Source organism: Leiobunum rupestre, chromosome 6 (assembly GCF_980474605.1).
Source record: "Leiobunum rupestre chromosome 6, qqLeiRupe1.1.hap1, whole genome shotgun sequence".
In the NCBI taxonomy this organism is placed as follows: domain Eukaryota; kingdom Metazoa; phylum Arthropoda; class Arachnida; order Opiliones; family Sclerosomatidae; genus Leiobunum; species Leiobunum rupestre.
The window spans coordinates 43,117,722-43,180,085 of record NC_143389.1 but is presented as its reverse complement, the minus strand read 5'-3'; the positions used below and the strand labels follow the sequence as shown (position 1 = coordinate 43,180,085).

General features: G+C 37.8%; 5 protein-coding genes across 8 annotated transcripts; 3 read left to right on the top strand and 2 right to left on the bottom strand.

Annotated features, from left to right (window-relative positions):
* The first annotated feature begins 2,117 nt into the window (after window positions 1-2,117).
* Window positions 2,118-4,491, top strand: Taf7 (TATA-box binding protein associated factor 7). The gene is made up of 2 exons (XM_090177364.1): window positions 2,118-2,202; window positions 2,762-4,491. Exon 2 carries the CDS (start codon window positions 3,049-3,051, stop codon window positions 4,243-4,245), a length of 1,197 nt encoding a protein of 398 aa, XP_090033490.1. The 5' UTR covers window positions 2,118-2,202; window positions 2,762-3,048; the 3' UTR covers window positions 4,246-4,491.
* Cont (Contactin) lies at window positions 4,475-33,275 on the bottom strand. 3 transcript variants are annotated; one of them, XM_090177362.1, is made up of 22 exons: window positions 33,145-33,275; window positions 11,129-11,190; window positions 10,866-11,067; window positions 10,676-10,807; window positions 10,325-10,613; window positions 10,072-10,261; window positions 9,694-9,990; window positions 9,517-9,619; window positions 9,264-9,451; window positions 8,907-9,194; window positions 8,567-8,845; window positions 8,334-8,503; window positions 8,158-8,278; window positions 7,935-8,093; window positions 7,640-7,875; window positions 7,341-7,581; window positions 7,150-7,271; window positions 6,879-7,017; window positions 5,907-5,957; window positions 5,722-5,837; window positions 5,468-5,654; window positions 4,475-5,399 (listed from the first exon to the last, which is right to left on the bottom strand). In XM_090177362.1, the coding sequence occupies exons 2-22, from the start codon at window positions 11,187-11,189 to the stop codon at window positions 5,296-5,298; spliced, it is 3,675 nt and encodes a 1,224-aa protein (XP_090033488.1). In that variant the 5' UTR covers window position 11,190; window positions 33,145-33,275; the 3' UTR covers window positions 4,475-5,295. The 3 variants fall into 3 exon arrangements, with proteins under 3 accessions (XP_090033488.1, XP_090033487.1, XP_090033489.1); XM_090177361.1 differs by lacking the exon at window positions 33,145-33,275 and adding an exon at window positions 11,310-11,460; XM_090177363.1 differs by lacking the exon at window positions 33,145-33,275 and adding an exon at window positions 11,438-11,457.
* Window positions 11,620-12,342, top strand: LOC149941072 (HIG1 domain family member 2A, mitochondrial). Its single transcript, XM_090178294.1, has 2 exons — window positions 11,620-11,763; window positions 11,867-12,342. The coding sequence occupies exon 2, from the start codon at window positions 11,875-11,877 to the stop codon at window positions 12,229-12,231; it is 357 nt and encodes a 118-aa protein (XP_090034420.1). The 5' UTR covers window positions 11,620-11,763; window positions 11,867-11,874; the 3' UTR covers window positions 12,232-12,342.
* On the top strand, window positions 12,805-30,409 carry LOC149941071 (U-scoloptoxin(05)-Sm1a-like). The gene is made up of 4 exons (XM_090177741.1): window positions 12,805-13,413; window positions 26,300-26,363; window positions 27,985-28,155; window positions 29,566-30,409. The coding sequence occupies exons 2-4, from the start codon at window positions 26,300-26,302 to the stop codon at window positions 29,787-29,789; spliced, it is 459 nt and encodes a 152-aa protein (XP_090033867.1). The 5' UTR covers window positions 12,805-13,413; the 3' UTR covers window positions 29,790-30,409.
* Window positions 33,276-33,909: 634 nt separating the features above from the next.
* LOC149941069 (uncharacterized) lies at window positions 33,910-37,915 on the bottom strand. Of its 2 annotated transcripts, none has more exons than XM_090178591.1 (10): window positions 37,763-37,915; window positions 37,434-37,515; window positions 37,148-37,318; window positions 36,987-37,080; window positions 36,895-36,926; window positions 36,534-36,822; window positions 36,069-36,462; window positions 35,641-35,808; window positions 35,300-35,559; window positions 33,910-35,245 (listed from the first exon to the last, which is right to left on the bottom strand). In XM_090178591.1, exons 1-10 carry the CDS (start codon window positions 37,800-37,802, stop codon window positions 35,069-35,071), a joined length of 1,707 nt encoding a protein of 568 aa, XP_090034717.1. In that variant the 5' UTR covers window positions 37,803-37,915; the 3' UTR covers window positions 33,910-35,068. The 2 variants fall into 2 exon arrangements, with proteins under 2 accessions (XP_090034717.1, XP_090034718.1); XM_090178592.1 differs by having other exon boundaries at window positions 35,659-35,808.
* Window positions 37,916-62,364: the final 24,449 nt, after the last annotated feature.

Here is a 62,364-nt window from a genome sequence, read left to right as displayed (position 1 = left end):
CAGTACTAAGTACGTGAACTCGGTGTACAGGTCATCCGAGAGTGACTTACCCCTCGGGTTGCGTCATGTAAGAAGGTCCCCAGCATAGAAATCTCATAGGTAACTAGAATGCTGCCGCCTACGGCCGAGCTTGACGCCAGTTCGCCTTGAACCTTCAGCCAATGAGAGGCCGTAGAGTGGTTCCGCCAAGGAGGATAATAATCCTCCTTGGATCCGCTACTATAGCGGGAGATAGGTGACGTCATTCTCTCTGGTGACATTAAATTCTTGGCAGAACCACTCTTTGAGCTCTGATTGGCTGAGATCTGGCAATTGTATACCACGGTGTTTGGCCCATATGCCAGTTACACGGCAGCATTCTAGTTACCTATGAGATTTCTATGGTCCCCAGTATGCTTTTGAACGTGTCCAGAAAGAATAACTTTAGGTTGCGTCATGTACGTAGGTCCCCAAGATGCTTTTGAATGTGGAATATAATTTTTGGGTTGGAATAACATTGCGGAGTCATTGATCACGCTGTGCGAGAAGTGGTTGTGCCGAGTAGAGGTATTGGCTCTGGGTTTAGACAACCTAAGAGTATTCCCGCGAGTAGTGGAGACCGAATTGAAGGAGAAGAAATCCGAAAAATTAAGGGGGTGGGGGGGAGATATTGTAACGTACCATTTCGGAGACCCCTCCCCATTGTAACATTTAGTGTGCCAAAGACCAAAGAGTAAGCTTTAAATTCTTCATATTCCTTCCATATTTAGTGTACCAAAGACCAAAGAGTAAGCTTTAAATTCTTCATATTCCTTCCATATTTCTGGTAAAACAACGAGTTATGTCACCAGGTTTAATATAAGGTGATTGGCGCCACATTTCTCACAGCTTATGGCGCAAAGGCAACGAGTCGCGCTATTTTCATCGATTTGCAATTAAGTTAATTAATTAAATCGTGTATTTTTGCCCCTGGAAAGGTGCCTTGAATCCTGCAACCTACATACACCTTTACAACCAATATAATATTTTTATGCCTCAGTCAATTAATTTTCTGCGCGGGGGGGGGGATAGAGTTTTGTTTATGCCATGACTCAGTCGCCACGGGATTTTAGTTCTAGCTGGGGCCCGCGGCCGAAACAGTCTTCACGGGATTTTAGTTCTACCTGGGGCCCGGTCAAAGGACGGGCTACCCAGCTAGTAACCAATAAGTGGGAGAGCGAGGGAATTATACAACTGTTTAATGAGATGTGTAAAGTTAAAATTTAAGTTACGGCGAATTAACCCGGCAGCGGAGCATATACGTTTAGTAATCTTGTGCATGTGTGTAGAAAACGTTAGGCTGATATGGGGTCCATCTTGACTCCGAGATTACGTTCGGAAAGAGACGATGGAATAGGGCTGCCTTTCATGGTGTGTATAAAGTTAGGGTTTTTACGACTTAGGTGCAGAACCGAGTACTTGTTGAAGGACAGCCCATGAGAATCTGCCCAGTTAACTACTGCGTCAAGGTTGGCTTGAAGCGCATGGTTATCGTCGAGAAGTCAAATTTGGTGCGACAATTTGGTGTCGTCAGTGAACAATAAAACAAGGGCAACACGCACAACAGCAGGCAGGGAATGGATGAGAATGGTAAAACGTAAGGGAGCTACCACTTAGAGGCTTCGCTTTGGAGAACCTACCTTTGTTTACGACCTGAACGAAAGTTTTCTAGCCAACCTAAAGCATCAATTCCAGCATCCCGAAGCGCCTGGAGTAGGACAGAATGGGGGATGGAATCAAGGGCCTTAGAAAAGTCCAGGGAAATAATATCGACACTGGTCCCTTTCTTGTGGATTGGGGTCAGATGAGCCTCTTTACAAGGAGCGGGGAGCTCACAGAGAGCAAAAAATACAACGTTATATAGGGACTTAAGCAAAGGCTGGGTGAAGACCGTTGGTACCCGAGGATTTAGAGACTACGAGCTTACGGAGCAAAAGTAGAATATCTCCAGACTCACAGGAGTAAGTCGTAAAAGGGGGCTTCGCTGTACGTAAAGTGGGGGCAGAGCCGCAGATGGAGAAACTAAGGGAGCAGGAGGAATTAGGGGAGCACCAGAGGCATTTTACTGTCTATGATAACAATCATTAGAAGTCAAAAATTGGGAGATTAAAAAATAATTGGTCTTGACCAATTCAATTAATTTTTCGTGATAACCTTCCAATAGGCAGTTGATGAAATTTTGAGGTAACGTCGAGGCACGGACTGTAAATTTTAGAGGACCGGTATTCCCGAGGTATTTTACGCCCCGTTCACCGATCAGGCTGACGGGAGTCGCTCAAGGTCATAAAAAAAACTAAAGCGCGTGTCTTTCGGTCGGCCAGATTTCCAGATAACATGCGGGGGGGGGGGGTCTATCTCTATGCGTGGTACAAATGACCTTGACGGACTCTCTCTCTCTCTCTAGTTCGAAGTGATTGATGCTCGGGGAAACCAAAATTCTACAGGAGAAGGCTACGCTTTACTCGTCCTCTAAAATTTACAGTCCATGGTCGAGGTTTAGTCATTTTGTGACTGATATGATATGTTAGTTGACTTTTAGTTTTTTTAGGGATTTTTCCTGTAGTAAATTTAAGATAAATTTTATATTCGAAGGTAGTGAATTTAAAAGTAAAATAGTATTTTAGTAAGACTTGTATTTAATTTTTCAAAAGAGTAAACAAACATCTCAATTTTATTTGGCCGAATCCTTCCATTGATTGATGTTATAGTAGTATATTTCCAACACAATGAATCTTTCTGTTAGGATTCGTCGAGAGGAAGCAGCCAAGCAAAAGTGTTTTGGACATGACGTCACAGGAATTGTATTTCCGATTCACTATGGCTACTTCGTTCACCGTCCTTGCAATAAAATCTAGGGTATTTCAATAAATTAAGTAAATAATTAATTTTATTTTTAATTTCAAGCCCATTTTGATGAGCAGGTTTTTCAAATAACCTTTTTCTTAAAATTATCGTAGTACAGTGTAGTTTGGTATTAGGTACTTCACTGTTTCCCCCATCCTCCACCCCCATTATAGTTCACTCAAAAACATGCCTCCTTCAGAAGAGACAAATAGAAATAAACCAACTATGGATACCCCGGCCGAATTGGAAAGCCAGTGTATATTGAGGTTGCCGCCAACACCAGCGGCTAGCTTACGAGCAGCAGTTAGATCTGGTGTCATGAATTTAAAGGACCGTCTAACCATTCAGCTAGAACCAGATATGAGACATGGGCTAGTCAAATTTGACAAATTTTATATGTCAGCTAAAATTGTAGACCTACCCTGTCTTATTGAGTCTCACAAAACACTGGACAGAAAAACCTTCTACAAAACAGCCGATATATGTCAACTTGTGGTGTGTAGAGAGGAGGAAGAAGGTGTAATAAAAGTCGAAGAGGAATCACCAAAGAAAAAAGAGAGAAAGGACAGTAAAGATAAGAAATTTCTGTGGCCCCATGGGATTACCCCTTCTCTTAAAAATGTTCGAAAAAGAAGATTTAGAAAAACCTTAAAAAAAAAATATGTTGATTTCCCTGAAATTGAAAAGGAAGTTAAAAGGTTATTTAGACAAGATAATGAAGCCATCCACGTCCGTTACGAAGTTGTGAATGCTGATGATGAAAAAGGAGAAAGTAGATTTTCTAATCAAGATGCTTCCAATGGAGTATCCATGTCAAGACCCCGCAATATCAACAGTAATTCTCAGTCATTAGATGTAGGAGAACATGATATTTTTGGGGAAGTTCTAAGCAGCTCGGAAGAGGATGATGTTAATATAGTGGATTCTGCTGATGATGATACAAGTCGAATGTTCTCTGGAAATTCCCAACCCCACAACAGAAAAATTAAACCCAGAGATTTTGTAACTGAATTTTCCAAAGGAATGCTAGATAGTCCAGGTTTTGCTATATCTGATCAATCTCAAGACCAGGATTATCAGGTTGAAGATAATGAAGCTGCTGCAGCTGCTTCAGCCTCCGAAACCTTAGCCGCTGAACAGAGCCTGATGTTGGTAAAAAATGAACACGACAATTCAGCAATGTTGATGGTTAAACTCGGTGAATTAGAACAGGAAATAAGCAATATACAGGCCAGGAGACACGCGCAAGAAATGGATATTGCAACCATAGAAAACCAAGCTTTGAAACAAAGGTTTCAAAATATTATTGACAATCTGAAAAGTGAAGAAGCTGAAAAACAGCATCAATATGAAGAAATATTATCTTTGCTAAACCAGTCTTAAAATTTCAATGTTCCGAGAAATGTTAATACATCCTTTGTTTAAAAAAAAATTCAAATTTTTGTCACTGACCACATTTTATTGTGATATGACTTGTACAAAAATACTAAATATTCTGGTACAAAATATAAGTACCAATAAAGTATAGAAAATACAAAAACCGGGTACAACATACTAGATTAACTTGGGGGGGGAAAAAAATGGACGGAATTAACCTTGGAAATAAACATTTTTTTTTTCAAAGTATAATTATATCTATATATTTAAACTTGAGATTCAATTTTAGGTAGTTAAAAAAAGTCAAATGCAATGGAATGTTATGTATTTTACACTTTTATTGCAACTTTTGGTGAGATTCCTTTTTGAGATATGCAAATTTACCCATTTAAAGGGTGATGTGTATAGTTTCTTCATTAAATGATAAATATATTAAACAAATACATTTGCATTTAATGAATTGAGCCTTTCCCCCCTTCCCAATGATTTTTTTATAAATGCTTTAAATTATATAATTTAAGATGGTTAAAAAATATGATCAAATGTTAATGTTTTTCATATTTTGCAATTGTCTGTACTTAATTACATGAAGCCCTTAAATGGGTGAAATAAATAGCTGCTTAATTATATGAAAATATATATTTTTTCCTGATAATGCAAATGTATGGTTCTAGTACACTATATATACATAGACTATAATCCAAAATATATCACAAAAAGGAATGTTCAAAGTGATTTTTGTTTTTTAAATTATCGAAGTAAAACTAAGACCAGAAGTTAAGTTACTTCTGCTGAAACAATAGTAAGGTATAAAATATATGGAATATATCATAGAAAAGAGTACATTTCTAAAATTAAAACTTAGCCTGATATTCACTAGGAGTACGTTTGTAAATTACGTACCGCCAAGTATATAAAATCAACTATCACTTGATAAATCATATATGAGATTTGTGCTTAAGTCACTTATCCATTATTAACCATTCAAAACTGATGGAATGTATATAAAATTGTTTGTACAAACTCACTCGATGTTTTAGTCCACCTCTGGGGAAATCATAAACTGAAAATGGCACAAATGGAAAGAAGTAATGCAAATTGATAAGTGTGGCATGAAATTTTGCTTCCTCCTGCAGTCAAAGGTGACATGACACCTTCACCTGTAAAAATCGAATTCCATGAACATCTATTTGAATTTATTAGCGTAGAAACAAAATGGATAGCTTACCAACTCTAAACTCCCATGGTGGCGAAGACATTTTACCATCTCCCCCAATGCTAAATGCCATCACTCTAAGTTTGTAAACCTTCCCCGATGTCAACCCAGGAACAATAGCTTCTAGATCATTACCATCCAAGTATTTGAAAACTTCTTTGGCACTAGTGTAGTCTTTGTCAGCTTCCCAATAACGGACCTTTGCGAGGAGTGGCAAAAAAAATAATGGTTGAGCATGTTTAGGTTATGGGAATAGTAATTGGTACCTTATAGCCACTTATTGGTTCTTCTTCTGTGGATGGCAGGACACCACGCCAAACTACCATGACACTAGTTGGACTAGTAGCTTTAACTCTTACGCTGGTTGGTGGCCTCAAAGGTGCTATTAAAGAAAAATTAAATGAAAAGAGAATAGTTATTGCTTATTGGTCATCACTATTGATAAACTTACCCGCTTTATAAGTTCTGGCTAAGAATGGTTCACTGTCAGGTCCACTACCAGCTGCAAAATATAAATTAATTTAACTACTGTATTTATTACACCAACATAAATGAAGGTACTTGTCAATGAAACATGTTTTATTGACTCTTTTGTTTACCAAAATCCCTCTTTTATTAAAATATTATTTTGTCAAGAATTCTGTATAAATGGATAAGAGCACGGACAGTACCCTAAAAGCGGGACATTCTGTAATTATTATCTCAAGAACCTTCCAGCATTGAAAAGCAAGGTGATGAAAATCAGAAATCTACTTCGCATATTGCCACCACTGACAAGGAGACATCCCAAGGTGTTTCTCCCTGGTTTTTTTTCACACTTGGGGGTTAAGTAGACCTTCATTTACCTTGAAAGCTCCTAAAGGGAAAAGTGTCAATGGCCATTCAATGGTAAAATCAATAAAATTGGGCAATTGATTTTACCCAATTTTATCGATTTTGGCAAAGGACCCTTAAAAACCGTGATTTTAGCGTGTTATTTTTCGTAGAGAAAGTTTACATTTGAGTTGTGAAAAACATTTTTGGTTGTCATGGCAAAACAAATGGCTAATGAAACTTTTCCATTTAGGAGCTTTCAAGGTTCATAAAGGTCTACTTAACCCTAGAGGTTGGAAGAAACACCTTAGGATGTCTTCTTGTAAGCTGCTTTGGTACGAAATATCGTGCTAAACTGTATCTTATCCTTCTTATATAAAGAGTCATTGTTCGAGCATACAAATTATTTTAAAGGGAGTATGAACTTCCATATTTATGGTAAATCAACGAATTTCCCATTTCTGCCACCAGATTTAACAGAAGCTAGGACTGATTGGCATTAAATACGTTAAAAACCAGCTTTAGTGTGTTTTAGTAGACTATTTTTCAATTAACTTAAAATTTCCTTTAACCCTGACTGAGAATGAATCTTTCTCATGCACTTTCTTACCTTCGTTATACGCCATTGTTGACACGTAGTATTCCGTATTTGGGAGGAGACCCACTATTAAACTCCAAGGTCTTTCACCACGGCTTAACAAAATAATGGAATCTATCGTAGGATCGTCCCCATTCTTCCAATATTTGATCTTGAAAATAAACCAAAAATTAGTTTTCCCACTTTCATTAATTATAGTAGCTAGGGGGAGGTTTGATCCCTGCGTCTAGGGCCAGGTTGAAACCTGGGTTTAGCATAGAGTATGTTTTTAAATAACACTAACTCTGTGTCCAATTAGTTTTCCTCGAATCTTCTCCCTGGATAAATCTAATGGCACCCAAGATACATTCAGAGATGTGGAATTGAATGGAACAGCCTTCACCGAGCTCGGTGGCACTTGAGGCACTATTAATATAAATTTATGTAAAAAATAATTTTTACGCATCTTTTTAATATGAAGAGAACCAAACTAACTGCTTTCAGCCGAGTATATAACTTCTTCAGGGCTAATAGGTCCAACTCCACGATCATTGACCGCTTGAACTCGCACTTTGTATTGTTTATAATAGTTCTCATCACCAACGTTGATAGCATACATTCCAATATTTCCCAATGATTTTAACTCTCTCTTAGTAGGTTCAATGTTTGAATCAGCAGGCTTATAATAAATGTTGTACCATATAGATGGGGCATTCCACTCTTGAGGTGGTAAGGGCTAAAATGTTTTTTAAATATAGTCATTTATTGCAAAGGATTTCAAGCAATAAACATACATCCCAAGTTATAGTTAAACTTCCAGTTTTTCCTCCACCACCATAAACATTATTCGGATAAACGTGTGGCTTGTCCATTTCAGTGTTATACTGAGGACTGGGATCACTCGGAGGTCCCTGTCCAAGTTCGTTAACTGCAGAGACTCTAAACTCATAAGTACTCCAAGGAGAAAGAACATCAATTAACGAGGTTTCTTTACGGCCAGTTTCTTGGTGGTTTCTCCAATAGGTAATATCTTAGATGAAAATTAGGATTGACGATAAACAAAACTTTGGATAATGAATAAAATCTTACTGGTGGCTAAAGTAACCCAGGTAGAATTATGATTTGTTCTTCCCTGAATGTTGTACGCAAAAATCATTCTTCCATTATTAAAACCATCACTCCAATGAACTCTACCCGATGTAGCATTTAGATCTTCAGCTAACACTGCCCCAGGAGAGCCGGGTGGGCCTATAATCACGCTAAATTAAGCAACACAATATAAAAAACAATTTTTAATTATAAATTTATGTACCCATGACGACTAGTTCAGTTTCAGCAGAAACTTTTGCAATGGATGTTTTTGCAATGCATCTATAATGTCCCGCTTCAGCTAATGTGACATTTTCAATATGAAGATACCCAGGTCTATCCTCCTACAATGAAATGTTTTAAATAAAGATGATTAAAAATTTGAAAAATTGAAGTTACCCTAAGAGAGAATTGATGGTGTATTTCTGGATCAATTCGCAGGCCATTGAATTGCCAAATATAGGCCAAGTCTAGCATTTCACTAACTGAAGCTTCACAACGTAGTTCAAAGGAGGTGTTGACTAAAGCCCTTTCTTTTGGTCCTGGAGTTTCAATTAAACGAGGCGGAGCTAAATCAAAAATAATTAAAAGCTGTAACCAAACTCTATTCCAAATGAAATGAAATAACATACGCAGAACGACTAGAACTCCTTCTGATTCATCACTGCCCAAGTTATTTCTAGCAACACAAGAATATCTGCCTTGATCATCCCTTCCAACATTGGTTATAAATAAATAACCATTGGGAAGTAATTTAATTCGACCACCCGTTCCAACACTATTTCCATTCCGTTTCCAAACAAATTCTGGTAAAGGAGCTGCCTCTGGTTTGCAAGGCAAGGTGACGTTTCCCCCATAAGCCGCATACATTTCGGAATCCATAGGATGCTTCATAAAAGTTGGTTTAATTCCTGTAAACAATAGGTTTAAAATGAAAATTTTTACCCCAGATTTGTCAAAATACGAAATTACTTATAACACGAAGCTGGCCAGTGGAATAAGTGGAGCCCAACTGATTGGTCGCTTTACATTGATACATTCCCTGATCAGATTCTTGAACTGCCTCAATGACTAAAACATTGTCGTTGACTGAATATCTACCATTCGAGGGTCCCCCCAAATCATTTGGATTGAGAACTTTGCCATTACGAAGCCAAACATAAGTTACATCAGGAATGCCAAAGGCTTCGCAAGTCCAGGTAATGGTTGATTCGCGGTCAACTATTTTGTTTCCAAGTGGGATTGTAAACTCTGGTTTTGCTATTTTTATCATGAAAATTGTACATTAATTGCAGGTACCTTCAAACCTCTCCAAAAACTTTAAATTACCTTGGATACTCAATGTAATGCTTTTGCTAATGGACTCCAATGTATTACTGGCAGTGCAAGTATATTCTCCCATATCCTCAACTCTTACTCTCGGCAGTATTAATATACGATTTGAAGAATCATGGATTGAGCCGTCTGGTAACTCTCCATGAGAACCTTTCCTAGTCCAGTTATAACTTGGAATAGGGCTGAAAGATTTTTTCATAATTTAAAGGAGCTTAGACATAAATTTAAATTATTTGAAATTTCTTACTATCCATAAGAAACACATTCTAGTCTAACAGTGTCTCCAACAACTGGTGCATCGGGAAAAGACTTTGGAAAGTTGTTGGGAAATAATAATTTCTGACCACTCGCTGTAAATGAGAAGGAAGATTATATTATTAGAATAGACTAGTGATTGAAAGGGGGAAAAGGTATATTTACTTACAGCCATTGTCAACAAAAAGGTTGAAGTAAGGTCCATTTTTGCCAGTGGATGATGCATTTGATTTTACGAAACAAGCATAACGGGCCTCATCAACTTTCTCCACTGAAGAAATATATAAATTGCTGTCGTACGATACGAAGACACGGGCATCTTCTTGAACAAAATTTGGGAAACTGTTTCGGGTCCAATAGTAGCTATAAATGCCAGTAGTTGCTTTAGGAGCATCGCAAGATAAAGCTTTGCCCCAGTTTTCTTTGGCCCGATCATCAGATCTGGTTTGAGTAAATTCACTAATGCCTAAAAATAAAATCAAACGTTGTTATTAAATATTAATTAAACATGAACCGAGGAATAAGTTAATATAAATAAATCTTTCACCTGCAAAACCAATTTGAGCAGTTTCACTAACAACAGTTCCGTACACATTCCGGGCTTGACAATAATATTTCCCTCTGTCAAATTCTTGACTTGGATTGTTTATACTTAAGGTTCCATCAGTTTGGGTGTATCGATTATCTCTCAAAGGATCTATCGGACGACCATCTGTTTCCTCTTCAGTTGTTTCTTTCTAAAATTATCATGAAGTTATAATGCATTATGTAGAAATTTTCAAATTGAGATGCCACAATACTTTGAACCAGGTGTAAGATGGATCTGGATAGCCAGACGCGACGCATCTTAAAGATACATCATTATTTGTCTTTCTTTCACTAGTATCAAAAACAGCATTTCTAGGTTCCATGATAAAAATAGGACCCCTGGGTAGTTTTTCTTCATCAGCCTCCATAGACCCGTAATCTAGAGTTCTTTCCATTATAACAATTTGATGAAGTTGTTCTTTGGGAGCTTCACATATGAAGCTTAATTCATCCAAAGAGTCAACTTTGAGCAATCCCCAGCGATTCATTGTTGTTGAATAACTAAAATATATAATATAATCAATTCTCACTCGTATATATTCAGCAATCAAAATAGCAATTACTTGTAGGCAGCATATTTATAATAGTTATAATCAATATCTGGTAGCCATAGAGAATCAATGTTGCTAAATTGAGTGGCATCTCCATCCCAAACCCAAGAATTATCACCAGCGTCTCTACCACTTGTATACCATCTTTAAAACCAAAATGTTACAAAAAATCCATATGTATTTTAAAAACAATAGTTGATACCTTCGATGAAGTGGGTCATTATTTCTAAGCCATTTGGATACAAACATATGCTCTTCTAAAGTGTCTACTGAAATTAAATCAGCCGCATTGAAAGCTATACAATACTGCCTAGCTTCTTCTCGTTTTTTAAAAGGAGATCGGGTAAACCTATAACAAGACTCCTCAAAGTCATGCCATCCTACTGGGCAGTTTTGACTTAAGACTAGGATAGAAAATAACAATTAAAACAAAATGTGCGCTTTTTACTAATATTACTATAATACCTAAATGACTTAGAGACAAAAAAGAGCAAAAGCCGAGAAACAGTGCATAAAACTTCATCATCCTGTAAAAGTTATCTATAATTAGTCAAAAATAATTTAACAAAATCACACTTGACTGAAAAGCCCACCACCAAGCCGTTTATCAGGTTTTCATATTTTCTCAAATTAACACAAAACTTACTATGTATAGTTTATGCGAAATTTTTCGATAATCATAATAATACTTTACAAAAAAAATACTACAGCAAACCAAATTAAGGTTTTTAATAAAACATTCCAAAACTATGACAAAATTCTCCAAAACCACACCTTGCCGCTTTTTAATTCCATAAGACGGCTTCCTATCGTATTTTTTTTTTACGTAACGAATAACGGCCAACCGTTTCATTGAAAACACCTTACATAATTGTACTTTGGTTTCAAAGTTGGACATAAATTTTGGTCAGGTAAAAGTTTCGCACTTCTCTCAAAGGATGTCGCTGTAAAACTAAAAATATCCCAAATGGCCTTCATTGAAATCTCCCGAACTTATCGCACCGAGGTTATTTTGATCGTATAGATCATTTTAAGCAACTTAAACTGGTTTTCTGTTTATTTTATTTATTAAGTGGAACAATATAAATTTTAATTTTCAGGTAATTGATGTAATACTATGCTACGCGTATACGCATTTAAATTTAAATTTTAAATGGCAAGGCTTAATTGAAATCTATTACATAATTCGTGTTACTCTTTTAGAATTAAAAATGAGGGAGGAAGTACATGACAAAGGTGTGACAGCGGAGGAATTGGGAATGACGGAACTTGAATGGATTCAGATGATCGAAGCAGTTGACGCGGTACCCAAAGGAGAAGGATTTAAAGAGAAATTTTTAAGGAAAACGAAGGACAATCCTTTTGTACCTTTGGGTATATTTGGTACCGTGGGGGCTTTAACATTTGGGTTGGTGTCAATGAAAAAAGGAAACCGCCATAACTCCCAGTTTTGGATGAGAGTCAGAGTTTTGACACAGGGATTTACCATCGGGGCTATAGTAATTGGTTTGGGAATGGCTGCGCTAAAAACACGTTTACCGGCTCCTGAAACTACCGCAGTTAAATAGCCTAATAAAAATGATTGCAAACCAAGTGTTTTCTAATAAAAGTGTAAGACTTAATTGCGGTAATTTGTTTATATCTGTACAAACTGAATAAAAGTTATAAATAATAGTTAATTTTTTGCGCAATCTTTCATTAATGTAGCGCCATCTAAAATATTTTTAATGCGGGAGCCAGTAACGTTTGGCTGCTCAAGGAGAAACAAACCCAAAGGGGTTGGCGACGTTTTTCAAAATGAGATTTCGTCTCCTCCAGGACCAATATCGACTATACAACTTTAATTTTGAAAATGGTTTCAGTGATTGAATATCCCATAAAATATTTTCAAATGAAAAAAAAAACACCTATACAATAGTTTGTTATTTGGTTTACTCCCTTAGCTACGCGTGGTCTCCGTCGAACAAAATCAATTTAAAGCCTAAGCAGCAGACTCCCACGTAAACCCCAAGATAAACAATTGAAATACGGGCTAGATAATGTCGAGTCAAAAATCTATACCCCTGTTTTGTTGTTTTTTTTTCTCGTGGGCAAGGAAACGGTTTCGTTCTCGGAGAACGAATTCTCAGTCGGGAGAAAGCCAGAACGAAGAGTAGCTCGCGTAGCTTTAACTTCCCATCTTTCCGCGATACGGCCAAAACCTGACTGCACCATATTGATGAAAATCGGGTAAACCGAAAGTGCCGCGTCTCTCCGCTCCCTCTCAGTCTCGCTTTACATGATTTGCCCATCCTCCTATTCGCGGGAAAGGAAACCTTCTAGACGTTAATTTCGCGCGTTCTCGTCCTCCGAGATCAACAAAATAATCTGACCCCGATATCGCTTCGAAAAAGGCGAGATTACGCGATGCTTGCCCTCGCGTACCATATTGTTTGCTTCGCCTCCCAACATCAGCGAGGAGGCGGACTCCTACGAGGGTTCTTTTACTAGAGAGAGAGACGGAGGAGGAGAAGAAGAAGAGAGGAAGCGAGTCGCGCACATAATTCCGTCGAAAGCTCGGAGGAACACCAGACGGTTTGCGAGGGAAGGATCTCTTCTTCGGAGCGGCACGCCGACGATCCGCGCTCCCGCCAAATGACTGGGAAAACGACGGACAGAGAAATTTACCGACAGTGAAACGTGTTGCTCGCTCTTTTTGGAGATTCGTCTTCCACTCGATCATCTGGGCTCATCCCAAGTCATTTATTAAGGTGAGAGATTTAACACGTATGCCTACGATAAAATGACCAACATACACACTTGGACAAGAGACCCGAATGTCAATTTTTTTAAGTCTAATTAAATGTTTACGGTCATTTGAATCAAACGCCCCAATGAGCAATGCCAACGCGTTGTTTTGATTAATATAAAAACAATTATCCACGAAATTGGTGCGAAATATTTGGAAAATAATTTTATTTTATGGCATTCTTCCAAATACGTTGCGAATCAAGCGGAAACAACGTTATTAATTTATATTTTCCCAAAAAATTAACGGGAGGAAAGTGGTATATGATAAGGTTTCGAAATCATATTCCTTACTACATGGAAATATATAAGCACGGTAGATCTTTTGTATTATTTTGATTAGAACCCGCGCATCGGGCCTTTGTGAAACGCCAGTCAAGAACGTATAGTCTGTCATCAAAATCATTTATTGTGAAAATGCAATTTACAATGAAAAGTTTTCTTTTATAACAACGAGGAGCGGTTTCAATCAAATATGACCGATTAAATAGTTTACGTCAAAGGGAAAACAAACTCGGACACAAAAACGTCTAGAAGAGTAGCTTTAAGCAGTTATTTCTTTTAGCCTAAGGAAAAAATTAATCGGTCTTCATTAATCTTAAAAAAATATTCTGATGAAAGCCAATAATATTTTGCAGTCCTTAAGCACTCCACTGTACTAATTTTAAATTTGTTCCTTTGGGATTATCTGTTGCTTCAAATTATTCTAGTCTTGACTAGATCCAACCATGGACGAACTATCTAACTTCATAAACGCAAAATTCAAACACGGAGTCCAAAAAACTTAGTTCCATAATGAAGTTAGCCAATTGTATCGACCGCGGCAACAAATACGCCGAAACTATATTTAGACCCGAAGAAAAGTAATACATTGACAAATTTATTTATTTCAACCGAATGCTCGTACGTGAACATAAATCTAACCGCAAATATTAGCGGTTTAAAAAATCCAGACGTACCCGTACGCGTAAGAAAACACCCGCTAAACCTCTTGACCGAGGCAGCGGTCGCGTGTCTATTACTATTAATGCAATGCCAAAACTCCGCCAAGACCTACTTCTTCTTTTTCCCCCTTCATTTCAAATGTATGCTTTACGGTAAGCTTATTTTACAACTCCGTTATATACAGTATAGTAAATACTCTATATTTGGAAGGGAAGGGGGTGGGAAGTAATGGAACTTACACTACTCGCCATAACGTTTGTCCCAAAGGAAATTTATACCATACACGCTTAAACTAGTTAACTCCGTGACGTGCTAAGGTGTATACAATCGATAGGTTCCGTAAGTGTAAAAGCTACAATTTATTTTCGATCTGAATTTCACTGTCTGATATTTTTGTTCCGTCATTTCGTGAGAGCACTGTGGATTAAGTTATACCAAAAGGCGTTGTAGTTGATTAGTTTGATGAAGCTTAAATGATTATCTTTACACTAATGGTGAATTATTATTGGTTTTATCAAAGAACGTATTTAGGTTACTAAGAACGTACGCACACTTATCGCGACTCTGTCTCTAACGGAAACCCTCCAGAGCGCCACCTAATATCGGCCATAAGAATGTTTTCTTATATGGTTTCGATAAAAAAATTATAATTACTTTTTATTTCGGGAAAGGTTTAATTTAAATCCAAATTTAGTTTTAGCGGAAGTCAAGGATATAGATTTTTAATTAATAATAAGTAGAACAATAATTTTAAAATATTTAGTTTGAATATTCAAGAGGGCTCGTATGTAGAAAATGTTCAAAAACAAATAATAGACCAAAATAGGTGAAATTTCCAATAGAAGTGTTCCAACCGCCTTCAAAGTAGATTATTTTTAGACCGCGCATTAACCTTACCGACTTAATAAAATAATTTACTAAATATTATTACCATTAATTACGTAACTACAAATTATCGAAAACATCGAGCGATAATTAATAAGGATAAAATTCTATAAATTAAATAATTGGGGATAATTTAAACTCCTTGCGTAATAATTAAATGCAATACATAACAGGATATGAAGTATACGGTATATCATGAAGTTTACAAATGAAATGGGCCGTTAAGTTTTTTGGTTTTTAATAGGAAAATATTAAAACAAAAACGTAGCTAAGCGATTTTATTCCCTATCTGCGTGGCGATTTTATCAAGTCCCGAGACAGGAAGTGCTTTTAAAAGTTGTGTCGCGAATTAATTCACGGTTAATTTCTCCCTTTCTAGGCGACTACATCGTATACACTTTCATTTTCGACACAATTCTAGAAAACACCCCTGTCTCGCGTTAGTTTTGGTCACGATAACAGACTTTACACCTTTCCCTACCTTCCCCAAATTGCCAACTAAATGGGTTTAAGGGTGGCCGAGTATTGGTTAACGCACCATTTACTTTGAACTCGAACGCCGCTTGGAAGAAGAAAATACCACCGCAACGCCGTACAGTTTGGAGCAACGTTTAGTTTGGTGTCTAAAAATCTACGGATATTCACACCCTTAAAGACTTGTTTGATTTACTCTCTTATTTGACTTTGAAAAATCAATATTAACCTTTTACGGTCGTGAACCCCCAAAACGTTGTTAGCGTATTTTTAAAGTAAAGAAAAAAGTTGGCAGATAACACGATTTCTTTCCTCAAAGGATTCCTTTCGATACTGTACCAGAAAAAATGGTAAGACCCAAATTGTATCTCAAACTATTTTGTTATTATTATAGGTTGTGTTTTGGGTTTAGTTTTCTTCGATCGTTACGTTTATTTTCAGACAGAATAGACTAAACCTGATGATAGTAAAAGTCTAATTCCGTTTCGTAACCGAGCCCAGGAGTTTAGTGTTTTAAAAAATATCCAGTTTTAAACGGCAAAAATAATAGCGTCAAGTAAAATTGTCTCTCACGGCCCATTACTTCGTGATAGTCAATTTTACTTAGCAGCCTACGTTTTAGACGCGCATTATAATGGCGGATTTGATTCCATGGTCGGAAATGAAGTACTGACAGTAATTGCTATAGAAGGCAGTCGGGCGCTTTAGGCTTCAATCGATTCAACAATATAATTGGCTCAACAAGGTTTTAATTCCCCAAAACTTCCCCCGAATGTATCACGTGAGATTTCTAATAATACGCGATCTTTGTGGAGTGCGCTTTAGCAGCGGTATCAAGTCGTGGAGGGTTTTGGTCAGGGAGCGACTAGACACACTGCTTCAATAAAATAAAGGCCCAATTTAAGCGTTATTACTTTGATCAGTTTTGAGGCACGATAAAAGGATCCCCTTTGGCATATTAAAAGGTCTTAATTAGAGGAAGACTAAGGAAGATTAATGTTTTACGATATAATTATGTTTTTGCCTTTGTAGGCGCGCTCTGACTAATACAATTTAAGTATGCAAATTTCTGTTACCATCGCAATCAACACGGGAAAATTATTACTACCGTTACAGGCCGGGCAAAAAAAGGATCACAGAGTGAAGCATCCGATAGCTCGTTATAAGGACTAAAACGGAATCGTGTGGTAGTACTATCAAAGTTACTGAATAGGTACATTCTACGCGCTTTTCACCGACCTGTCAGTTTCATTTTAAGCCCCAACCCAAACCTTCACCGTCTTTTTCAAAATATTCCTATTTTTCACGGGTGGGTTCGAATTTTAAATTTAAATGCGAGGAGTGGCAGTTGCTATGGAAACGTATATAGCGCAAATTTATCCGCCTTTTTTGGCTCCAAACAAGCCGATAAAAGACCTACAAAAGATCCACCGACCTAAAATAAAAACTAGGTGAGAATTCCTAGAAATTCGCACCGAATTCGCTAACACTCCGCGTTTGGTTTTCGTTTCCCCAGTCGAGATTTTTGGATGGAAATGATACCACCCGAAAAACCGCTTCTGCTAGTCTAATTCTAGTTGAAAATAGCAGAAATATTTATAAAAAAATAAAGCACCTTTTCGAGTGGGTTCAAAAAAACCGCGAATAATTTATGAATGTATGAAAGAGTTGAATTTTATCCCTCGTTTTAAATTACTTTATAGAAAGACGCGCTCTTTTGAAAAAGTATTAAAAACCTTAAAAAAACTTAAGTTTCGTTTCTTAAAATAACGTTTACATTTGATTTACAGATCTACCCTAAATAATGTGCAATCAGAAGTATATAAAATATATCTTGAGAAAGAAGTATCCATCTATATAGGCTAAAAAAATGAAACGCGTACCTTCACGGGCTGTTTTCAATGGACTTCCCCCCGAACTGCGGATTGGTACACACACTTACCATTTACTCAATGATGTCGAGGACTCGGACATTCGTCAAAAAAGTGTACGGGATTTCACGCTGATTTTAAGATTTTTTGTTGGATTTCGGTTTTCTTAACTTTTGTCCAGGATTTCGGGATTTGTCGTCGGATTTTGGGATTTCGCGTCGTATTTCGGGATTTCTCGTCGGATTTCGGGATTTCTTGAAGGATTTCGAGATTTCGCGTTGTATTTCTCGATTGCTAGTCGTATTTCGGGGTTTCTTGCCGGATTTCGAGATTTCGCGTCGTATTTCTCGATTACTCGTCGTATTTCGGGATTTCTTGCTGGGTTTCTAGATTTCACGTCGGATTTCGGGATTTCACGTCGTATTTCGGGATTTCTTGCTGGGTTTCTAGATTTCACGTCGGATTTCGGGATTTCTTTCCGGGTTTCGAGATTTCACGTCGTATTTCTAGATTTCGAGATTTTGAAGAAATCGCGGCTGGATATCGGATTTCTGGATTTCTCGATTATTAGATTTATAGATTTTGAAGAAATCCAGGCTGGATTTCGCGATTTCTCGTCGGATTTCGTGATTTCTCAGCGGATTTGGGATTTCGCGTCGTATTTCTGGATTTATTGCCAAATTTAGAGATTTTGCGGCGGATTTCTAGATTTCGAAGAAATACAGGCTGTATTTCGGTTTCTGGAGTTCTCGATGTATTTTGGATTTCGTGTCGTATTTCGAGATTTCGCGTCGTATTTCTGGATTTCTTGCCAGATTTCGAGACTTCGCGTCGGATTTCTAGATTTTTAAGAAATCCCGGCTGGATTTCGAAATTTCTCGCCCGATATTAGATATAGTGTCGTATTTCGGGATTTCTTGCCGGATTTCGAGATTTCGCGTCGTATTTCTGGCCAGATTTCGAGACTTCGTGTCGGTTTTCTAAATTTTGAAGAAATCCAAGCTGGATTTCTCGATTTCTCTTCGTAGTTCGAGATTTCTTGCCGGATTTCTAAATTACGAGATTTTGAAAAAATCTAGGCTGGATTTCTGATTTCTTGGAAAGTTAACGGAATTTCCGAGGGGTTAGTCACTCCGCGAACTCGGTGTATAGAGTGCCAGCAGCTTGAAACCCTGCGACGTCACCAATGTTAAACGTCTATTGAGAAAAAACGCGAGTTTTCATGACAACCATTACGGAAGCTACGGCTGTGACGTCACTAACTTTTAAAAACGCATCAACTGCTAGCACTCTATACTGTCGTACCTCTGACTGTGCTAATAAGAGTTCGTGAACTCTTTAAAATCCGTACCTTTAACAGTACTAAGTACGCGAACTCGGTGTACAGGTCATCCGAGAGTGACTTACCCCTCGGGAATTTCTACCTCTCGGATGTATTTCGCCCGGCACTATTATATTTAAGTATTTTCAAAAATCACCCGAAGACTGAAAACGAGAATGTTTCGAGGAAAAATCTTAACATTATAAGAGATATATTACATACTTAGTATAGCTTTGTTGTAAAGAATTTTCCCACGAAGTTTATCTTTATAGTTTAAACAAAAAATTATATATTTCTAGCTAGAACGAATGACTAACGACGTAAGTTTCTCCATCTCGCGGTCTCAATCAACTCGACGTTGGCTATAGTTTCTTCTCCGCCTCGAAGGCATATGTGCCGAAGTACCGCGTTATTTCAAATTGAGGGCTTTTAAAATTCATTTTGCGCGTGAAAATACCTCTACATGTTATGGTAAAAAAAGCACGCAAAGACGGCTGTGTGCCCAAGACATGTACCTGTAGTGTCGCGCGCTAAAACGTCATTTCAAAATCCGTCAATGAAAACGGTCTAATCCCCTTGGCCATTTCCCGGTATCTCATTGGTTCCTTAAAACTCACGATTGAGACACGTGCGGGTGACGTTTTTCATTCCGCTATCTCGTTACGGAGAAAAACTTTCAAATCCTTCCTTAGTATAAATACATTTTATTATGAGTAACACAATACCTCTAAGTATGACACTTGTAGCAAAAGTGGATATAAAACAGAAAGTCTGGGAGGAAAAGGGTTCGTTAGCTTTCTCAGTGGTTTCCTTCAAAAATGAGGAGCTGTTTCCCCTATACAATGATTGAGCCAATCAGGAACGACTCTGTTACGTTTGGCCTATGTCTCATGACGTCACGGTCAGAGGAAATAGTTCAGATGGGCGATGCTAGCTAACCTAGCGGTAAAACCAAGAAGCATTCCTTGGTAAAATTCCCGAAGCCGTTGTCACGTTGGTTAATTTATTCCTTTTTCAAAAATTTTGCCTCTGTTAAGTTCAGCGTGGCTCAAGCTCGTAAGAAATATACACCAGAAGAGTTAGCTTTAAAGCCGAAAAGTAAATTAAGTCAGTGTAATTTACTTATAAAAGATTTGTATTCAATTGGTACTATACAAACCAATGAAGATTTAAACCAAGGCTTAACTAAAATTCCAGTAGATAGGGATGTACAGACAAATTTTAGTATAGTAACATGGATTAAATAACCTTATAAGGTTATTTAATCAATGATAGTAATAACCAAGGTAATAATGCAGAATCGCAAACTGAGATTTTGGGTTCAATTGTATCTCAAGAAAAGGGGGATGAAATTAATTGTTTTACAACTAATAAACTTAAATGTGCTAAACGTAAATGTGAGCCAAATGAAGCTGCTAAGGAGACAAATTGTGTTGAAGATTTTACACTGTTGAAGAAATAAAAAGTGGATAACTGCACCCCGATTAAATTACTAACTTCAGTTGATAATGTCCCATGTAGCCTGTCGTGTATAATATTTTATATTGAAACTTTTCTCAATCACCGCTGGGACTTATCGAATTATAGTTTAAAATGTTTCTTTAAATTTTAATCATATTTCACAACTGAAGTAGTTTCTTTAATTGTTTTCCCTGGATTATTTCTACCAGGGGTACGTTCAGCAGAGCTCATCCGGCTCACCGATTACTAATCGGTGACATAGGTTTCCTACTGTACGCTTTGTCGCGTTTCCGGTTTTGACGTCACGATGGTCATCGGTTACTCACCGAAGTCATCGGCTGGAAGAGTCGGTTTTTCCGATGACTGGCGTCATTTCTGACGTAAAACTACTATAAAAGCTACGGAATTTTCAAAAACACCGATGACCGAATAAAAGCGTTCAGCAACTTACAACGTCATTATGACGAAAAAGCTCATCGCTGGAAAATATCAAATCCATCGGGTTTTTTTCCGTTGACTGCTGCTGAACGTAGCCCAGATGAGAGGTGAAACTGATCCGATAACCATTTTTGTAACTGTTGACACATACGGCATTAGGGAATCATGTGCAATAAATAAACCTCCGTTGTTAATTCCCCTCAAAATTACAGGGATTTTATTGAGGTTTTTTGCCAAGCTATCCAATGTACTACATTGGAGAGTTCATTTGCATATATTGGGTCATAAATTATAACTGGGTCAATTCCTTCTTCATTAAGTACTAAATTGTATACCCAATTATTCCATGCGTACAGAAAGCCACTATCCTCCTCTTTCTTCAGAGTAATGCGAATGTAACAACTCGTGTTGAGAACACATATCTTCTAGTAGTTCTTTTAAAGTTCCATTGTTTTTAAATTCGTTAAACACTTTAAGCCGCACACCCCATTCAAACAAAACAAAAATGTTTTTATCAATTATCTACCTAAGCCTTGCCAAACATGTGAATTTTCACAAAGAGCAGACGCACCAAATCCAGCCCAAAGACTATATAATCAGGTGGATAAGGAACTGAAGAAGAACTATAATATATCAGCCGATTTACGCAGGTACATGCGAGTAAAGCGCCATTTGTAATGCTCCGCCAAAGGGGGTAGGCACAAACTAGGGGCATGCTTGGGGGATCCTCATTTTTGATGGAACAGGGCTACCGGGTCCTCCCAGACTTTCTGTTTTATATCCACTTTTGCTTGTAGCCTTGTTCGTGTATTTTTTCTTACTATATCCTTTCTTCGCTAAGATAAATCAGTAACTCGGAAGTTTAACTCTCTTTGTGATTTGAATTTTTCAATTGGTCATCCAAAAGAAGTCAGAGTTAAAATTCAACCAATAGCATCCGATAAACATTTCGTCTGTTGCGCAATCATAGTGCGGCTAAGTACGCATTAATCCTAAAAATGGTGGCATTCAAAATCGCGCGCCCAATTCCTGGAAGTTGGGTTAGATTAGTTCAAGGCGCCGCTACCGAGGGGAGCTATTTAGGAAAAAAAATTGGCGTCCCTGTGAAGAAATGATGTAGTAAAAAGAAATTCCTAATGTCATACTTAGAGGTATTATGTTACTTATGATTTCATCTATACATTTTTGGTGCAAATTATCATATTACTTGAATAGTTTAAACGTATGAGTAACATTTTTTTTTAAATCATCCCTATGTGGTATTTTAAAAATTACTTATCCCATGAGAGGGCCAGCTCGCAAATGGCATGGTACGAAAAAGGTCTTCGAGCAACACGTGACAAGCGAATCTGCATAGCATAGATGCACGCTGCTATCCATAGGGATTTTATCCGTTGGGAGATTAGTGGCAGACCGATCTAGTGAATTTTATTCTGCCAGCAAAAAGAAGACCAAGGCGTCGCCGAAATTTAGCACCAAAATAGCACCGGCGGGTAGAGGTTTGTAAAGGACCTTTAGCTCTAACTGCGTCCCGAATTTAATTTAAATCGCGTAAACGTCAAAGAGCGGGCGTTGCTCTTTAGGCGTAATATCGGCGAAACATTAAGGGAGGAACGAAGAACCTAATATAAGCCTATTTTGCATCTTCGTTTTAATTTCAATGTTTAACCACAAGTATATAATAACTATCTTTCGAGATAAATCTCTCTTTGTTTCGCGATAAAACCCCGCCATTACTGCTCACTTTTATGATATAGCTGACTGTAGTAGTTATTGGAGGTTGTGATCGATTACGTTGATTTCTTGTAAGTGTTTAAAATAACCTTCATGACGGGAGTATTTTTTTAAATCAGTCGATATTTTAAATGGAATATTTAACCTGTCCTCCAGATTTCAGGGTTGTTTTTTGAAAACAATCAATGGTTTAAATCACGTATTTATGAAAATATACGAAAATAGGTTCATTATAAATTTCAATTCAGAGAAAATTCAATTAATTTTTATTATTAATCAGTAATTCAATCAGGGAGTACAGAACGGGAGTCGTTTTGCCAGATCATTTAGGGTTCTCAACCAAGAAGCCAGAGAATCGAGGTGGGGTGGGTTGAAAGTGGGTGGAAAGGTTGGCAAAATACGGGACAAGATACGGCGCCATCTACCTAATTTTTGTGGCATTTTTGTTTATGGAGGAAGTGGATGCTGCCGTCCTTCATTAGATAACGTAGATCCTAATTTTAAATATTTAAATTATCTTACGACTGGCAATATTACAAGTTTCTTGAGTAAAGCGTATCATTTTTAGGATAATTACAATTTTTTTTTCTTTTGACTTTTGAAAGTCGATTTATGTAACAATGGTCCATGCTTATTTTCACCACGTGAGTGTAAAATTTGAATTTCTCAACAAAAACCGCATGGACGCTGATAATAGATGGCGTTAAATAGTCGATGTGTCCCGTATTTTGCAGAGGCGCCTGAAGTCTAGCTCATTGCAGCAGAACCAAAAAAAAACCCCTCTTTTCATCTCCCGTTCTGTACTCCCTGATTCAATTTAATAAAGATTAATATAAACTATAGCTTACGTTACCGCGGCACTCAAATTATTTATCAATTTGTCAAGAAAAACACTCATAAAACCTTATACGAGGTGGTATAACTATAACTTCAATTTAAACATACCGCCTACTAGAAAAACTACCACGATACAGAGTTTCCCATCGTGTTTTCTACAGGGTGTTTCAAATTGCTCGATCAGACCGTTTTTCTCAAACACTTTAAAACTTAGAATTATGAAATTTTCAGTGTGTGTAAATACGTTAAAGATCTCTTTAATTTTTAAATTTCAGGAAAATCGAGCAACTTTTATTGGTTTTGAAAAATTTATTTTTTCCTCGATAGCAGGCAGACAAAAATTTTCAAAGACAAATTTAAAGGGAATCGTTTAAAACCTACAAAAAAATCTTATCCAGTTGAAAAAGACCTATTTTTCAGCAAACTTCTTGCTCATAACAAGTTGATACGACCCAAATGTTTACTTTTTGTCTAATTTTTAATTAATTAGATTTAAAAACTTCAATACGTTAGGATGAAGCAATAAAATGTGGTACTCGGGATAATTTCAACTATTTGATATTTCTCAAATAATGATCAAAAGCCGTGCTCTTATTAAACTACTCCGCGCTGGCGAACTAATGAACTTCCGAAACAAAATTCTTGAATTTTTGTTCTTTTAAACTTTCGTATTAAAAATCAAGCTCCTTAAATATTACTCAAACAAATTAATACAGCTGTTTAGGCTAAAGCCTGCGTACTAATTAATTTTGAACTGCACTGTCGACTTCCCATTTTTTCTGTAAAGTAGCAGGCAGCACTTCAAAAATTCGTAAATAATTCTTCCAATTTAGGCAACGTTGCTGGAACGTTTAATTTAAAACCACATTACCTACCTTAAAGTCGTAGTCAACTTTCTATTTTTTCCTTCATGAATAAACCTTTAAAAAGTCCTCAATGGGGACACAAAGGTACTAAATCCGCAATGTTAAAAGAGTCCAGTTAAATTAGATGGCTCAACTAATATTTAAATACAAGCTTTAGCCTACATAGTCTAAGCTTTGGCGATTGTATTATTTTGCTTAAAGGGAGTATAACCCGAGGGGTCGGTCATTTGGAAAAATCCCGTACAAAATGTGGAAAAAAATCCACAAATCCAAAATCCAAGAATTTTGCTCCCATAGACTTTGTATGACAAATCCACAATAACAAATCCTGGATTTTAAAAAAATCCAAAATCCCGTACACAAAACAGGCAAATGTCCGACCCCTCGGTATAACCCCTCTTGTTTGGTAGGGTGCGCTTAGACTACACCGACTAGCTTCTACAAGCCTTCCTACTTCTTCCTTGCCCCCCCCCCCCCCGCTAAGAAGGCTTGTGGAAGCTAGTCGGTGTAGTCTAAGCGCACCCTACCAAACAAGAGGGGTTATACTCCCTTTAAGGAAAATTCAAGGAACTTTATTTTAATGCGAAAGTTTACAAAAGGAAAAAAAATTCGACTAAATGACAAAATGATGGTTTTCGGAAATTCATTTGTCGCCAGCACGGTGTAGTTTAAAGATAGCGCGTGTTATCATCATTTGTTGCAAAATATCACGTAGTGGATATGAGCCGTAGAACCACACAACCACACTTTTACTGGATCATACTAACGTATTGTAGTTTTCAAATTAATTGAAAATTCGACAAAAAGTAAACATTTGGGTCGTATCAACTTGTTATTTTTCATGAGCAAGAAGTTTGGTGAAAACTAGATCTTTTTCAACTGGATAAAATTTATTTGTAGGTTTTAAAAGATTCCCTTTAAATTTGTCTTTGAAAATTTTTGTCTGCCACCTATCGAGGAAAAAATAATTTTTTTTTATAACCAATGAAAGTTACTCGATTTTCCTGAAATTTAAAAATTAAAGAGATCTTTAACGTATTTACACACACTGAAAATTTCATAATTCTAAGTTTTAAAGTGTTTGAGAAAAACGGTATGATCGAGCAATTTGTATTTTTATATCTCTTTAAATAAATATACACACGTTTAGATTTTTAGACGGTTTACGCATCCGCGATTTAGCGGGAAAAGTAGTTCCCTTTCAAAAATGCTACCAGCGTGCGAAGATACACGTTTCATTTTAGTGGCCTTGATTGCACTTTTCTTATAAGAGTGTTTTATAAACTGCTGGTTTAACTAAATGAAAAACGATATTTATTTTCCAAACACAATAGACAGGTTAGGCTACCCTCTTGAAAACGTAAAATGGGAACTTGTAGGATATTAAATTACATACAATAATGCTACGACTACACCAAGGACAGTAGATACAGGGACGATAAAGTGTATTGGTAGCCTCTGTTGGAATATATCACCTAAAACGACCTAAACGCAAGGAGAGTTAGTTGTAAACAAAAAAATGGCGGTCACCTAATTTTAGCGGTTCTTGACGAGGCTTAAGTGTTCAAAACAAATGGGCATTTTTTATTTACATTCGTAGTTTTATTTTTAATTTAACATCAAAATGGTAAGAACTAACTACAATAATACTGTCCATGGTGAACCACGTCTTAACAATGGCCGCGGTTTGTTTACATCTAACTCCCCGTGAATATGAAGACGTTTAAAATCGATTATTTTTTTTTTCCTGCTTTCTCGTCCCTGTATCTACTGTTCATGACTACACGTTTTCCCAACACGTTTTCTAGAGCCACCTTAATAATACCCTAATCGTTCGCTCATTGGCTACGTTAGATCAATAACAATACCGATCTTTCCCCCAACTTCTAATCCTCTTTATTCTTTGACCTCGGTTGAACTTTAAACAATCCCATCCAAAATAAATCCTAAGAACCATTATCTCAATAATTTGCATTTAATAATTTTATATTTTAATTGTTTGTTATTGAATTTACAGATGAAATATCGTAGGACTTTTCTACTGGCGCCACTGCTGATAATCTCGTCCATGTTGTCTGGAGGTAATATTATTAAAAAATATAAATATTTGCACGGCAAAATTTTGCAACGTTTAATTTCAATTGCCCGAATTTCTATAGTAAAATTTATGAACCAACTCTCCGGCGCAGGCTTACTTCGATCAAATATATTGAAAATATTACCGCGGGCCCGATTTCTGACAGCAAATTAAATATAGACTTTTCTATAGCGGGAGTCGATCATCTCTTCCTCCCCCCCCCCCCCCCCGACTGTTTTTCCGATCGATTTAGAAGAGCTATTTCCAAAGGATTAAAGGGCCAGTCAGCGCCCTCAACTTAAGTCTATATAGTCGATAGCTTTCAAACGCAGACAAGGGAATTAATTTGTCATTTAAGCTTTGCCTGACCATTGTTTATTTCGCGGTGAATTAAGAAATTGAAATCGATACGGAGAGGGGAATTTAAACATAACGTTATTTACCTATGTACCTTTTGCCAGGAGCGCGCGAAGTTAGCACGTAGAGCGGAACTAGCCCTAACCTTGGATAAATAATAATAATAATAGTGTATTATTCATCCAAGCGCTAACGACGCTTGTTTTAAATGTACACGGGCGAAATTTAAACGAAACAACTATTATGTGTCAACATTTTGAAATATTTTAATTTATTTCAATATGAAGTTATGAACAGATATTGTGGTAAAATATTCGTAGTTTAAAGCTTATCTCTTCGCGACAAGTCGGTTTAGGCTTAACTATCTTCAAAAGGGTCTTACGTCGCTTTTGCTAGCTTCGATCCCGACGTTAACAGGCAAGCTTTTATTTCGAATTTTCGCCATCAGATGGCGACACGCCGCGACTTCGACGTCTTGAGAGAAATCGTTGTTAACACACAGCCTATGTACGATTCTAACTTATAAACTATGGTAGAATAGTTATAAAAATAACTAAATCAGATAATAATACAGATTAGCGGACATGGACATTTTCAAGGTCAACAAAGACTAACGCCGTATTGGTCAGTCCAATGGGAAGTTAATTCTTAAGTTATTGCCGTAAAAAAGATGCTGATTATAAACTTCCGCTTCGAATTTTATTAGAAACTATAGCCGCGTTCACACTAGACACTTTGAAACAGTTTTAAAACGGTTTCGAAAGATCAAACTGTAAAATTTTGCTGTCCAATGTATTTATGGTATGGCTATTAATACAATCGACACCGAAAATTTCAATTTTATCTTTCGAAACCATTTAAAAACGGTTCCAAAGTGTCTAGTGTGAACGTGGCTTATGTCTGATTTATAACTTTTCATATCGTAATAAGAAATGGAAAAAATCAAATGAACCCAAATGATTGGTACACTTCCATTTTGGCGAGGACACCAAAAATAGACCAAATTCAATTTGTTTATAAGGAGCACTCGAAGTCTCGGTGAAATTGAATTTCTAGAGGCGGACATCGTCCATTTCTAGGTAATATTGGGACCATTAATAAAATGTTCAGTAAAAATAGATGTTCTTCTCTCGTGAAACGCGCGCGTCCTTCAGCGCTTTAGAACAATTTAAAGGTAATCTCGACGCGAAAGCGATAAAAAATGTCTCGGTGGTTTTTGATTGGGAAGATTCGAATTTTGTTCTTTACTTTTCCATTCCGACGGACAGGTGAAGCTATCAGCTGTTACACGTGCAGCACCTATAACGGCACCGACAGAGATTGCCAAGACCCCTTCAACCCGGCCCGGAGCACCTACACGGAAAGTTGTAAAGTTCCCAAAGAAGGACACATAGGACATTTCCCGGCCAATTTCTGCCTTAAAGTTATTGGCAAATCTAGTAAGTTTTTTCTGTCGAGCATTCTTCGACTACTACTAGACGATAGTTTGGGGGTGGTTGGAGGGTTTCTCGAAAACTCTTAAATGAAAACCAAGAAATAATACGTTTCGCTTTTGGCCTTTCGTGGGAGTATCCTCACGCGTTAGAGAGGATGGTCCGATTGTCCTCGGAGATTGGTTGCGCAAAATCTATCGGGAGAAGCTAATAGCGTTTTCCATTGGGAACCTCCGAGCACTCCCGGAGTGCTCCAAAATCAAAATCGTATTCCATTGGGAAAAAAGGGGCAACTCCGAGAGGGAGGTTCGTCTTCCATTGACCAAGGTACTCCCTCCCGGAGTGCTCCCGGAGTGCTCCAGCTGCCCCAACTCAAGAGTCGGAGGGAAACAAAAGAGTGCTCCGAAAACGTTTCGTATTTCATTGGGAACTACCAGGGCGAATCCTCCGAGCGCCTCCTACGTCATTCAACAAATCCGGATCACACTCGGAGGTTCCCAATGGAAAACGCTATAAGTTAAAATTGACTCTACTAGGTTTTGGTCAAATTCTCGCGAATGCCCCTGTCTCGATCGGTAATATTTGCGAAACATCTCGCGAGTGTATGCTGAAGGAAAATCCGATCTCTAGTGGAAAGAGCACGTACGGATTGTACATTGATTACTGGTTGCGATAGAGAGACATCACGCGGCGGGGAAATCGCAAATCCGTCGAGAATCCGAGATTAAACAATTTGGGGATTTTGGGAATTGGCGACTATATCTCGTGAAATCCTCGGGGAGCGGGTCGGGAAATATATTTAGCATCATCTAATATGTACGCGGAATATTGCAAAACGCTTCAAAACGGATTCATTAAAGGAAATAAAATAGCGAAAGCGAGGGCTACGGTCGTATTAAATTACAGAATTCCTTTCAAAGCTTAATAACAGCGGCTAATATTTCGGAAATTACTCTTTCTAAAGATAGTTCTCTGACGGGGGTTGAGTTTCAAAGGTTTTACATTTTAAATTAAGCGGGAGGGGGTAGCCTTTAATCTGTTAAAGGTCTGTTGTTTATTTCGCGACTACCTACCAGGGTACTGCCGCCTTTGTTAAGGTTTCGCCCATACGAGGAGTATGAAATTGGCGTCTATTTTTAAAAAGGCATAAAGGCAACATCCGATACGCCCAGCGGAAAATCCTGGCTAACCTATTTTTCTAAGCGGGTTATACGATATGGCCGATCCTGGGTACCGAATATTATTCACGACGCTTAAGAGAGTAACAATTTTACGGGCGCGTTTACTTTGATAGATAATTTTTCCGAAGCCACATTATAACTGAATTACCCTGGTTCCAGGATCCACAGTCCTGTTTACGATCACTGATTTATAACGAATAACGATTGATTATATTATTATTCGTCGCGATTTCAGTTGACACTGGAGTGGAACTGGTGATACGGGCGTGCACGCTGGAGAATATGGACAACCAATGCGGGGTATTTCGATTCGAAAAGGACACTTTTCAAGGGTGCATCCTAACTTGCAACTACGACGGGTGCAACTCGGCGCCGAGTCGTGGAGGACAGGGGTTGGTGTTGTCGGTCATTGTAGCCCTGATATTCTTATTAAAACCCAGCCAAGGTTTCGTTCGTTAACGGTAAAAAGATTAAGACTACAACATTCCCTTCGCCAGCACGATGTAAGAATGAAGACTTCAAAGCTTGATCACGTCGAAACTGTTTTAAAGACGAAGAATTCGATGAAAAAAAACTATATACGTGTGCCATAAAAATGATTCAAATGAACAAACAAATGAAGAGTATATGTCGCAATTTTAAACTATTCGAATAATTGCGACAATATTTTAACCAAAGACCGAGAGGGGCTATTTTATTCATTCGCGAATTGATCGAGCCTTTATTTTCAATTGGATTATATTGCCATTCTATTTAAGTATCCAACGTTGGATTTAAAAAAAAAATAAACCTAGACAAGAGTACCAAATCTAAATCGTACTTTTGAATGAATCTCAAGTGGGCTTCGAACCCATACTGACATATTTCGTACTGCACTAACATGTCTTACAACTATTTGGAAATAGCTACATATCACTGACATCAGTGATTTGGCATTGAGATTGATTTATCTCGTTTTGCTTAGAGTAAACAAGCCCAAACTATAATTATTTATAAATTGCTTCGCTTAGTAATACCAAAAACAGAAAACCATTCCAATTTTCTAAATTTATCATCAACATAAGAATGAAAATTCTGAAAAAGCTAACCATGGTTGTGGTTAAAACCCAGTTTTAGTTTAAAGCGAAAGTAAAAAAAAATCGTGTTTAGTCTTTTTTTAAAATTAGTTGGCATTTTAATAATGAGTTTTGAAAATATAAACTTCAACAAATGGGTTATATTATACACTCAATTAACCAAAGATGGCGGCCAAGTACTATTACCATTAATGTTGATTATATGACATGGAAAGATGGTTCTAATGTACCTAAGGAAAATAATTATTTCATTCGTGGTGACCACACTACTCTTTTAAAGGGAATATAACCTTCAACACGTTCTTTACGTATGGATTTCCTCTACAACAAAGTGGACAAACCACTGGCAGTGTTGAAAATTAAAAGCCATAAGAGGTTCCAACATTGGAACCCTTTGGACGGTGACAGGGAAAAGATTATATTCCCTTTAAGAACCTTTTTCACTATTTGAAAAACCATGTAACCACGGAGAAAAAAACGATGTAATACAACTACCCAATAGCGGGTAATTGCGTTACATATGCCAAAATCATCTACTGGTGCAAGAGTCCTCTCATGTATCAAGTAATTAGATTATGAATATTAGAAACGTTTATCGGAGTATAAATTATTATTCAAATAAATCATCTATGATCGTTATGTAAAAATAAAATGTAAAAAATTGTCTATTTAATAAAAATAAACATTTTGCAAAGAGGTATTCGTGATGCATTTAAAATATTTATAAATTAAAAAAAAAAATAATGTTTCAAAGCAGTGATGCCAGGTCGCGAAAATGGAATTTCCCTTTCCGACCCTTCAAATTTCCCTTATTGGACTAAAATATCCCTAGTTTTTGAAAACCACTAAAACAATGATATTTGCATAAAACAATAGTTGATTTTATAAAATGTCTTTATGCTTGCCCAACTTGTTGAAATGTTGCCCTGGAATAGTTCAGCCAATGCCTAAGAATGAGTTCATAAGCTATTTAGTGGGAGAGAAAACGGATCCACAGCTGAAGCGGGGAGGCAACATTTCAACAAGATGGCCAAGGTTATTTTATAAAAAGAACTATTACTTGGGACGTTGTTAAACCAAAATAAAACAAATGTTCTGAAAAATTCTTCTTTTATTTTCATCTCGCAATGAAATAAAAACTAGGAACAATTTTTCCAGTATAAAAATCACAGTTTGTTCAAGGGATAGAGCGGACTCGTTCCTGGTGGCCACTTATTTAGCAGACGACTTTCCAAATTTCCATAAAGAATTTCAGGTGTGCCAGCTAAAGCGAATCCGACAAAATACTTATGATGGTATTAATTTACTCTTTCATAATAAGTCAATTTAATGAAGGTGTGCCATTTGTTATGTTAGCTTTGAATAAAATGTTTTTCCCCTCGAATTTCCCTAAATTTAGCTAATTTTTGGTCGGATTTCCCTTTTTCCGGTTTTAGGGGTAAAAATTTCCCTGGATGTGGGAAATTTCCCTCAATATGGCATAACTGCTTCAATGCATTCTTTACCACGGCCAACTTTGATTTCTCGCGCATCTCTCGCGCTACAGCGGCCATCTCATTCGTTGACGTTCCTGCGTTAACCTATGAGCAAAAGATGTGTATGACGTCAGCGCCCCTAGCGGATTATTATTTTTAGTATAGTTTTTACATTGGGGACAATATAACCACCGAGCGTGGCGCTGAACTCCTACACATTATAGTACAGTTTATAGGGGGAAAATCTTTGCTCGCGGAATTTCGACGAATGTGTTGGCCGTAGTAGCGCGAACAGCGCGTGATCAAAGTTGGCCGTGTCTTTACAAACAAACACGGACATTCTATAACCAGGACGAGAGACTGCTTCGAATAAATGGCGCCTTAAATGTCTTAGTTGGCCGGGAGTAGTGGCTCACTCCTGTAATCCCAGGCGTCCGGGAGGCAGAGTTTGTGGATGGCCGTGTGAGGACGACCACCACTCCCCCAACGGGTGGTCGGAATACTTCCGCCACGGGTGTCCCCACCCCTGTCCCCACGTATCCCCCCGTTGGCGTGGCCGTTACACATATCTCGCCCTGATTAATCAGTTATTGTGTGCTGGTGTCTAAGGCCTTGGGTCGACACCGATGTGTGGATGTCAAAAAAAAAAAAAAAAAATGTCTTAGTTGTCTGCGCATTCAAAGCCAAAGGGAGTCGAAGTAAACAAATCGTGACATCACATTTCGAGAACATGTTTAGAAATTTTGAAAAATAAGAATTAGTCAGCTTTTCAAACTTGGTATATTTAGGCTTTAAAATTTATTTCCTAACAAAGTCTGCTTTTTAAACCTCGGCTCCGCCATTTTCTTTGTTTACATCGGCTCTCCTTCTTCAACACGATAAAAATTTAGATTTTTGAAAGATATTAACATATGCCTCGAAAATCATTTACCCGTACATGCGGAAAACCACAATACTTATTCAGCAACAAACTACTAAGCCGCATCGAAAATGTCAAAAGCCATTGTAGGGAGCGGCCAACACTGAAGAACTTGTTGTTATATTCCCTTTAAGCGACGCTAGAAAACCCGTAGGTTTAATGTGTAGGGTAAACACTCTGCACATAATAAAGACAGGTTTACACTCCTACAGGCTCCTACGCGTTTTCTGGAGCGGGATTCACGTTTTTATTTATTCCATCCACCATAATGTGCCTTACATAGTTGGTATAAATCTCCCATAAATCCCGTGAAAGAAAAGTAAAAGGAAACTATCTTTACTTACCCTCAAAGGAAAGCAAAGTATCGTCACTTTTAACGAAAGACGTAGGTTGTTGCAAAAGCTTGAGAAGTTTGGTTTTGTTTAGTGAAATGGAGGAAAGATAAGGAGAGACAACTGTGCTGATTAGGCATGAGAACAAGTTTTAAAATGCCATACTAGCGCCCTCTACCTTACTTGCGGTAAAAATTTGTAAGTGGTTTAAATATTTTAGTGATGACGGCTATTATTGAAAATTTAAAATTTGGAGCAGATGAAATATACATAGCGCCATCTAGTTATCTTTGTATAAAATAATCTTACCAGTACTACCAGAAACGTTTGAAGAAATGGGGCTTACCTTATATAATATAAACCTCGTACCCTCGATTCGAAATAACTGCCTCGCGCATAGTTAATAGCATTTACCCACTTCCTTCTGGAACTCCAAAAAAATTTGCTCCATTGTTACCATGGTAACTAACTATAGATTAGACTATGGCCTAATTTGATGATGGGCTTTTTGCGCAACAGCGCGTCATCAAAGCTGGTCAAGATACTACTATGGCAGCGCCCGATTTTTCACAGGTCATGTGCCGGAAGTGGGTAAATGGTTCATTACAAAACCGTCAATCCCAAAGCTTCCTGATTTCAAATCTAGGCTACGAGGTTTATATTATCTTTGATAAAATGGAAGGGAAAAATGTCAAGTAAACTACGCGACGCCACCCATAGTCACAGACGAGCATTTAACCAAACATGCTAAAATTATGAATAGCATAAAACTGTATATTCTAGAAAAATTTCCATCCTAATAATTTTATTTAAGCTGACAATACAATAATTAAGCCTATAATAATTTGAATAATAATAATAATAATAATAAAAAGAAACCTTTATAAGGCATCTTTAAACGCAGGTTGACCATGGTGGGAATAAAAATTTAAAATAAAATCATGGAAGAAAATAAAAGATAAATAAATTTTACCTTTTTAAATTTCAAAGATCATTAGAGAGGGAGAGAGTTTAAGCAAGCGCTAGAAAACGCGTAGCGAGCACATGTAGGAGCATAGACTTTGCTTTATTGTGTACATCATTACAAGGTTCGTAGTAGTAAATGATTCATAGGGCTAAGTCAATTCTAAATTGTAAGTCTACACTCCTACACTTTATCTAGCATGGACTTAACCTCTCTACTATCAAGTATTTAGGTTCTTAAGAACATTGAATGGATTAGCTCTGCTGCCATGGTCTTATACTTTTCAAAATGGTCATGCCTTAAAAATCCGCATGTAGCGGCATCTGGAGGTTGCAAAACTAATTGAATGACCTAAGTTCAAATCCTGGATCAGCCAGGTATGCATAATGAATGTCTTTGAAATGCGTAAAACATTTTTTAAAGCGTTTCTTAACTTAAGTTTTCAATAATAAAAATAAAATGATTTTTTTAACAATCAAATACTTGAGAAATATTTTACGTATTGATAAGAAATTATACACATTTTAAAACAAATGTAAGCGTTACCCGAAAAATTTAATAAAGAGCTTTTTAACCTCCGGATGGCACTAAAAGCAGATTTTGGGGAGCAATCATTTCGAAAAGGTTTAGAGTAGGGCCGCAGCATTGCCTTAGTTCAATGTTCTTAGGGACCTAATTAGGTTCTTGGTACTACCTATAGGAACGGCTACTAAATCCTATCACCCAGCTGTCAATAGTTTAGGAGCATTTTGTTAATAAGAGGCCACTTGGTGAAGAAAAGAACTAACCAAGACCGAAAGACAGAAGAAAAAGAAAAGAATTGCTCTATTCCCATTACGTGCCAACCTTATTTACATTATGTACAAAATAGTTTATGTCGGTCATTAAAAAAATGCTTTTAAAAAATCTTTCGCCAATTGTCTTGTATTGTTAGGATAAAATTTACTACTTTTTTTTCTTACGAATTTTAAATCAGTCTTGTTCCATTGGCTCACTCTGATCTGGTAAGGGAGTCAGCGTTGGTGATGATACAATTTGCTGAGCATTTATTACCACAGAATGAGATGAGGAAGTTGTAACTGTAGAAGATGACGTAGCCACAACAGCCAGAGTCAAATCAGTCTCCATTGTATCGGGAATTTCAACTTTCTGAAAAGTAAAATGTTATTAGAATGGGTTTTTCGACACATTATGGGTACTTACATCTGAAAGAGTGGACTGAACTTCGTCCCCCTGCATCACAATACTGGCAGGGAAGTGCGTGGCTACGTCTGGAATATCTAAATTAAGGCTAGTCACTTCTCCTTCTAGAGCACTAGCTTCATTTACAATTTCTTGAGAGGAAGTTGTGGTGCTCGGTAACAAAATTCCCGTTGGCACCTCATCCGCTGAAGAAACGTTTTGGCTGAGTAACGTTTCAACTAAATTCTCCGCAACTTCTTTCACAACTGATAACTCATCCCCTAAACATTGAGAAAACCAAATTACACTTTTTACGCCCAATTAAGAATGAAAATCAAACCAAAATGGAAAAAGGTCCTAACCTAGGTAAAAATTCTCACCCAAACTCAACCCAGGATCATCTATACTGCTTTCTGGGACATTTAAACCTAAGTTGTTCGTTTCTGAAGTGGATACGCTCAATGATGACCTGGTCTCGGTGTTTCCATCAGTTGAGTCAGCAACTAACACATTACCATTACTTAAAACAACTGAAAATTTGAGAAAAATATTTTAAGTTGTTGTTCTGCCAGTCTGATCGGAAATAAAGTATTATTATTTTTTTATATGTCACTAATAATAACTAAAAAATATTAAGAGCATCACAAGATGCTTTGGAAATTGAAGCACAGGTACCAATTAGTCGTTGTAATAATACACTTACAAAAACAAGTCCTTTAACACAGAGATAACCAATTTGTATACTTCTTAATTTTAATTTAAGGAAATAGAGATTCGTGAATTTTCTTACTGGATTCATCAACAACCAAATCCACTGCTCCTACATCTTGTCTTACGTCTGAGGAGGAAACTCCTTCCTCAGGAGGCTCGCTTTGATGATGTTGATGAATGGTAATGGGTGGTGGGTGGTCCGGGGTAGTGTCCATGGGATTGATTTCAGACGTTGGCAGCATTGCTTGAGCTTGTGACGTGCAAGGTTGATCAGTTCCAACCAAATATTGTTGTTGTTGAGCCATGGCTTGTTGCTGATGATTTGACGAAATTCTCCTACTTGTACTGTCCGCTGCTAGGATATCTTTGGGGTAGTCCGTCGTCAAAGAGTCGCTAGAACTATCACTGTCACTAGAACTCGACGATTCACTATCCCCAGTAGCTGGAGTTGATTCATTAGCGGAACAGGGTAGCTACAAACAAATAAATTTTGTGTTAATATTTTACCTTTAAATAATAATTATAAAGAGTAGATGGAAACAACCTCTGTAGGAAACATAGATGCTGAGGAGACAATCATATTAGAAGAGCTGCTTGGAGAAGATGATGACATCTTGGCAACAATTGAGCCATTAACGATGCTCTGACTCGTGTAGTTTGTAGGCTCATTGTCTATACAAGTGCTATTGGAAATAGTGCGATTGGCCAGTGAGGTGCTCGGAGCATTAGCATTGTTGTCAGAAGACAACAAGTCTGTGATGGCAGAAGGCATCTCTAAGACTCCATTAATTATTAAGTTTCCATTGTTGTTCACTTCAGATTGCCTCAGAGAGCTATGCATGTTAAAATTTACTTAAAAACTAAGTACTATATAAGTAAAGATACAAAATGGTTAATGTGATTACTTTGGTTCTATGGTGCTTACAACCAATATATTCTGAAAGTCAATTTTTTGAGTATTTAAGTCCATTAAGAAACAATAAAAATGTTTATGTACCTTCTCTAAGCCCCGCATGAATTTGTCTGTTCTTTTATAATGTTTCTTTGGTGAAGTTATAAGTTCACATATTCTCTGAATGGTGAACGGAGCACTGTTAAGGGGGAAAGAATAATATTAATATAAAAATCATATGGACAGATTTAACTAAGAAATTTTACCTATTAAAAGATTCTATGGCTTCTAAAATCTTTTCTTTAAGAGAATCAAATTTGAAGGAATCGACATTAGGAATAGATGATAAGTTCTCAGTTGGACAAGATTCATAGAATTCACTCATAACTAATTCTAGTTTCTTTTGTATTAGAATTTTCACTTTGACCCATGGAAATCTGTTTTGAAATTCGATAATTTTAATTAAGAATAATAAATTGTGAAAAATTGTAAGTATTTAGGCATAGTTACGAAAGGACTAATGATAAAAAAAAATTAAATATTGTCACTTACAAAGTGTCCCCTGTTTTGGCAATTTTTGAGAGAAAATCCTCTAGAGATGGTGGAATTTCCCCGGGGCGTTTTTTTTCAAAATCTTTTAAAGAAAGAAATAGGCTTGTCAAAAATGTGGCAAACCGAGTAGCAAGAAAAACAAACAACTTCAGGAAATTCAAATTTTGGCAACTGAATAAGCCAAGGCTTGGATAAGAACCAAGGCTTAATACACAATGTTCATATAACATTTATACGGTAAATTATATCTTTTTAAGTTTATAATTTAAGACCCATAGCATTAAAATTTTCATTTGCACAACCAAATTATGAAAATAAAGCCAAATTACCATTTAGTTCATCTAATAACGCTTCTTTGCTAACTTCCATTTTTGTCGGTAGCGGCCTGAACAAAAAAGCTTCAAGAAAACAAAATCCATAAATCGATTGCAAAATAAATCCAGTCTCCTCAGGTAGATGTCAGCACCACTTCGTATTACAAAACAATTCATTTAAATTAATCCACTCAATAGGATAAGCAACTCTATATAAAAATCAGCAGACAAGAATAACGGTATGGTATTTAAACGATAAAACTAGATAACTGTAAATAATAACTCAATACCATCAATAATAGTTCTTTTTATAAAATAACCTTGGCCATATTGTTGAAATGTTGCCTCCCCGCTTCAGCTGTGGATCCGTTTTCTCTCCCACTAAATAGCTTATGAACTCATTCTTAGGCATTGGCTGAACTATTCCAGGGCAACATTTCAACAAGTTGGGCAAGCGTAAAGACATTTTATAAAATCAACTATTACCAAATAAATTTAAAATCTACACTTATCATTGACTCAATATCAGTAGCCGATTACCGCCTAGGTCAGCGGTTCCCAAAAGGTGTTCCGCGGAACCCTAGGGTTCCGTGCAAGGGTCACAGGGGTTCCGAGAATTCGTAGCGCGGCCACCTTTTTTTGTGTCAAGAGTCTCTTAAGATAAGTAAAAAAAATAGTTGGGGTTCCGCCAGAATTAGGTGGATAGTTTAGGTTCCATAGCAAAAACAAAAATGGGAACCGCTGGCCTAAGCAACCAATCCAAGGCTTAATTTTTCTTATTGTATATCTAGACGCCTCAAACTTTTATTCAGGGAGAGTGGTAAAAAAGTATCATTGTGCCCGAGGTAGCAATTACAGATGCTAACTATGGAAGGGTGCTAACATAGATATAGAAAACGTATATAAAGGTCTAGATAAAATATTTCAAAGGGAGTGAATACGGAGGTGACAGCTAGCAGAAACGCATAATTTCTGCAGGCTATCCTTATAAGGCGCTATCTATCGGTAAGAAAGCTCGTGCTATCGTCGCGAAAGCCATTGTCTCTTGCTTAAAAATTATACTAAAAGTCACCAACAGATGGTGTCTAAAGACTACCGCCTGCGGAAAGGTCAAGCACTTAAGTACTAAAATGCTAAGAGAGCTCGCGCTCTTGGTCACGTGCCTTCCTCGGTGTCTGCTAGGTGTCAATTCCGTATTTTATGTTAGGCTTAGACGCCCCGAAATTTATCTAGACCTTTATATAAAAGGATCATGAACTTAGGAATGGCAAAGTTGTTCCGGTTGGGTGTTATATGATTTGCAGTTTTTGTATTTAATGCCGATCACACCACGTGTAATTACGAAATTTCGTCTGCTATGACATGAATTTACAGTAGATTAGATCTCTAGTATGTTTTAATAACTTAGTGTGGGGTACGCTTATTGGGAGTTTGGGATTTCGAACGTTTTAAACGGTTTATGAATGATTTTGTTGATTTAACAAAATATATTTATACCGGATGCTCTAAGTGCAAAGCAACCTACTACATCGGTGGTCTTTCATCAAAATGCCCAGGGCCGTGCAGAGGTATCCTGAGGCCCGGAGCAAACTTACTCGCGGGCCCCTTCAATTTGCACCCCCCCCCCCCTTGAGCCCTGAAAACTTCTCCCAAGTTATCTTGATTTGCACCCCCCCCTTTAGCTTCTTCGATGGGCCCTACAGCTACGGGCCCCCCTCGTGGGCCCTTTTCACCCGGGCCCCGGGGATTTTGCCCCCCTGCCCCCCCTCTGCACGGCCCTGAAAATGCCCTACGCCAGCGTCCAGGGCCGGACTGGCTAGTAGCTGGCCCCAACGGCAATGCAATCGTGTTGGCCCCATTTCCCATTAATGCAAAAATTTTCCTCTTTGGCCCCCAATTTGGGATCGCCGGTTAGCCGCCTGGGCATTCCAAGCCTGCCAGCGTCCACAAGACCAGACAGGTGACAAATCCAGCATGGGTAGTAGAACCCTACTAATAGCTACTACTGATGGTCACACCTTCGACCCAAGCCCCTCATCCCGACAAAAGGCGCAGCAATGGGGTGACCAGCTTCCACTTCGAGCACAGCTGTGGGATAGAGAGTGGATGCTATAGCAACTCCAGCCGACACCCTACCTACGTAGGTAGAGAGCCAGACCCTTCAGAAAGAGCTCCTAAAGGGGAACGACGGGCACACAGCGGTCCACATAACCCGGCACAGCTGGCACCGGATTTCCCGGTGTGCCCCAAAAGGCCGGGAAACAGGACAACTGCGCCTCATACGGAGACCCACCACCCCACAGCAGGCTACCCAATCCTCCGAGGTGACCAGTTTGCCTGGACCCTCTCCATTAGCCTGAGCCGAAACTCAGTTTCCAGACCATACCTTTCCGAAGTCAGAGGTGGAGATAGGACCATTTGATCAGAGCTAACATATCCCAGTGCCCCACCGCTCTTATGGCTTACAAGAGCCGGTTGGTAGATACCAGCGCCAAGTTTTAAACACTACTTATTGAAGAACAAAAAGCCGGTTCCCACATAAGACTGTGGGTACGTTCAGTAACGCTCATCAAAAACACCGATGAGTAATCGATGCCAACATTTTGTTACTTTACGATTTTTCGCGTTTCCGATTTGACGTCACGATAAGTATCCGATGCTTTTCAAGAAAAACCATCTCGGAGATAAGGTCGGTGTTTACAGTTAGCTGGTGGAGGAGAATACAGAAGGAATGGCTTAAAATCCAGAAAATTATACAACTGTAGTTTTAATCAACAATTCTACTGGTTTGCTTGACGAAACGATAGTATCAATAAATGATCACGACAAATTTTTTACACGAATGCTTATTTTTAAAAAGTTTGTTACCATTTAATTGAATTTTAGGGCGGGGCTACATAATTATGTGATTTTGAAGCGGGAAGCGTATACTTGAGTCACGTGACGGAAGAGGAGGAGTTACCTGACGAAGTACAATCCGTACGGAGTGCTGCTAGTCCACCAGCCGAAAATTACAGTCTGCCAATTTCTATATAAAGTTGCTTATCCTTATAAATCAATTAAGATTGAAGCTTTTCCCTCATCATTCATGATAATATTCCGACTTACTTGAAAACACACGAACCAAGGTTACACTATCGCTTGAAACAATATTCCATGACCAGTTTCTCTAAATTTCATTTGTCAAAACTGGCCAAACAAATTGACTTAAACTCGGTTTTAAGGCTTTGCGTGTACGTGGCTTAATAATTGCGACTAGGAATTGTACGTGTAATGTTAAAAGGGTGGACGCAAACAATAGTTCAAGATGGGATATTAAAATAGACTTCGAAATAAACCTTAGTAATAATTGGATACATTCGTGGATAAAAATTGTACATCGTATGTAATAAACCTTTTCTAAGCCGAAATTATGACAAAGTCTAAATTAATTGAAATTTTCAGTCATTCTGTTACATCTATCAGTCCATTTTTTACAATACTTTTTTGGTGACAAAAGAATGTTGGTGCGGTTCCTGAGCGAATACAAGGTCATCGTCGGACCTGCCGCTGCATTGTCACAGTCTGTTGCGTCTCCAAATAACGGGTTTCCGGGAAGACTCCTCGAAAAATAATACATTGTTCCCCTCGTATAAAGGCATCTACATTAAAAGATGACTTAAAACTCGAAAGGGACCATTCTGCACTTGTATAGTATGTCTGATCATTATTTTTTTATCGACTCTTAAATATACCGCGTTGATTTATATGATAATTTATGTAAATTCATAATTACATCTTGAATACACCTTTCCTCGTATACTATTCGGATGTAAATTTTAAATTAAGACCAATCAATTTAAATTTCTATGAGTTTATTAATTTTCGCGCCCCCGAATCGAACCTACGCTGCCATCTATGCTATTAAGGTAGTATTGATACGAGACAAATTTTGACCCTTACGCGCAACTGTAAGTATTAGAAATGTCTACCCGATTGACAATTTCTTACTAATAAACATCGCTTTTAGTCGAAGTGATATATTAAGGAGAGCTACAACCAAACTATTATCGCTACGTCTTGTTTATAAATTCTCCAGCACCGATAAAATGGGTGGTTTTTATTATATACAGTCTCGACGTCACGCATGACGTAACACGGTAAGCAACGGTGCGAGTTTAAAACTAGCGCGAGTACATTTTAAGGGAGGTAAAGGCATGCGTATGTAGGGGAGAAAATGGCATTTTCACGTAATTTCCCAAATTTTTTCCATCAAAGATTTCCCTTTGATTTCATTTTCTCACGGCAGCGCTTGAAGAGAATCGGGAATTTATAGCCCCGAACACTCCGAAATTATCCTATTAAACATTCTTCTCATTTATTATTTTCTAATAAAAGCCACTCTGTTCCAAGCGCAGCGAATGAATAAAAGATGCGTTTCAAGACAAATAAACGTTTTATTTTTGTTATATTTCAAAACACTATATAATTGATAATTAATAAATATGTAATTAAATTCAATTAAGACAACGTTGTTATGGAAAAATATAAAGCTATTTGAGAAACTTTTCCATAAAATAGTTTAATCCAGTCAAATCTTGATCTAGCGTGATCCAATGAAGAATTATCTGAAACGACAAAAATAAGTAATGATTATAGTAACAAATAATTTCCAAAAACCTCGAGAGAAATTGCGCTTGAAACACTACTTCGAAATTTGCAGTTTAATTTTAGGCTCTCGATAACGGAAAACCGACTAAAGCGTTTTACTTTATGTAAAAAAAAACCTTGCCATACCTACCATTTTTCGAAATTCAAAATGAGTGAAAAAAGTCAAGACTACTTACGGGCGAGTAAAAAGACGCTCGGAAACTCAAAATATCTTTCATAGCGCATCAGTCAGAGCCGTATACGAGAGAAAGAATTTTCGCTTGTTTCTCCTATTTGGTCGGGGGTGACCGGTTCTGGTCCGGAATTCTTCAAAAACATTCTTATTACGTCGTCACGATTTTCCATACATAATCGTAGACGCACGCTGCTGGCCAAAATTTCTCGTGGAATGAAAAAAAAATACATACATACAAACACATATACCTTAGCGATAAAAACTATCCCCAGACAAGCGAAGAAATCGACAGAGCCCGAGAAGTGACAGATATTGGAGTAAAAATGGTGTTCTTTCACGGTGGCGCGACAGTAAACGAAGTCCATTTCGCAATCCTCAGCGTTCGATGTCTGATGTTTCGTCGGAGGTATTCCTCTCCACGTTGCTTGGTACTAACACAATCTTTGTAGTTGAACGGAAACACAAAAATGTGCTAGTGCCAAAGAACGGAAGATTCTTTTCACGATTACGTATTATGGCATTTTTTAATCGAACCCCGATTTAATCGAACGCGCACTTTCTTAACCGAATCACTACTACTAACAATTGTAAGTTGACTACTAATATTTCTATCGAAAGTTTAATCGATTTCCGGAAGATCGTAGTATTTTAGTCTATTAGCGTCATAAATCGATTAGAGGCAGGTTGAACGTTATTTTAATCGAACCAGATTCCGTAGAAAAATAGAGGATAGAGAAATCGGAAAATGTGAAAATGAAGAAGCCAAAGACGAAGAACAGCAGCGAGAAGAGAAGAGTGTTTATACCAGTAACGTAATACGTACAAGATAAGTCGTTCTCTTTGGCACCTGAGAACCCACGACTTTCATACATTCATCTGTGAATTCTTCCAGTGCCAAGGAGAAAAACTATAGGAAGATTCAAGAGGGGAGTAAAGCCTCGCGAATTAATACCAATTTCTCGAGAGTTTGTTTTAAATAAATTTCGAAATGTATTTTTTTCTCGAAGCGCCAGTAAAGGTACCTGCAAGAAAAATAGAAATGTATATTAGAAAAATTTAAAAATAAAGTTGGGAAATTAATCTCTATCACATATTAACCACGAATGATATGAAGATACGACCCTCTCGTGGGGCTCTCCCCCCCCCCCCCTCCAATGGGAACGCGACGCCCTTGATACTAATAATAGAGATTGGGCGTCATTTATCACGAAAAATTACTCATTCCGTTCGTACAGCAAAGAGCGAGAGAGAGCCGAGAGTCGAGTCGAGTCTCGCTTGAAGTAATTTAGGCAAATTATTCTGTCACAAGAAGTTATATCGAGCCCCCTAAAACGTTCTTCTCAGAGGTTTTTTTGCTTAAAAAAAAGGAAAAGGAGAGTGAAAAGGGAAATTGCGGCCATTTTGGATGACGTGCAAGCGCGCGACGCGTGCGTTCCGGAGGAGGAGTTTCCGAAATTTTATCGGTGACGAACGTCTTCCAGTCACGAAAATTCGCGTTCCACACGCGACATCACTTCTCGGGACACTTTTCATATATTTGAATTTGATCTATTTTATCTTTAAATAATTTATTTTCGATTAATTTTAACTATCAAAATATTCTCAAATACGATATATCTTTTTAAACATACTTGTTGTTTTTTTTGGGGGGGGGGGGTACTCAACCCAATCGAGAGGAAATGAAAATACTTCTAAAATTTACGGTTTTAAAATAAGTATATGTTTCTTAAATCGTAGTAAACAATGATACTATTAAAACTGTATATATAGATAAAAGAGAACCAAATAGCGTACTAAATTTGAAGCCCATCGTTACATCCTCTGATACTGAAAAAAAGTTTTTTCCCACGAGCTCCGTACGGATCAAATAGTGGGAGAAATAATAGTACCGATTGCGGAACATGGCGTAATTATAGCCTATACCGTCGAAATAATAAGCCATCCAATACAAAACGAACGAGACGATTGGCGCCAAGATCTAAACCTTTTTGTTTTCTCAAAACAAAACATTCGAAACGGCTGTTAAGGAATCGAAATATATATATATATAAAAAAAAACATGACTAAAATAGACCGAAAATTGCTAAGGGCCTACGCGCGAGCCAAAAAAAACGCAACAAATAATCATGCTGGTAAAAAATGTTTACTGATTCACGAACAAACAATTTAAGGAAATAAATAATAACCATTCGAAGTTTGAAATACAGAGCTTCTATCCATTTAAGAAGCGATGCGTATCAGATGCGTTTTACGTTTTACGGGCAATTGGGTTTTTCTCTACGGATCATGCTCATTTAATTTGATCGTATTTTCTCTCGCGAAATAGCTACCTTAATTCCAAAACTACGTATCTCAAAATATTAAATTTCAGAAACTACTTTTTTGTCCAAACTTTGAACATTGCCAATCTTTTTAAATATTTTTAAAATAAATTAAGGTTGGAATGCTTTTTACAAACGCGCGTAATTCGATATACTTGTTTTTAAATCTCAGTTCGCTAAATACGGTTTAAGGAGGGAAACGGCAGTTACGGCTCAAAGGCAGGGTGAGACGAGGGAAAGGGGATGATACTAGCCTGACACTATATAAACGGTGACGTCACGTGAAAACCAAAAATTGATTAAAAACGCTTTATTTTCATTCGTTCTACGAATCAAGCTATACTAATCGAAGTGGGGTTCGGGGTCAAAATCCTCATTTAGAGACGAACCGAAATCCGCGATATACCCATAGGCCCACTAATGCGGGCAGTAGAAAGAAATGATATTGCCTTCGAGCAATATTATTATTATATATTTTGGCGACATTCGCGACGCCCTTCGACGAGCTAAGCCTGTCCCGCTTCGCGTACGCGCAAAAACTCCGAACTCTGGAATAAATCAAAAGACGTACCATCCATCCGCGCGGAGTGTTGTCATAGAAATAGCCGCCAAAAACAGGAAGCCGTCAGAGAAACTCTCGCCAAATTACCGAGCCAGAGAATAGAATAATAAGGTAAAATTTAAGGAAGAAAGAAGTACGAGTCACAGGTGAAACTATATTTTAAGGGGGGGGGGGAGTCACATTTGGCCAAGTTCACACTTTACCCGAGAGAACTGATTTTTGGGCTAGCTTCGATAACTCGTCGCGTAACGGATAGCGCGAACTCGGATGTCCGAATAAAGATTTATTTTATTATCCTAATTTGGGGTAAAGGAGAGCAAATATAACGGCATCAAGCTGAATCTACATTGGTAAAGAGCCGGATCATTTTCTCCCATATAGCCCGCACTCGACTCGTTTTTCAGGGTTTACACAGACATTGATATAAAGGTACAAAATAGCGTACCTGTATTAACGTCGCCGTGTAGAATACACGTTACATTCGCGTCTATTAGTCATTTTTATCGAAAATGTACGCGCCAATGCGTTATCAAAAATCGGCCGCGAAATAATAATTTATTTGGAATTGCATTTTTCTTTGTTTCGCAATGGGATCGAGCCGAAAGTAATTGAAGAAAAAGAAACCACTGATGGAATATTTTCCTTTCTTTCTGTATAGCACAGGAGAAACCACGGATTCTCAAATGGGACGACCGTGAATTCTTCCAGTGCCATTGAGAACGAACCAGGAATCTGATCTTTCGGACGTCAGCGGGTGGGATGAGGCGCTGCCCACCGAACCCCCCTTTCTCTAACCGCCTTCCCATACACCCTAATTACCCAAAAAAAAATCATTTCTTTTATATAATTTTTTTTTATAAGCAGAGACACCGTACTACATGACTGACAACATTTTAAAAATCGTGTAATTAAAACTTATTTTAAAAACATAAAAATTTTAATGTTTTTAAAATAAGTTTTAATTAAACGATTTTTATATTTTTGTCAGTCATGACTAGTATGGTGTCTCTGCATATAAAATTTTTTTTTTTCTAATATTTCAACCATGACTTTAAACGCTGTTAATATATATATAATCATTTCTTTTTTACTTTATACAATATGCTTTGAGCATTTAGGAATTAACTTGGACTTATTTGTACGTTTTTACTCTCGAAAATTTAAATAAATTTAAATTGGTTAAATAAAAGCTAATATTAAATTTTATACATAAAAAAATTATATTAAAGTTATGGCTAGCCATTGCGAGAATTATAAATTAACTTTTATTTATATGTATATTTTTAAACGCCAAAATTTAACTAGTGCTGGATTAAAATTTTCATTTGGTTCATTACGCTTAAATGAAAGTTAATATTTAATTTTCTAAACTATAGCTCGAAATTGGCGAAATTGACGTTTCTAAAAATTCAAATAACCTTCAAATTTAGTCAAATTAAATTCGACGTTCCATTTTGAATTCAAAACGATGTATATAGAGAAAAATAACGAATGATATAAATTCAAAAAGTAGGGATTTCTAACATTCCGTCGAGATAAAATTATTCAAAAACAGGTTTGAAGAAAATGGTTTGTAAAGGGAATGGTGAAGAGAGACACTTTTCCCGAGAAGGAAGAAAAGATAGAGAGCTAAATAAAAAGCCTACGTGAAAAAAGGAGCAACGCCACACACACAAGAAACAATTTAAATTTCTTTGTTTTCACCAAGACGGGCTAATTAAACGCTAAAAAAAATATCAAGGACAAAGTCGAATTAAGAAAATCGCGGTAGCTTCGATTAATATACGCCCCCTGAAGATGGGAATAAAAAAATTCAAAAATTTAGAATAAAATCGGGAACAAGTCTCAGTGGCGCTATAATCGGCAATTAGAGAAATATATTCCCGCTAGAGGGCATTCCGCGAGAGACACTCCCCTTACTTTTATAAAATAAAAAAAGGTATAGAGTAAAAAAAAAAGTCGCGCGCGTCGCAAAGGCTTAGCGCCTATAATAATTATATATAACCGAGGCTTAATCGCCCGATTCTTCCATTTAATTTCTTTCTCGTTTTTTTTCGGAATCATTTATTTTTGCCGGTTCGATGAGTCTGATCTCTAGGTTTCGATGATCCCGAAATGATTGGATGCGTGGCTCGTGCCGTCGCGAAATAAGTGAGATTTTTCTCATTCCAGGGTTGGCCACCGAAAACACCTCTCAGCTCGGCGACAGCCGTCAAGGTAAAATGATTCCTAATTAGAGGGCACCAAAATTTTTCCTTCTACCGTCTTGGAAATTGATACAACAGGATTAATTTGCGGAAAAAATAAGAGTAGAGAGCGAGAAATACCGTCCTTATAACGTCACCCGGGGCGCTATTACCAATATAAATTATTTCTTATTCGCTTTTTTGGGGGGGAAAGCGCGTTTCTCGAATTTCCACCAAAAATGTTTTATCAGGGTTGATTTCGTTATCCGACTTCGGAGCGTCAATTAGAAACGGGTCGCCGGAGAAAGAAAACTTTAAATTATGGGCAGATCTAATTGATTTTTGACAAATTTAAGGGGTCTTTGCCATTTTAAGAGGCTAAGAGCGTTCCGTCGTGGTTAAAACAGGGAATATCTTTCGAACGAAAAATTTATAAGAAATTTAACTCGGGGAGTATACTAGAAATATTAACCCTAGTGTTACATAATTTCTTAAAAAATTAATTGAAATAACATAATTCTATATATACCTAATTAATAAAGCGATATAAAGGGGAAAAAACGATTAACAAAACAGAAATATTATTTACCTTTCAGAAAGATTTTCAAAAACTTGTGAAGGGAAAATTTAGTCGGCGCAAAAGTCACAACCGCCATATTTAAAGTCGCATATTCGATCAACCTGTAAAAGAAAGGACAAATTCTGGACTATAAAACGTCAATATTTCGCGCTAAAAACGAACGAAAACCATACCTAAATTATAAATCAACAAAATATCGAATTAATCTTAAAATTCGGTAATAAAAACTAGCGAGAAAAATCTTTTAAATCCGCGAAGTAACGAGGAAAATGGTGGTCTTCAGATATATCCATCGCGGGTCGCGGTGGCGGCGGTTGGGGCGGCCGCGAGGGTCGAACGCTGTAGGGTGGTGGCGCCGACCGATCTGTGTGTGTTTCCCGGTTGCCATAGCAACGACCGAATCTCGATCCCTCCTCTTTTCTCCGATGCATTTTTTCGCTCTCGGGGCGACTCTTCCCCAACCGCGAGGCGCCGACTGCGCATGCTCCGCGGTGCCACTCTCCTGGCAGTGGCGCTTCCCCGCAAACTACCGCGATTCGATCCGAATGCTAAAATATACGGCAGGTTGGAAAGCGAAGGGAAGAGACTTATATATCCCGAATGGCCCAATTTATCCGCCCACCCCTTGTCCGAATTATTGAGCGTCCCAATGACAACCCCCGATTCACCGGTACACTCTCCGCAAATGGGAAATCGAAGTTCCCTATATAGGACTTTGATCGAATCTTTACTCGGACGTTGCCAAAAAAAAATGGCTACATATTGCGGATTTTATTACCATATTACCGCGAAATAATATCAATAATTACGAATTACGACTTACCCCGTTTTTGCTGATATTTATTTATTGCCTTTTGTAATATTATAAACTGTAATTTCGAGATGAGTGGCTATTTGGAAAACCCTATTGATACATATACATATTCCAAAAGGATGGTAACTTACTCGGATATACCACAAATATAACGTTTCAATTATTCCCGAAGTATGTGTTATATCCTAGCCCGCATAACATACTAAAAGAAAAATAAACAAGCTCGTCTCAATTCTGTGTTCGGAGAGAAGCTAACTACCAGGGTTTGACCCCTATAGTAATGCTTGGTTTCCTGCAGATGGCTAAAATGGTTTACACCATCACGTAAGATTGCGGTTTTTTTTTTTTTGGTTTAGAAATGTTCAGAAATTTACATTATTATAGCGTACAAAAAGGGTGAAATCCAAATGAGGTAAAATACCATATTTGGAAGTCATAATGGCGTAAAAGTGATTCTGAATTCTTAAAAAGAATAAAATTGACGCCAAGGCTTACAAACGTATATGAATAATATTCCTCCAAAATCTTTAGCGAATGATTTTTTCCGGGTACGCGAATAAAGCGACCAATCAAACGTCAGTTAGCTTCATTTGCGTCCGGCATTTCCTGCCCCCCCCCCCCTCTCTTCGGGTGAAATGCCCCTCGATATGTATACATGCGCGGGTATAGACAGCTTGGTATCCCAAAGATACGAACGTATAACAGCGATCTCGAAGCCTATCATTAGCGCGCTCGGTCGACTCGCTTCGTCTTCTTCTTTATGATCATTCTCTTCCTTTCTTCTCGGATCTCCTCTTCTGGCAACCGCGCACTCGGGATAATGCGTCCCTGGCGACAGCGAGGTGTAGCTCTTTAATGCGTCGAAATGGCTAATGGCCGATCAGCGGCGCCTATGGCCTCGCGCGCGGCTGCTCGCGATTTTAGACGCGAAAAAATATTTCATCAATGCGCGACGAAAATTATATAGTCTCGCTTTACTATTTAAGCCACTGAAAGACCGAAGTTCGTACAGCAAAATATTTGTCAATATCACTTCCATAATTGACTAGATTGTATGATTGTATAAAAACGTTAAAGCAATATTAAGCCATTACACAGTACAATATATATATTAAGTACTCTTATACTGAGAACGAGAGGATACCCACCACGAAACCCGTTGGAGAATCTGTGTCGATTGGGGGTCTCGCTAAAAGTAAAGGAAGTTACATACTTATATAATAAGTATTTAAACTTACGGTACTACGTTTAGCGCTTACGTAATAAAATTATAACTACACGGGTTAAGCTAGAAAACACATATATAGAACGTTAAAGGAAAAAATCTGTGCACAATTTGACTATACGCCTACCGTAAGTGTACCGAGGGGTCCGACATTTGCAAGTTTTCGTACAGGATTTCGAATCTCAAAGTGATTTCTAGAGTGGACTTAATTTGTCTACAATCATCATGAGCGAATCAAAGTTGTTTGAGACATTAAAAATACTATGTATAGAAAAATGATTGACTTTCCAATTAAATTTAGGCAATGAGATTTATGGGCAGTTACGTTTCAAATAAAATTTGTTTCAAAAATTCTATAAGGTCTATTTAAAAAATTATTTTAATCGTTTATACTTTAATTTAATTTATATAAAAGCGCAATAGAATTAAGACCCAGTGGTTTACTCAAAAATTCGTTGAGGTCAGACTATGTAATATTTCTGGAGGATCAAAAAAATTAGCACAGTTAAACCCCCTTCTGGTCCTCATTTCATCGATTGCAATATTATCAATTTAAACTAACTCTTCCAGAGACGCGTTTAAAACCCTCTTAACCCCTTCAAAAAAAGGACTCATAAAGGTCAAAGGCCCGAAATCTTTTCCTAAAAGGAAGCGCGCCACTAATTCCAATGCCCCCGCCAGAATAACGACTTAATTATAATAAATTAAACTAATTCGATGTCGTGACAGCTTCCTGGTACAGGCACCAAATACGTTTTACATAATTTATTTTACGAATCAAAATTTTTTAAAAGATAAACAAAGAAGTTTAACTACTTTATAGGAAAAATTATGGAGGACACATTTGGTAACCACACCCGGTATCGTGAATTGCCAAAAATTAAGCGGGAACAAAATTTGGCATATCGAACTTGATCAAAGCTATGTACAAATAAGATATGTTTTAAGTCCCGATAAGTTTCGAATCCCGCTAGGAAGAAGAAAAAACAGCGCCAGCAGATAAATTGGCCCCGGGGACATTTTCAGGTTTGAACGTATAGCCGCGGCGCCCGGAGTTATCCGAATGTACTACTAAATAAAGTTTTCTCTTTCTTGTAGCGCGATGAGGTGATTGGGAACTCCGTTGTCGAGGTTTTCCTGTCGGCCTGGTATCACGTAATGCCAATAAAATAAATGGGGATCCCGTAAAAGTCCAGGAAAAAACCTCTCGATACCCGCCAATTAAATAATGAAGTAACTACCATTTCCGCGGTTTCAACGGGATTTTATACGGGAAAATTAGCCCTATATTTGAAAATGTTGAGTGATTAAATATCATAAGTACATAATACGTCTTACGAGAGAAGTATCCATCTACGCTATAAATATGTATCTTTGCAGGTTTCTCTTAATTTACAATTTTCCCACGAGTATTTAATAATTACTCCTTTTTAGCCGTGATTTAAATTGAATCAATAAATTTCAAATTTCTTTCGCGACGTTTAACAGAAGCTAGGTTTAACAACAAGTTGCAGCGCCGTTTGCAGACGATTTTTCGATTTTGATTAACATTTGCCTCCCATATCGGCGTAAAATGTACAAATTATACTGTGTAGGTATATTACACTTATTTATAAATAATATTTTCCCTCTGATATAGTTTTATAAAATCAATTTTCGCCTACCAATATAGTCTTTGTTCAAAAACGCATTCTGAAAAATCAGTAGGAGCTCGCGAAGGTACGTGTTTCAAGCGAATAGCATTAGCTGTAAAAAAAAGGTGGATACTTTTCTATTATATACTTTTGGTAATTTCTACTTTGATCGTTGCGGAAGAGATCTGATAAAGATTCATCTCAATGGGAGTTAAATAAAAGGAATATTTATTTCAACAATTCGCCAGATTCAAGAACAGTGTATTTAGGGTCATAAGTAATCATCATCTTTCATTACGTATTCGAGGAACTCTCAATAACTATCAAGGGGAAAATCCTAATATTCATTTTCCTCAAGAGAAAAGCGGCTTTAACAACGAGAAGAATAAAAACGTGGGGGATTTTCGGTTGGCACCCATTCAAAGGGAAATCGCCGCTACGATAAGAAACGGGAAACTTTCATTTTGTTTTCATCAAATATTTCAAAGGTTAATAAGGGATTACATTTTTGAAATAATTTCTTATTCGTATCGTTTATCTAGAACCCAGAGAAACGTTATACTCCTTTTCAATTATTTTTTAAATAGCAGAGTTAAGCCTAGTTTGTTAGACTGAAAAATCACGCAGGTGTTTTTATTTTTATGATTTCTCCGAAAGTAACTACCAGGTGGCGATGCAGCGTTTTTTTGGGAAAGAAAAACGTTTATTATTTATAATAAAAATTAGTCGCGAGGAGAGAGAGAGAGCGAGAGAGAGGGGAAATGAGACAGACGAATAGTGCCAGGGTCCAGACGTGGAAAGACAACAGGGGCTATAGTGGCGCTGACAATTCGTCCGTAGCCCGTTCAAAGGCTGGGAGAGGGTATAGACTGCGTTCGGAAAGGTGACGGTTACCCTCTCTCTGTCTTTGATTGAGTCGTCGCTCTCGACTCGGTCCACACCTGACGTCCGCTCTTTTTGGCGGTGAGAAAACCCGAACGCTATCTGGTTCCCTCCTATTTCTACAATTTTTGGGACAGAGACTCTGGGGAAATTTGAACGAGCGAGCAGCTGATGGGAAACATTTTCGTTCTCTCTCTTTTCCCTTCTTGTGGGAGAGTCTTTTTGGCGGAAAATTGAAGATAGTTCGTTAGAAGGCAGCTAGAAAAAGGCGACTCGTGAGAATTGAAAAGTGGGGAGACGGGACATCACCCGCTATAATTATAAATCAATATATCAAATGGAAAAATTGACGATGATTTCCATAAAAAAAGATAGAGTGACGCCGAGTTTCACGGGGATTAAAATCTCAACTGATCTTTATTTTATTAAATCACGAATTAATAATTTTTATCTCGGAAAAACTCCCAAGCCGTTTGAAATGTTCTCATGACACGCGTGTCAAAAGACACACTTTTAATAAATTCGTAAAAATTATTTTGTACTGCATTGAAAACAGAAACGTTACCATTTCCACCCATTCCCGTTTAAATATTTATCTTAAAGTTATTATAATTTAATTTGACATAAATATTATCATTCCCGATTCAAAGTTTCGAGACCAAAGGGTCAATCCATTCCCGAACTTAAAATTATCTTTTCCATCCATTCCCGATCTTAAAATTAGCTTTTCCATCCATTCCCGAACTTAAAATTATCTTTTCCATCCATTTCCGAGCTTAAAATAAGATATCTAACTGATCGCCGACCATTCCCGCGGATTCCCGTGGTTACCGTGGTAAATTGGTAAAAATCCGTTTCCAAGCGGGTCTCTATTATTGAATATAATCTTCTAATTGAAAAAAAAATTAGATTTAGTCTGAAAAATCTCAAATACAGTTTTTAAAGGAATTATTTTTCCGGAAGTATATATTATCTTAGAAGTTAATATACGAAATTTTCAGCAACATTTTCCCGCTAAGATGAACTCTGGCAAATTCGTAATAAGCCAATTAAATCTAAAACAATCGTTTCTAACGATGACTTCTAAGGGCAAAAAGAACCCGCTAACGACCCGATAAATGAAGAAGGGCAAACCTTTAAATAGCAATCTTAAAATAGGAACCGGTGTTTCCATCAAAATATTCACCGCTAAAATAATACGAGAGCAATAGCGTTTTCACACAGAAACGGTTGAAACGAAAGGACCCGGTTAGATTAGTTTCGTCGCGTCGAAAGACCGGCTAGTCAAAGGGTAGAATAAATTATTATTACACCTCCCCTACACCTTCGAACTGGCGCCGAGCCTCAAAGGACGCAAACGTTACTCCCTTTCCACCTTAAACCTCGCTGTTAAGTTAGGATGATAAACGTCATCCGGTGTCGTCTCGGAGACAATCTGCCAGGCTGGCGTTTCTCACGAGCAGCGGGGCAGGTAGAGAGAGAGAGAGATAGTCAATGGATCCCCCTTATTATAACAGGATTTTCGACGGAAGCTGGCTCGGATAATAATTGCAGCGCCAAACACCACTACCGTACATTAAACGTTGGCTCTATCAGGGGGAGCGAGGCCACTAACAAGGGGAAGGATTTGCCAATAGTGGATGGACTGAGAGGAAGGATCGAGGGTCCGGCTAATGGAACCATTGTTCCTCGTTGCGTGTCACCTTTCCTCGTTTTCGCGGGCCTTCGTTTCCTCTCGCAATCGGACAAATGTTACAGTCCTCCTACCCACGATTTATCTTCATTACTAAAGACAATTTTCGGAATACAGAACTATAGATTTTTTTCACCCACTGATAAGTGTTCAAAATTATGTTTTTCCTGTTATATTTAGTTATTATTTTGGATATGTACTAAAGTTAACGATAAACCCTACAAAAACTAAAAATACGCGAATAAGGTTCAAACCAGTATGTTTAGACGAAAATATCCGCGTGAATTCTTATATTTAATGTCATATATTACATATATAATATGTGACCCTCGTTTCACAGTATTCACCGGATTTAAAATTTCAAACAAATCCTATTTTACATTTTTCGAATGAAACTTCGCGTTACAAAAACACACGTTTTTACAGTAAGGGATTAAAAGTCTCTCGGTATAGATCCCCTCGGTGAAGTAAAAGCATAAATCAATAAAAGAAACTTACCCCAACAAAAACGGATCAGTCACGATGGAATCAAAGGATCAACAAAAAGATATTCCCATTGTCGTAATATCGTAGCATTCATCCACACGAAAACGCGAGTTAATCCAAAAAAAAACACGGACATTCTACAAAATTTTATAAAACAAATATCTGGCGAAAATAACAAGATCACTCGCGAAGACGCGCCGTTCGAAAAAACCTACAAAAACACCAACTCGATAAAAATTCTTTAGAAAAGATTTCGCCGGCGAAGGTTTATTTAAAAAAAGGCTCCCTCCGAATAGGCGTCTAGAAGATGGCAGAAGATAGATGATTTATAGACAAAAATTCGTCCCGAATCAATCGCGGGGAAAGGTCTAGCGAACAATAGATGGCGCGGTAAACCGTCCTTTTTAACGAGTACCGGCGAGTGATGATGATAAAAGCTAATAAAATATTCCCCCTAGTAGCGAGCGGCCAATATAAAAATACAATAGCTACGGGAGAAAGAGGGACTGGATTTGGCGGTGACGTATACGCGAGCCCGCCGAAGCCGGTAGCTCCTACCTGGTCCGACTCTTTGGCAGAACTGACTGAAAAGCCGCTTCGGCAAATACATAAAAGCCACTTCAAAAACTCCAATGTATAAAAATATAGAGGAGAGAGAGAACTTTTTTTGGAAGTCACTCTTGCGTACCGTTAATGAACTCTACGCTTCTCCCCCCTCCCCGCCTCGCCGCGTTTACCTGACGAATACCTGGGGTAAAATTGAGGGGCTACCCCTTCGGTAATATACTTCGGCGGACCGGCGCTTTTTTTATTCTTTTCCCCTTGCCTCTTTCCTTCGAATCTTTCTACAGGTACCTTCGTCAGTCTACGTTTAATACGAGAACAGTCGTACGGATGGGGTCTGGAGTGGCGTTTGGGACGCGGAGATGCCACCCATTTTGGTACACCACCCACAAGCGAGAGCCGCCGCAAATGAGCCCCTCTCTTTCTTGGACGCGCTTGAATTCACTTCGGTTTCCCATCAAAATATAAATGCTGTTGTTCGGAAAACGCGAACGGAATACCGCGAAGAAAGCGCCACCTAGGATTTTTTCATTAATATGTATGAAGAAATTAAGCCCTAATTAAATGGATTTATGGGACGTAATGGGGTTTTGAATTTATGAAAGATCGCGTTGTTTATAAATAGCGGTTTTGATGTTAAGTTGCGGTTTACAATTTAATTGCCAAGTCCTTCAAATTTGAGATATTCAAAATGGTTTATACCAGCCGGGTAAAGTTAAAAGGAACCACCTATGGACTGCATAGGTGGTTCCTTTTAACTTAACATTGCGTATATACTAATCTCCACCACTCTCCCGCTATTCGGCTTTCCGTTGCTACGCAACTCGTTTTGAAATTTTTAATGTTTAGGCTTAGTTTCTCTTTTCGGTGTACAAGTCGCGAGCCAGATAATGATTTCCCGCACGGTACTGACGAGTCCCAAATAGGACGAAACCGGTCTATCGTTGGAATTTCTGGCTATTTTATTTAATTTAATGTTTCACTCGAAGATCTATTTGGTCCGAGTTTCGCGTCTTTTTGTTTGCTCGAAGACCTATCGGTACGAGCTATTTGTAAGTTTTTAAATTTCTTCAAATTTGTTTAGGGTTTAGCTTTATTATCCCTTTTCTAATGGACTAATCTACTTATTCGCTAATTTTATACCAACCTACTTCGGTTTATCGCTTTTGACAACATCGAGCTATGAATATTTGGTAAAACCACGCTGCTTTTCATGATCTTCTTGTGTATGACCTAAGCGCCGTCACAAAATTCAAATCAGTATCGGATTAACTACCACTCGGGCCCTTGGGTTTGTGCTTTTTTAGGGTCGGTGCAGAGACATTTCGGTCCGCGGAGCAAATTATGTCGTCGCGAGCTATTTTAACTGATGGACAAGGTGATATGCCCCTATAGTACCGGGCCCACGCTTCTGGACCCTTATTCGATGAGCCCTGGGGAGTTTGGCCTTACTACCACCTCTACACGGCCCTGGCCCCCTGACCATATACTCTACCGAAAATCTTAAGCCTACTCAACCTACTGTTTAATACGAGACGGTTCTAATATAATAAATACCTTATTTTAGTAAATTAGCGTTATTCTTGCGCAAAATATATGTTTAAAATTTAAGATTTTAAGGAAATTTCGTTGTTTTAATTTTAAATTTTAAACTAATAAACACCTTAATTAGCAGAACATAGCTAGGGCATATTTGAAAAGCCCTTTAAAATAAAAGCGCTGCTAGGGCCTACGAAACAGGGAAATAAAATTGGTTCGTGTTAAAAATAAGAAATACCAGGCCTAATTCTTAAAAATAAAAATGCACTCCCTCTCTTTTCATCACCAATAAGCCGAACAAAGCTAGCATCTTCTCAAAAAGTCAGTTGAAGAACACACATACGCAAAATAAAACATTTAAAAAAACGAGAATTCTCATGACAACCAAAAAAAAACGGGGGAAAAAAGTGCGGTACATCCTCTCGCGGGGAGTTCTATCTTCGGCTCATTAGCCGGCCACCGACTGAATATCGTCGTTTAGAGAAGAAATTCGCGGCAAAAAAGAAATAGCTTTTTCTCAGTGGCGTAGCGGCAGCCAGCCGGCAATATTGGAGTCTCTTCGCGGGACACTGCACCTCCGACGGCCTCGGCCTCTCTTCCTCCCCAGACCGCTTCCCTCTATTTTCTTTTATCCACCTCCCCCCCCCCACCCCCGCCCCCTACCTACACTAATAAACCCTCCTCGCGCTTTCAACATTTTCGGGGGTCCTCATCACTTTTCTCCCCCCCCCTGTTAAATATTTTACTCTCACTTTTTGACGAGAAAGAGCAATCATCCCGTTCTTTCAATCGAAGAAAAATATCGAACACAGAAGGGAATTTTGTAGACGAACCAACCCAAAAATAGATAACATTTACAGGTAATATCTTATGTTTTATAAAACAGGGTTCGTACAAAATTTCCGGAATTAAATTCCCTGATATTTCCAGGTTTTTTTAAACCAAATTGCCAATTTTCCCTGACCATTTTTGTAGAATAAATGAATGTTTTGAGATAAAAATCTTGAAAAATATTGATTATATTTTTTTAATACATCTTTCAAAAATCATTTTCAAATTTCCTGACTTTTCCCTGACCATTTGGAAACATTTTCAAATTCCCTGACTATTCCAGGTTTTCCAGGTCGTGTACGAACCCTGTAAAACCAAATGGGTGTAATTTTTAAGGTAAAATCAGGTATCGCTATAAGCAGGATCGGATTTACCATAAGGTCAGGGCTGCCCGGGCCGGGAAAAATATAATTTCGGACTCCAATAGAGCCGTAACTATCAGAGATAACTATATATTTTAGGGGATAAGTATACCTAGTTTGTTCCAAATCGGGCCCCCCGAGGCTGCACGGGCCCCGGTAATTTGTACCGGCTTCCCACCGCTCTTGACGGGCCTGCATAAGGCCTACGAAGAAACTATTAGAGCCCACGAGGGAGATAACTCATAATTTTAATAAAAAGTGTACTAAAAAAAGCCTAGAGCTATAAGCAAAACCACCCTTCGCGCCAAGGTAGGGAAGCCCAACTATGAAAGATAAAGGGGTAACACTTTCATTAAAATAATCATAACCATCCCTTAAATTTTGAAACGGCGTAAACGTCACGCTCCGCATCAGATACGAAAGGAAAATATGAAAAGAAGCGGGAAAAGAGGCGTAGCACCTGCGCCCAGCGTAATATTTAACCCGGCTAAAAATTCGAGGCCAACGCCTACACCGAAATGAGACGAAGCCGCCCGCTATCGGTGAAATATCCCGTCGCCTGGGGAGTTCACTGGCTTCGCCGACGACCTTACCAAAGGGACAGGTGGCGCGTGCGCCTCCATCTAGCGCGTAAACAAGGCGCTACCATAGAGAACAGACCCCCCCCCCCCATTAACCTTAACTACTAAAGATTACGTAAAAAATCACGGGGGGGGGGTTGAGGGGAAATGCGTCACCACACCCAAAATATCGCGGAGAAACAAGTGTCTGGGTCTTACGGAGTGAAATCCAGAATACAATGGGTTAAGGTGAGCGTAAAAAATATATAATGAAAGAAATGAATGGAAAGAACATCTTTGTGGAAAGAAAATATTTATCGCTTCAAGGAATTCTTCCGCTTTTCTTTTGTATTTCGATAAAAACACGTAATACCCATACACCTGTAGAATAATCATTGTATTTTTATTATTCATTTTTTTTGCCTCTATTATTTCGTAAAGTAGACGACAGGGGGAGTTCTGAAAGAACGGAAACGTAACCATCCGATCATAATGATTTTCCTATCGTGCCTAAATTATCGGCTCCTCCCGACCTTACTTTCAGGTGGAGAAATTATCGCGAGATTTATCTGAGAGCGAATTAACCGGGGAAGGGTTGAGAGGCATTGACCGTAAAACAAGAGTCGTAAAAAATAAAATGCGTAAAAACGATTGTACACACTAGCTTGGTTTTTACGTAGTTGAAATTCTAATTTTTCTTGCCTGAAGTATTTCGAGCATTTTATTGGTTGTTTATTCGCGGACTTTTCCTCAATGAACGGAAGGACGGGCGAGGAGGAGCGAATTTAACTGATTTCGGATGTTATCTGTGACTTCCATATATTTTCACTTTTATTTAATATTCTCCGCAATCCCTCTCCTAGATGTTTTATCTCTTGTCATTTTCTCCGCGATTAGGAGGGCGTGGTTTACGGCAGCGCCATCTTTTATCAAAAGGGCGAATCGCGGGTTCGTTGGGTCTTTTCAACCGAAATTATTTTAAAATACGTTATAATAGTATAGGGAAAGCTACTTGGTAGTTTAGACGAAGCTAGGAAGATAAGGTAGATTACCTTTTCGGGAAATATCAGGTAAGCCAGGCCTCTTTTCCAGGCAGGAAAAGCGATTGAAATGAATAATTTAAAAGGTTTTTACGAAAATGAATGATCTCGAACGGGCGAAAAGAAGCCGAAATTGGGGGTAATTTCGGTTTTAGAGATCTTTAAATTATAGGTGTATTAGCGCCGGCCAAATGGGGTTATTTTCGAATTATATTTAGGAACCTTTAAGTAGTAGGTACGAAATCGAACCTATTATTAGTGTCATTAAATTAATAAAAATAAAACGGCTTGGGGAAATTAAATAAATGGTCATTTTTTTATAGAAATATGAAAGTGGGAAGCCCATTTGAAAACACTAGTGACGTTAATTGTTATAATATATTTTCCGTTGTTTAATATAATTATAATTATTACGCATAATATAGATTTGGTATCGATAATCCCTAAATATATGAAATACATTTAAAAACGAACTCATATTATATAGTGATCAAATATTAAAATATGGTATTTAAATTGGGTTTTAATTACCTCATAATAATTCAAGTACTATTATTATAACAAAAGTAACGCGCGATCTAACGAATGAAAAAATCGAATCGAAAATTACCAAAAAACAAAATCCTAACGCCAGATAATTCCCACGCCAATAGAACTGCACTTATAAAAGGTACGTTCTTTATCAAAACAGGGTACGAACATAATTATTAACATATACCCCTATTATATTTTACGATCCATAAATAGTTGGAAGGGCTCACAAACAGAAGCACTCCCAAAAAGAATTCAATGACAATAAATAATATAAAAGGGGAAAGCTGACATATATACGGATAAAATAAATAACGAAAAAAAAGGGGGGATCGTTTCCGATGTCACAGAGAAGCCATAGATATCACAGTCTCGGCCTTAAAGGCTCTTCTCTCGAAATTATTGCCCCCGTTTTTTGCTTTTATTACTATTAGCGAAGCGAGGCTTAGAGATGACAATTCGGTTAAGCCTTGGCCGCTATAAAAACACAGTAGGGGAGTAGGGGGAATCCAAAAGTAATGAGAACGAGTCTGCGGCTCTCCATTGTGCCGAATACCGAGCGGAAGGGTGTGTTCGCTCTCTCTTTAACGTTACCGGCGCATACAGAGCCGCCGCAGTGTCCGAAGTTAGCCATCCGTGTCACCTGTGCGAGAGAGAGAGACAGAAGGGGCGCGTTTCGATTCGGGACGCATGCGCGAAGACCTCTTCCTAAGTTACCCGGGGTGAGAGAACTGAATCGCTATTAGGATGATTACCGCTCCGTTTTGGCCACCTCCTCCGTCCTCTCGTATCACGTCACCCTCGCCAAGGTGCCATTTTATTACGGACACTAACTTATATAGTTTTACGAAAACTCCACTCATTTTTTTTATCCAAGCACTTTAATTTTCCTAATACCCTCCAAAATGTTTTCAACAATTTTTTTACAACCTTCATTCGCCGTTCCATGGGCGTTAGCAGCTTTCAGAAATATATTTAATCCGTAATCTCTTTTCGAATAATCGCAGGTTTTAAGTTAATGACGATATACTAAAAAAGGTATAAGTACGATATAAATAAGATGATAAAATCTTCAATACTGGACAATTATTTTCTATAATTCTCAACAATTCCCCGGGTGGCTCTCTTCTCCCTGAACACGCGCGCCCAACGGTTAGAACACTTCTACAGATGCCTGGCCTATTTTACACCTACTATATTTAAAACGGAAATTGTGATTAAAACGCCTTAAGTCGAATTACAGGGTGGGAAAATATTTCGATATCGTAAAACGTCAATGGCCCATCAATCATCGTTTCACGACGTCATTGAATACGTAATCAAAGCGAAGTTAATCTATATAATATTGAATAACCGAAAACTACTCCCACTTGGCAAGTAAAAAAGGGGGTGGTTTTCGTCTAAAGTCCGTTACGCGCGTTGAGCGAGGATATAAAATGTCAAAGAAACCAACTATAAATAAAATTACCAATAATTCGCGAGCGCGAGAGCAAATTTGCATATTTATCGATACATTTTAGAAACGGGCTTCTCGCGAATCTTTTCAAGCGAGAGAGATAAACACAGACAAGTGCGTGCCAGCCGACTATAACGACAAATTTGCATAAATAACATTTAAATAGGCAGTTTATTTTATTGCAGGGAGAATGCGTAGAAAAAGGAAGAAAAAAAACCCCCAAAAGAAAATCCCCGTCTTAGCGTAATATTTATACTAGTGTGAATATTTATGATGACATAAAAAGAGCCCTAGCGTCGTATATTATTTATAAATATATACCCACGCGCTCCATTTCTAACCGTGAAATTAGGAAAACGATAAATATTTGGTCGTCAAAAATAGGAAGAAAAAACGAACAAAATAATATATAATTTGGTTATGTAGAAAAACGCAATTAGATAAGAGAAACAATTGGGATAGGGCGAGGGGGGAGGGAGGGAGAGTATCCGCCATTTTGAATCCCCCTCATATCCTCGATTAAAAT

What these genes read in the sequence shown, in the direction of transcription:
- Taf7 (XM_090177364.1), top strand. Translation starts at nt 3,049, where the DNA reads ATGCCTCCTTCAGAAGAGACAAATAGAAATAAACCAACTATGGATACC.
- Cont (XM_090177362.1), bottom strand. Translation starts at nt 11,189, where the DNA reads ATGATGAAGTTTTATGCACTGTTTCTCGGCTTTTGCTCTTTTTTGTCT. An exon ending in AACAATGGCGTATAACGAAG is followed by an intron (nt 5,958 to 6,878) that starts GTAAGAAAGTGC and finishes TATATTTTGCAG; the next exon opens with CTGGTAGTGGACCTGACAGT. An exon ending in ACCATGGGAGTTTAGAGTTG is followed by an intron (nt 5,400 to 5,467) that starts GTAAGCTATCCA and finishes CGATTTTTACAG; the next exon opens with GTGAAGGTGTCATGTCACCT.
- LOC149941072 (XM_090178294.1), top strand. Translation starts at nt 11,875, where the DNA reads ATGAGGGAGGAAGTACATGACAAAGGTGTGACAGCGGAGGAATTGGGA.
- LOC149941071 (XM_090177741.1), top strand. Translation starts at nt 26,300, where the DNA reads ATGAAATATCGTAGGACTTTTCTACTGGCGCCACTGCTGATAATCTCG. An exon ending in CTCGTCCATGTTGTCTGGAG is followed by an intron (nt 26,364 to 27,984) that starts GTAATATTATTA and finishes TCCGACGGACAG; the next exon opens with GTGAAGCTATCAGCTGTTAC. An exon ending in TAAAGTTATTGGCAAATCTA is followed by an intron (nt 28,156 to 29,565) that starts GTAAGTTTTTTC and finishes TCGCGATTTCAG; the next exon opens with TTGACACTGGAGTGGAACTG.
- LOC149941069 (XM_090178591.1), bottom strand. Translation starts at nt 37,802, where the DNA reads ATGGAAGTTAGCAAAGAAGCGTTATTAGATGAACTAAATG. An exon ending in GCCAAAACAGGGGACACTTT is followed by an intron (nt 37,319 to 37,433) that starts GTAAGTGACAAT and finishes ATTTCAAAACAG; the next exon opens with ATTTCCATGGGTCAAAGTGA. An exon ending in GTAAGCACCATAGAACCAAA is followed by an intron (nt 36,823 to 36,894) that starts GTAATCACATTA and finishes TAACATGCATAG; the next exon opens with CTCTCTGAGGCAATCTGAAG.